At 55.2% G+C, this 58089-nt stretch overlaps 1 protein-coding gene and 2 long non-coding RNA genes across 3 annotated transcripts; 1 reads left to right on the top strand and 2 right to left on the bottom strand.

The window, feature by feature from the left end:
* The first annotated feature begins 1888 nt into the window (after nt 1–1888).
* On the top strand, nt 1889–52443 carry Elfn2 (extracellular leucine-rich repeat and fibronectin type III domain containing 2). Its single transcript, NM_001432228.1, is given in 2 exon segments — nt 1889–2055; nt 45109–52443. A coding segment is annotated over 1 exon segment (2463 nt). The 5' UTR covers nt 1889–2055; nt 45109–45500; the 3' UTR covers nt 47964–52443.
* On the bottom strand, nt 31186–33639 carry LOC148004876 (uncharacterized). Its single transcript, XR_015625754.1, has 3 exons — nt 33473–33639; nt 33051–33392; nt 31186–31972 (listed from the first exon to the last, which is right to left on the bottom strand). It is a non-coding gene; the product is annotated as an uncharacterized LOC148004876 (long non-coding RNA).
* Nucleotides 44535–49089, bottom strand: LOC102549375 (uncharacterized). The gene is made up of 4 exons (XR_015625752.1): nt 49000–49089; nt 48496–48667; nt 45102–45197; nt 44535–45005 (listed from the first exon to the last, which is right to left on the bottom strand). It is a non-coding gene; the product is annotated as an uncharacterized LOC102549375 (long non-coding RNA).
* Nucleotides 52444–58089: the final 5646 nt, after the last annotated feature.

Below are 58089 nucleotides of genomic sequence, written 5' to 3'. Positions count from 1 at the left end.
TAGATAGGAAGGAATGTCCCTGGAACCCAAGAAGGTACAGGTCGGGAGGCTTAGAGGTGAGACACTCCCACAGTCTCTCTGAATTGTGATTTAACAGGTGGCCTGGGTCTCAGCACTTATCTACCCTTTTGGCCCTATCCTGGGCTGCTTTCCTGTCCTCGGATGACAAGAGGGAGATGTTTCTGAACAGCAGTTCTTTCTGCTCTAGTAATATCCAACTCCGCGGGTCCCTCTGTACTTGATACACCAGGATGTTTTCCGCCTCTGTGACTTTTGCACATGTTGTTCCCGCAGCCTGGGATACCCTTCTCCACTTCCTACCCATCAGCTGAGCAACTCCTACCCATCAGCTCCCATTCATCTGTCCAGATTCAGCCTAGGCCTGCAGGAGACATCCTTGTTAGGAGTTCCAGCAGCCGGACTGAGCTGCTGTGCACCACCTGAGGACAGGCACTGGTGAATGCGCCCGGAAAAGTGATTGCGAAGCAGAAAGCTTGGCGGCGGCAGAGATCAACTGTCTGGGTTGGCGGGTCACAGAGGCTGGAGGAGACTCCTGACACCAGCCCAGACTCCCACCAGCTGCTGATGTGCCCAGCTCCTAGTGCAGAGCCTCTCCCTACCGCTGCCGTGCAAGGAGACCCCCTTGCAGGTGGTGGCGGTGGTGGTGGTGGTGGTGGGTGGGTGTGTTTGATGCAGAGCCAGGAAGGCCTTAGGAAGTTTCTCTGTGTGGCCATAGAGCCCAGTATCCTCCCGGGGATGGGGTAAGGCAACGAGAGGTAGCCAAGTGCCTTGGTTTGGAGGCAGGGAGAATTGAGAGACGCCGCGAACTCTGTGTTAACGCTGTGTTAACTTTGAGCAAGCACTCTGCTCACCCACCTCAGCTGCCCCGCCTGCAAAATGGGAACGCAGCAGCCCCACCGCAGTGCTCTCCAGTGGTTAGGCGCGGAACACCGGGTCAGGGAGTAGGCGGAAAGGGGTGCAGGGAGGTGGGGGGATTGGGGATGAGGTTGTCCTCGAGTGGGGCGCTGCACCCGGGGCAACTTAGCCTCCAGCTGTTGAATGAACTGGAGGAGGCAGTAGTGGGGTGAACTGAGACACAGCCTGGAGAGAGGTGGCCGAGGCGGGGCGGGGCCGGGGGGCGCGCTCGGCGGGTGCCCGGGGCTTGGCGGTCCGCGGTGCAGCCACCTCACAGGGCGCTGCAGCTGCAGTAGCGCCAGAGCCCAGCGCGGCCCCCGCCTCGTGGCGTGTGTCTGGGAGCGCGCTTGTGGCTGTGGAAGCAGACGGCGGAGGGGCAGGAGGGTCTGCAGCGGAGAGGCCTGTGAAGGGATCCGGCTACAGAGCCGGACGGACGGACAGACGCAGTGATCACCATCCCCTGAAGTCCTCCGCCCAGCACCCGGGCCCTCTGCGGGCTGCAGCCCTGCGCGGCGGGAGGCGGGGGTGGCAGTGTCTGCGCGCACACGCACGCTCACAGACACACACGCCCGGGCCACGCCACAGACACACGACACGCACAGAGCCACGGCCGGCCGCCGCGCACACTCGCACCCGCGCTCACGCTCGCTCTCCGGCGCAGGCCCCGCAGCAGCCGCTGCCCGGAGGCGGTGGCATCCCTCTCGGATCCCAGTCGGGACTGGAGGTGAGTGGATTCCTCCGGATCCGAGCGCTGCAGGCGGCTGGCGGAGACCCTGGGAATCCGTGCTGAGCTGAGGGCTCCCTGGCCGCCAGCGGGGGTGGGGCTTGGAAAGGGACCCGGGAGCAGAGATGAGCCAGGGAGAGCCACTCCGGGTTCTTCTTGGTCTGGGGATCCCCGTAAGACCCCCAAGGGACCACCCTGCGCAAGGTGGTGGGGGAGAGGCTGGGCGGAGGCGTGGTGGGAGGGCAGGGAGGACGAGCGTCGAGGTGAACATTTTCCCGGTGGTGATGCAGAAGCTTGGTGGAGGACGGTTTTGCTAGCCAGTGCCACACCGCACCTATCTGGCCCCCATTTTGGCGAACCAGAGCTCCAGCCCGCTTTTCACTGAGTCGTGGCGGGTCAAGGAATTCATCTCACTGGTAAGGGGGGTGGGGTGGGGGTTAACGGGGTGGCTAGATGGCTGGCCTAGGAGGAGAGGACCGGGCATGCGGCTAGTCCCCTTATCTCTCAGGGGCACTGTGAATTTAGTAGGGGAACCAGAGTTAGGGTACACTGGAACCCTTGCAAGGGCTTGGATTTTTTTTTTTCTCGGCAGGGCTGGTGTGGGACAAGCACAGAAGCACCAGCATAAATCGACAGACTGCAGCTCTGACTGAGCCCCACCACTGCCTAGTGGGGTGTGTGTGTGTGTGTGTGTGTGTGTGTGTGTGTGTGTGTAGACTGCTACTGGCTAGGAGGGGGCAGAAGGTGGGTGTGTTGGCTGGTGGGGTGGTATATGCATGTGAGAAGGGATGTCTGTTGACTCAGGATAGATCCCCCACTGCCACACAGACATAGACACACACACACACACACACACACACACACACACACACACACACACACAATCTGTGGCCCAGCAGGGCTTCCTTGGAATGTTTGGAGGGGATAGAGCTTGTGTGTGTCTGTGTGTGTCTGTGCGTCTCTCTGTGTGAATCTGCGTACTTGGAAAGATTGTGTGGAGGACAGAGGCTGCGAGGCCTCTGTGTGTCAGGCATGACCAAGGAGAATGAGCCAGGGACACTGCTTGGAATCTCAGTCAGCTTCGAATACATGTGGTACTTAAAGGCACTTCTCAGGGCTCTGCACTCTGCCTACCCTGCAGCCAGTTCCTTGCTGAGAGATACAGGTGTTGGACCAATGTGTGTGTGTGTGTGTGTGTGTGTGTGTGTGTGTGTGTGTCTGTGTCTGTGTGTTGAGCGCGCGTGCATTTGTGTGCGCGTGCTCTTGTGTCCGGCTGCGGATGTCACTGCCAGCAGGCCAGGCTGTGGGAGGAGAAGCTGGGGGAAGGGGCAGCTGCCGGCGGTACCTGGAGAAATGTAGTGGAAGCTGCAGCTCTGGCTGTTGGCTTCGATGACGGAGGAGGGGCATCTCAACACCCGGAGCTGCATCACGAGGGCTAGGCATGTTTGCCTCTGTGTGTGTGTGTGTGTGTGTGTGTGTGTGTGTGTGTGTGTGTGTTTGGCTCAAACTGTTTATGTAGCCTGTGGACACCTGTGGGACATGTCTAGATCCACAGTGGGCTTGTACATGCGTGTAAATGTTGTCTGGTATGTGGGTGAACTCACACTGGTGCTGTCTTAGGTATCTCTGGGCCTTACTGTCACGCATGGGGGACAGGGGAACCTCTGGGCCAATAGTCTTTAGGCAGGAAAAGAAGAGTAGAGAGACGTGGGGAGAAAGAAATGTGTGTGATGTCAGTGAGAACCTTGGGGTGTGACATCAGCTTCAGGCTATTGGTGACGTCACAGGGACAACAGTGTGAGGGCCACCCTTAATGGGCCGGGGCATATGATATCGGTGTGTATGTGTGGGACTGAGTGTGTTTATGTCCCTTGCGGGGTGGAGAAGGAGAGGGTCAGAAAATGGAGCCTCAGAGCAAGCTGTCTCTTGCCAGGGGCCCGTATTTCCTGGTAGTCTGAAGAGGTGTGGTCCTCATTTTTTAAGGAGGTTGCTCCCCAGCCAAGGATGCACCTCATCCTCCCACTCATGACACCCCCTTGAATCTCTCTACTAGCAGCTCACATACCCTGGGCACAAACCTTGTTTGCAAACATTCGTGTGGATGCACGGGCACATGGTGAGGAAGCCTGGAGCCTTGGATTCTAAGCTCAATTTGCCGTTTTCTGAGTTTTACGATTTGGGTACTGTCTTTCTACTTTCCTGCCTGGACCTTCGTCTGTTGCTTGTGGAGGAGGCTAGAGGTAAAGGGTAGGGGGGGTCACAGAAGGTAGCAGGCCCGTTGGTGTCTGGCTCCTGGGGTGGAGCTCAGCCTGTGCCAGATCTGTCTTCCATTTCCTGGAATGCCCCTCCCGTCCAGCACCCCCTGCTGTTCTGGTTAAGTTGAACTTTGCAAAGTTTCGGTTCTCTTCTGGGGTCCTCACAGTAGTCCTCTAGGTGGGTGGGCTGGCTGCTGTCACATCCCTCAGGGAAACTGAGGTCAATACATTTTCTTTTCCCACAGGGTGACTGCAGGGAAAACAAATCAGATCGTCAGGGAAGGGGACCTTTGTGACACACAGGGTGGGTTGAGTTAGGTTAGGTTGAGAGGTTATTGGCTTTGCTCCCACGGATTTGTATAGAGATGGGCGCGTTCATCTGTCAGGCCTTCTCCAGGGGCTCTGACAACCTCATGCTCTCTCCAGTATGTCCCGCTTATCATCCCATGGCTGTTCTGGAAGCAGCAAGAAGTGCTAGGGCCACATCTGCCGTTTCCAGTTGTCTGTGACATAGGCTCTGTACAGAGGAAGGAGTGAATTTGACAAGTAAGATCAGGCCCTGCTAAATCTCCAGAGTCCAGGTCCTCCCTGCCACAAACCTCTCTCTACCTTCTGTGTTGAACTAAGCAAGTCCACCGCCTCCCAGTTTGAGCCTCTGTTCCTGTCAGGCTTCTTGGGTGAGAACAGTGCATAGAAGGTTAACTCACTCATCTGCCTCAAGCTGTCCCAGGCTATCTCTGAGCAAATTAGCCTTCTCCTGGCTCAGTGACTACCCAGGGCAGAGGTTCTGACACCATTACTGGGGATCGTGTCTATGGGGTTGGGATGATAGAGTGGCCTTTCCCTCAGCCCAACCCTGCACACAGCTCCCAGGGGAGCCTTCGGGAGGTCTTGAGGAATGGAGAGACACCTGGACAAGCCAGAGCAAGGGGTTGGCTTCTGAGAACAAAGACCCCACAGTGGCAATGCTGAGAAGAACATTAGGGAGGGGGGTCCCTTCAGGCCCTGCTTAAGACCCAGTTTGGGGTACAATCTATAACTTGTCCTTGGCTCTTGCTTAATCCCACAGAATTCTTGCACAGTGAGAGCGATAGGAATTCTTCATTCCACAGACAAGACCTGGAAAGGTTGTAGACCAGCCCAGGGCTGCACTGACGGGCAATCAGGACCGGAACTTCAAAGGCAGACGCTAAGACAAGCTCCATTCTTTTCTAAACTCCTTGCCAAGTGGGCCTGGGTCTTTTCATCTTTGGGTGCCCTGTCACTAGGGTCCTCACTCAGCTCGTGTCACTCAGTTGTAAGTAAAAACAGGAAGCTGGCCATATGGGAAGCATTAGGTGGGGGGACACCTAGTGTGATGGTTGCAAGCAGAGACAGACAGGAGGAAGGTCTTGTTCTCCCAACCCACTTTCTCTTCTGTGACATTCCTAAAGAAAGTTCTCTGATTCTTGCCTTGCCATGGTGCCTCTGGCATTGTGTTTGTGGGTATTTGGCTGTGTGTGTGTGTGTGTGTGTGTGTGTGTGTGTGTGTGTGTGTTTACAGGCTTGTGAGTGCATACTTCCTGCTCTTTCCAGCCTGAACATCGCATCTTCTGAACTGTGTAGGAAAGTGAGGAGGGTCTGGGAGTTCCATCCTGCCCACCCTAGGCTATGAGGTGAGCAGGGATAGGACAAGCCCCATCCTCCCTGTCATCCCCTCTCTGTAGGGGACTATGGGAAGTGACTCCCGAGAGTTGCTGATCTGTCTGCTCTGAGACAGTTCCAAGACTCAGATGTGACTCAGTTTCTCTCCCAAGTGACATCTTTCCCCCACTGCAGTCCTACTGGGGTCTTGGACGGACAGACAGACAGAGGCTAAGTAGAGCCTGCTTGCTTCTCTTTTCTGCCCTTCTCATGACCTGGGCAGGAGGAGGGGTTTATTTCACAGGTCTGCTTGTTCGCCGAGCTGTTTTTGGTCTGTCTCTGCCGCTGCCTGCCAAACGACATGGCCCTCAGAAAATGCTCATCAAACACATCTCTTTTATCTACCCGAGGTTGGTAGATGCCATTCCCATTCAGATTGTGTTCACATATGTACACCGTTCACCCAGGGAGAACAACAGGCCCCGGGGTTCAGACAAGTGCCTCTGGAGATGAGTCCTAAACCTCTGGCACACAGTAGGGCTTGCTTGACAGCTGGTCTTCATTAGTGAGTGCTCTGACTAGGACGGGCTGGTGCTGGAGGCTGGAGGCAGGTGCTGTGAAGCCCCAGGCCGGCTGGTGGAGGCTGGGCTGCCTTCTGTTCTGGGGAATGTAGAGCTCCCTTGAGCCGGCACCTGCTCTGTGCCAGAGAAACATGCGAAACTCTTCTTTTTTTCCTTGTTTAATTTTGGCTAGAGGATTTTGACTGCCAGCCTCTGGGGGTGGGAGTGGGAGCTCGACCAGGTGGAGAAAGCATGTGTAGGCCAGGACCGTGGAGGTAGGGAAGCATGGAGTGAATTCTGAGAAAGGCAAGTCTAGACTTGTGATTTGGGGGTCCACCATACAGGCCGTGAGTGCTGAGCTGAGAAACCATGCACCGAGCATGCTGTTCTCTACTGTCTGCTAAAATGTAGGGTCTCAGGCCCTGCTGGTTATGACTTCGGTTCCACAGTGTGCTGAGGGGGTCCAGGAACCCCACATTGATGCTTTCCTTAATGATCAACTCATTCATGTTTGCAGTGGGATGGAAGTTGGGGGAAGCTGTTTCATGTTCCTTCGGGTTTCTGGTACTCTTCCCAGACTTTGGGGGAGGCAACAAGGCCATCCTGGTTCTTCCGAGGGGCCTGAACTAAGGACAGAGCCCTGCCTCTGGTGACACAGGTGGATACGGACTGACAATCTTTAGCTTGCCCTGGTTGTTGTTCTGCATGGATTCTGTGAGTCCCTAACACAGTCCCTAGACGCCCTTTGGTAGCACCACTGTTGCACAGATGATCAAGAGGATGCAGTTTGATGTCCCGGATTGGTAAAGCCAAGCCTTGGAGGCAAAGAGCTGGAGAGGGCCTGCCCCAGCACCTTGGACAGAGCATCTGTTCCTTCAAGGAGCTCGGCCTGCGGCTGCGCAACGCAGCGGGTGGGAAGGAGGGGTTCAGAGCTGGGAAGGCATCCCAGAGGAGGTGTGTATCCGGTGGGCCCGAGCTGGTCCCGCGGGTCCCCGCCGCCTCAGTCTCATCCTGCGGCTGCCCGCCCCCGGCTCGGCCGCCGCTTTCCGCCTTACTTCCCTGTGCTTAGAATTTGTAGCCGCAGCCGCTGACGCTCTCACAGCCAATTTCACGGGCTCTGGGCTCGGCTCGGTGCGCAGGATGGAGAGCCGCCGGCGGAGGCGGGTCGGGGTGGGGGTGGGGGTGGGGGTGGGGATAAGGGTGGGGGTAGGAACGCAGTGAGGCCGGCGCGTTGGTGGGGCAGGAGCGTGTTCTGCTCAGAAGGGGATCCAAAGTGCATCCCCTGGGATTTACTGCAGAGGGTGCAGGCATGGTCCAGTGTCCTGGGGTAGCATGGCAGGTGTGCATTGGTCCCCGTGCCTGGGAGGGGTTCCCTGTGTGGGAGGGCTTGGGGACATGTATGTGTTGGCGTGTGAAACTCTGTAGGGTGTCCTGTGCATGGGGGCGTGTTTGTCTGGGTGCCTTTGGCAAGCCTAAATGTGTGAGCAGTCCGCAGTGGGGGGCTAGTGTGTGTCTGTGGGTGTGCTGATGTGTGTCTCTGCAGAGTCTCCAGGCGTGTTGACACAGCTGTGGGGCTGTGTGTTGGGACGTATGTCTATGTAGGGCTCCCCCCTGTCCAGGCTTTGTGGGCGTGTTGGTTCTGTCTGGGTGCACCGCGTGGGTGTGTGTCTAGAGTGTGCCGCATGGGATGGTTGCAGCCCCGCTGGCCAAGGGTCTCAGTGGGCCTCTGCTAGGGCTGGGAGTCATTCTCTAAGCCCCCACCCTTGTTCACCCTCTCTGCCTCTGGGTGGGGGTGAGGGAACCCAGGCAGGCAGGGCTTCAGTGTTTATGTTCTGAGTGCGATGGCTGCCAGTACTGGGTAGGTCTACATATGTTTGTGAATGGCACTGGTGAGGGGGTGAGGTGTGAGCCCCTGCCTGCGTGGGAGGTCTGGGAGTGCCATCTGGGCTGATGGAGGATGTGGGAGCAGACAGGCGAGGGGGGCCCGTGAGTGTGCACAACACGTGTGTATACATTCAGAGGCAGAGCTTGGGCTCCACTGTCCCTGCTCCAATTGTGCCAGTGCAGGTGGAGAGCAGACAGGTGTATGTAAGCCCATGGTGGGAGACTGGCAGAGCAGGGCAGGGCATGACTGGGCAAGGGGTGTCAGTCAAGTGGAATTCTGAATGAGAGGGGGCACGCAGGGTCAGGGTTCTTCCTTCCTGGTGGCAGACAGGGTGTGGCTCCAGTTGATGAGAGGGGCTGCGTGTTGCTGGTGATTTGGATGACCGGCAGGAGGGTGGCACAGGTGGGCACTGAGGTGAGGTGAACACTGTCTGTGTGGGTACCGGACATTACTGTGGGTATGTAACTGTGTGGCAGTGACAGTGAGTGACGGGACTTGAGAGAGTCAGGGACCCTGTGGCAAAGCTGGAGTCCCTCTTTTCCCAGAAGATCTACCCATCTATTGATCAATATTGATTATCTATTGATTACTTCTACCCTTTGACTTCAAAGTTGTCTGGTGGACCCTGGCCTCTTGCTTTGCCCCTAAGCTCCATGGTGTACCTTGGAGAGTTCCCAGTCTGCTTTCTGTGTCTGGAAGCCCTAACCCTCCGCTGTGCCTCCCCCACCGGCACTCTCTCCCCATTTTGCCATATAGCTCCATCCTTCACCCCTACCTCGTCCCTTTCCGTCCCTTTCCCCGTCTTCCTCTCTCCCTCTCTGTCTCTCTCCCTCTCTGTGTCTCTTCATCTCTCTCTCCACCTCTGTCTCCATCTCCTCCCACATGTCTCTGTCTCTCCGGCTATCTCTCTCCATCTCTCCATCATCTTTCTGTCTCTCTCTACATCTCTTTATCTCTGTCTCTCCCCCATCTCCCAGCTGCCACAGCCCTCCGGCTCCGTCTCCAGCGCTGCCTCCATCTCTCTCCTTTCCCTCCACCCCTCCCTTCCCTCAGCCTCTTCGCTCTCACACTGATATCATTTGTGGTATATGCTGTTGCCATGGGAAACCTAAGAAAGAAGTGAGTGTACCCTTCAAGACTTCAGCGTTTTCCCTCCTCCCTCCTCCTGCTGCCCCCTCCCTCTCTTCCTCTCCTCCCTCCCTCTCTCCCCCTTGCCTCCTGGCAGAGCGGAGGACTGAGGAGCTGCTGCTGTGCTGGGCCAGGACCCAAGACCTTATTACCACTGCTGCTGCTGGGGCTGCCTAGAGGACCTCCCTCTTTGAGACCTGGGTCAGGGACAGAGCCTCACTGGCTGCAGATATCTGGTAAGGACAGGGTCCTTATGACTGTGAGTGTGTGGCTATATGTGAGCACAGCTCACATGACCTGGCCTTGCAAACCCGTGATCTAACCCAGCTTCAGCCTGCTGTGGGTCCCCTTCCTGCCTATTCCAGACCCTGCCTCCAGCTATGGGCACCCTAACCTAGCCTCTTCCTGGCTCCCTTTCCCCAAGGCCTCAGAGGCTCCTGTCAAAGTGGCAGGCTATTGGGGGCTGGGACAATCTTCACGGAGGGGGAGCAGAAACCCCTCATTTCCAGTCCCTTTAACTTAGAGGCCGACTCTTGCTGGCCTATGCAGAAGAAACCTGTATCTGCCGGGAGCTGGGTCAACCTCTGGGAATGACTCTTTACTCGTCAGTGGGGGCTTTTCACTAGAGAGCAGGCTGATGAAGGGTCTAGCTGAGAGCTGAGGTGCTGGCTGTGCATGTGTGTGGGGTCTGATCCCGTCGTTGAATTTTAGAGGTGGCAGGGAGAGCAGTGTGGCACCAGGAGGCCGCAGGCAGGCAGGCAGGCAGCCAGCACCAGTCCAGCCTAACTATGGTTGGTAGCTGCCATGGAGAGGAGAGGGCTGTCAATGTCAGCAAGGCTGTGTTGGTGGTGGCCACGTGGAGGGAGCTGTTGTCCAGGCAAGCGGGGCGGGCGCTGAGTGATGGCAGTTGCTGTGGCATTGTGGTCTCCATGGAGAGAGGAGGAGACAGGGAAGCGGCTGGCTGGCCGGGCTCAGTGTTGGTGGTTGCTAAGCAGAGAAGGATGCTGTCTCTAAGGTGTGGTGGTCTCCACGTGGAGGGCTGAGGCCACTGAGATGTGCAAGTCCCAGAAGGGGCTTCTGTGGGGAGGTGTGGTGGACGAGTAACAAAGAGGGGGGCTTCAGGGGACTCCACTATAGGCTGAAGTGGGTGTTTGAGGGGGGAGTGCTCTTCCATGGGTGGGCCTTTTCAAAGCTTTAGTTTGTTCTCTGAGGGGATGGTGGCCTTCCTGGACCTCTCTTAGCCCCTCTTTCCTCAGAGCCTTTGATCATCCAAGTCTCCGTCTGGACACACGGTTCTTTCTTACTCCTGTACTTGTTGGAGACCCGCTGTCCCAGGTGCCGTGCTGTGGGAATCTGACATTGATTTTTGCCTTTGAGGTCCCAGTTTTAGAAGTTCATTGTGCCGACGTCACCCAAGAGGCTCAGGACCCTGGTTGCCAAACACCCAACTTTCAGGCCCCTCTCCTTCCCCAGGGGACCTGTCTCTGTCTTTCCCACTCCCCAGGAAATCCCTGGAGGCAACATTTCCTTGAAATAATAGCATGGTAGTGGAGAGAATGCTGGACTATTGGGTTTGAGTCGTGTGACCCTGTGCTTTGGCTCCCTCCTCTGTGCAGGGGTGGGGGCGACATCTGTGAAAGAGACATCTGCCTCACAGGATGGCTGTCTATGGGACATGGCATGGATACCTAGAGTACCTAGCATGTTTCTGGGTCATAGCTGACTCACAGCAGGTGACGCCGTTGCTATCTTCCTAAAGGTGACTTCAATGTGATTTTCTGCTATTCACAGAAGGCCAGTGGTCTTGTCCCCAGAGATCTGCCTTCGCATGTCCCTGTCCCCAATTCTCTAGGAATGGGAGCAGGGTCCACTGCTGGCCAAGCAGCATGGAACCCCAAGTACTTATAGACTCCCTGGTGGGTCCTCTCCTGCCTGCTTTGTGTGCAGTTCTATTGAGGGGTCCTGCTCACAGGACTGCCTGAGTCCCTGTTTTCTGCCTTCCTCGTTGAGGTTCTCAACTAGCCCTGGCCTGGGGCCTGCCCACCCAACTGACCTAGGAAATATTCTGTCTACTTAGCGACACAATGACATTAAGACAAAAGACAGAGAAGGTGCCTACAGGGGATGCTGAAGTCATGAGTAGCAGTCAAGATGACTATCTTTCAAGTGACAAGGATCTTGGTTCAGATCCTGATCTGAGATGCCTGACTTCACCACACCAGTGGCAAGCCCCTCGCCCCTCACCCCTCACCCCTCTACCCCTTGCCTGCCTTCTTTGCATTTCAGGTTAGCCTGGCGGGGGCGGGGTGCTATTCTGGGAGCCCCCAGATGGTGTTAAGAGGGACCAGGCACCCCTGGACATTAGTTGGGTACTATACCAGACTTACACGGGGTTAAGCTGATATGAGACGGGCAGACAATGGACAGGAGCTCAGGCTTAGGTGGTCTCCCAAGGTACCATTTATGGCCCGTGGGATCTTGGGAGCTGTACTTTCCTTACCTGTAATGGTGAGACGTGCAATGAAGATGACTTGAGATACACTGGGGTATGAGGAAGACATCTGGAATTCATGTCACAACTGCCCAGGTGCTGCTGGCCCCTGAGTACCTACCGTTCCCAGCTGTGTCTCTGGGTTTGAGGTCTCATCTTACCCCCCACCCCCACCCCCACTCTGCAGTGGCTGCCTTGTCTGTCATTGCTGCTTCCTGGTTGACCATTCCAGATGTCACATTTTTTGGGAAAGCCCTCTTCATGGACCAGTGAGTCTCTTTGGGCTTCCTCGCTTTCCCTCCTCATTGCCTTGAACACCACCAATAGTGCTCTTAGTTTATTTTTCAAAGTTGTTATTTTACATGTTTGGGTGTTTTGCCTGGACCTATGTATGTGTACCTGATGCCTGAGGGGCCAGAGGAGGGTGTTGGATCATCTGGAATTGGATGGTTATGAGCCACCATGTGGGTGCTGAGAACTGAACCCTGAACAACTAGTGCTCGTAACTGCTGAGCCATCCCTTTAGAACCTATTAATTTTTTTAGTTTGCATATGCCTATATGTGTATTTGTGTGTGTGTGTGTGTGTGTGTGTGTGTATGTGTGTGCACATGTGTGTTCCGGTGTTTGCATGTCTGTAGAGAGCAGAGGATATCTTTGTCATTTCTCAGACACTGTTCAATTTCATTTCTTTCCTTCCTTCTTCCTTCTGCTCCTCCCTCCCTCCCTCCCTCCCTCCCTCCCTCCCTCCCTCTCTCCCTGCCTCCCTTCTTCCCTCCTTTAAGATAGGGTCTCACTGGCCTAGCACTCACCATGTAGGCTAAACTGCCTGGCCGTGGTCTCAGGTCTTCCTGTTTGAAGGCCAATGCTTCCCTGAGAGTTATCTCTCCAGCCCAAGGCACCACTTGTTTGAGACAGGGTCTCATGTAGCCCAGGCTCGCCATGTAGATGAGGATGACCTTGAACTCTAGGTCCCCTGATATCATCTCCTGGGTCCTGGCATCACAGGTTTGGCTTTGATGCCTTTTTAGTGATCTGTTGGTTTTCCCTCTGTCCCCCTAACTCTGCGGTGTGTGGGCTCCCCAGGGCAAGTTTTCTGTGTTACCCCTGCTCTGATCTCACAGTCTGTGTGGGGTCTCCATACAGCATTTCACTATGTGATGAGTGTGTGGGAGGGTGACCCTGCCTGTCAACTTGGCAGGCCAGTCTCTTCAGCCCCATTTTACATGGGGGTGGGGTGGGGAGGGAGTGAGGCTAGCTGGGCCTGACAATTGCTGGGAACACATGGCAGGAAGTAAGTGACAGGTCCTGAGTGTGAGCCTTGGACTGAGGGACTCCTGATCGGGACTTCAGTCTGCTGCATGCCTAGTCTTGTTGGGAGCCCCATGTCCTAGGCTGGAGGGTTAGCTCTTGACCCAGGCCTCAAAGGTCACAGAAGGCTTTTGGATAAGGAAGGCTAATGCAAGACTCCGTGGTAATGGAGCTGTCAAAAGGAATCATTCTGTGTCCTTAGTTTATGTGACTGTAAAATGGGGATCCTTAATCAGAGCCCTCAGGACACAACAACTTTTGGCTTTGATGTACAGGTTTGGCTCTGAGCCACTGAGTCTAGCAGTCACAGTTGCTCTACACGGAACTGAAGTTTTGATTTCTTGTGTGTGTGTGTGTGTGTGTGTGTGTGTGTGTGTGTGTGTGTGTGTGTGTGTTAGATGGCAGAAGCCAAGATCATGTGTCAGTCCTCAGGTGGCATCTATTTTGATTTCTAGGTGGCTTCTCTCACTTCTATCTGGCATTCACTGATTTGGTGGATCAAAAAGGAACCCCAGAGGTCTGCCCCTCTCCTCCTTCCCCACCCTGGAACCTCCGAGCTGGGCTTTTCATAAGGGTTCTGGGCATTGAGCTGGGGTCCTCATGCAGCAGGCATGTTACCAGCTGAGCTACCCCCAAGCCCGAGGTGTTGATTTCTGAAAAAGGACATCGTCAGTGTACAGGAGAGGTCACACTGTTCCCTGCCAGTTTGGGTTCTGTTGTGCCTTGTTATGTCAGGATGGGGGTGGGGGGCCTGAGAGAACCAGAGAATATCAAAGAAGAGTGCAAACTGTTGTTGTCATTATTATTATTATTATTATTATTATTATTATTATTATTATTATTATTTTGAGACAGGGTTTCTCTGTATAGTCCTGGCTGTCCTGGAACTCACTCTGTAGACTAAGCTGGCCTCAAACTCACAGAGATCCGCCTGCCTCTGCCTCCTGGGTGCTGGGATTAAAGGCCTGCCTCTACAGTCCAGTAAGAAGCTGGAGCCCCTCCTGTATGCCAGGGACTTTCCACTGGCATAGCACCTTATCCCATACTGAGCATACTGAGGTCCGTCCGGGAAGTTCTTTACCAGGACATGGGGGTCGGGGATGAGCAAAGCTCAGAACCTCCTATTAGAAGAGGGAACAACCCAGGCTTGGGAGAGATCCTGATCACCTGGGCAGTGGGCTATGGTGTTAGTACTGCAAGGATGGGCTGTAGAGTGCCCAGCCCCATTTCACAGCCTGGACAAGGGTGCTAAAACAGACAGATGGCCCCCCGGCTTGGCTGCCAACCCCACTGGCAGCCACGCCAGGCAGGGAATAGATCTGGCCTTGTATGCAGCGTCCCAGTGTCTTGCTCAAGACCCCATTTGTTTGGGGAGGAAAAAGGGGGGGTCTGTGGTATCCAACAGAGGTGGGATTCATAGACAGGGTCTGGCAAGGAGGGTGGCCTGCCTGGTACTGGCCCAGTCTGGAGGGATGCCAGGAGGGAGGTAGAAAGAGGAGGGAATTGGGTGTGGCACTCAAGAGGAGGCCATGTGCACGAGGGCCCAGGCAAGAGGTGGGCGTCCCACTCTGCCTTTCTCATCTGAGGAAAGGGAGTTCCCAGTGTGGGGGGTAGGGCTTCCTCTTCTAGGATCCCTAGTCTGAGGGTGGAGGTGCGGGGGGGCGGTGTGCATTCAGCTAAGCTTGCTCTTTGAGTGTGGGAGAGGCTGGTCCCCTTGTCTGTAGGCTTGCTGAATTCTGGGGAGACTCCTTGCAAGAGGTGGCCCCTGGGGACTGCAAGGGGGTGGTTTTGAAGAGGGACTGCAGCTAGGTTTTCTGCCATTAGAAGTCAGACTATACATTAGATCCACTTTAGAGACGTGGGCTGCATGCGTCTTGGTCTGCTCTGGAGGGGATGAAAGGAAGTAAAGTTGGAGGCAGAGGGGGATACACGCACAGAGGGAGGGAGGAGAGGGAGAGGGAGAGGGACAGGGACAGGGAAAGGGGTAGGGAGAGAGAGAGAAGAGAGAGAAGGTCCACAGGGATACTGTGCCTACACTTGATGACTTCTAGACACTGCTGTAGACCTCCCTCCCACCCACCTGGTGTCCACACTGAGTCACAGCACAATTAGCCCTGCTGTAATGGTCATCAACATAGAGGGAGTGGGGGCGGGGCTGTAAGCCTCCTTCCTGCCTTCCACCTTGCAGAGTGACCCTGGTCAGTTCCACACTGTCTCTGGACCTCAGAGGTCAGCTCCTGCCCTTAAGAACAGTGACCGAAGTCAGTGGATAGACATGGACCTTCCCCTCTTCCCCAAGGTCTGGGCCTTGAGGATCCGGTGGGGAGGCAGAGCTCTCCAGGAACAGACCTGTCCTGGTCCTCGGAGGAGATGGGTGTAAAAGGATGTTCGCAGAGGAGAGATAGTGGCTCATGAGCCCCGGATCTAGGCAGAACCTCCACGGGTGAGCCTTTTCTGTACTGCTAGACACTCCGGAGGGCTGGCAGGGGTGACAGATTAGAGCTGAGAAACTCCTGGGCGATGACGCGTGGAGACGCAGGAGGAGTCAAGCACGTGGGCCCACACGTCAATTTCCGACTCTACCCATAGCAGGCTGCCTGGCTCCATTCCTCAATAGCCTGAGGTGGTGCTCTTCAGTGTCCAGCCCCACCCCGACCCAATAAGGGATCCTGAATGCCAGCCTGTGCCCAGCTCCCTGTTGTAGGGGAAGGTTCCAGCCATTATGCTTTGAGGCAGTTAGAGATGGGCGTGGCCAGGGCCGGAACCGTGGGGTTGTATGCCTCTGTAGCCCCTCCCACTCGTGGAACTCACTGCCTGCGAAGACCCTGCCTTTGGAATGGAAGTAAGGACTACTCCTCTACCCTAGCTCTTTGCCCCTCTGTGGCTTTGTGGCTCTGGGAAGATCAGACTCCCAGTGACTTCATTTGTAAAGGGGATCCGTGCTGTTTGGTGGATTGAGCAGATAGAAGAGGAAGATGGGGTTTGTCTGCTCCTTGCCAGGCACATGCTGGACACCCACCTGCTGCTGTCTGCTTCTTGTCTTTCTGATTTGGTGACGGCAGGGCAGCTTCTGAGCGGGGTCTGAGCAAAGCCTTCCTACTGCTGCCTCTGGGGCTGTCCTTCCTGCCCTGTCTAGTCCCCAGCTCTCTGCCTGGAGCCATCTGGGTCCCACAGCCTTCTCTGGCTCTAGGCCTGAAGGGAGTTGGATTGATTTGTGATGCATGGTGGCCTGGGCAGTTTTGCTGTGTGTTGGCCTTGGGCTGGAGGGTATCCCAGTCAAAAAATGTATGGGTAAGCAAGCCCTTTTAAGCCAGGGGGCTGACACATGCTTGTGGAGTATGAATAGAAAGGACTAGGCTGCTGTCTGCAAGACCCCACCAATCTGCCAGCTCTGCCCTGCTCCCTGCCCCCTCCCCCTTCCCTTCCCCCTCCCCTTCAACTTTGGGGTGCTGTTTCTCTTCTTCCCTGATACAGCTGGCCAGGCACTGCACTCCCAGTGCAGGCTTCTTGGATACACTCTGGGACCAAGGTAGTAGTAGTTCTTGGAGATCTGCTTCCAGGACTGTTGGGCATCTGGGCTCCCCTGGTACCTTTTGGCTGAGCACATGCAGGACCCTGTTCTGATTGGGGTTCTTACCTGGCTGCTTTTTGAAGAAGGGTGATGTGGACTCAGAGTTTCCACGTGCTGGATGTCTCTTGCAGTCCCCGTGTGCTCTGATTTAGGCTTATGGGTGCCCAGAGGAGCTTTTTCAGGACCCAGTGTCCTGTGTGGTAATGGAAGGGTGTGTCTATAGACACGCTGGGGTTTTCCACAGTTGAGGTAGGGTAGGAAAGACGATAGTCACCAAGAAGGGAGAAGAGGAGGATGGAGAGGGTGTAGGGATTAGCCCCCGCTCTGTCCCCTGCATTGTCTCCCACAGTTGTCCTCAGTGTCTCCTTCCTCCTTGGTGTCTGAGCTGGGTGAGTCTTGTGAGTTTTTGTCCTCTAGGTTAATCTGGGGATTTGCTGTGGGCAGGGAAGCCAGAGCCATGGTTTGAGCATTGCCTTTTACTTCCTGTGGGACCCAATTCTTGGGACACCCAAGATTCAGAGGGAATTTTTTATTATTATTATTATTATTATTATTATTATTATTATTATTATTATTAAAATGATTTGATAACCTCTATGCTGGGCACTATTGTAAGAAGGTTATAGGTGTTCATTATGCTCTCAGCATTCCAAGAAAATAGATACTATTATATTCCCACTTTACAGAAGGGAAAACCAAGGCACAGAGAGGTTAGGAATCCTGCCTACCATCAGTAGTGGAATCGGATTTGAACATCCTAAATCCTTAGCTGCTGCCTGTTGCTTTGTGTGCTAAGTATCCTTGGTGATCTTGAGAACTGAGAGGCAGGCCTGGGTTAGTCCTGGTCCAGTCTGGCCTATGACCCAAGCTGTAAGTGTCTGGGAAGAATACCCTGGATGGGTGGGTGTGGCAGCTTGTAACCAGATTATGATTGGGTCCTTAGCCTGCCATTTACCAGCTTAGTGGAGTCTCAGCTTCCCCACGTGTAAAATGGGGTAGCAATGGTCCTTTAGTGGGGCTGTTATGTGAATCTGGCATCAAGAGGCCTGTGGGGTTCTAGGCACACAGTAGGTGTTCAACACATAGTAGACATTGTGATGGTTCTATGACAGAGTGAGAGAGCACAAGAGAGTTGAACTTACCCTGCAGTGTTTGACGCTGGGCTGTAACTAGGAGTGGAGGGAGCCTAGTGGGTTCACTGACAACTCCTCCTCAGGGTATCCAACTGCTCACTCTTGTCTCTGCCCTGAGGCTGGGGCTAGGCTTGTTTGTGATTATGCATTCAGCAGTAGTTGTAGACCTAGAAGTGACTGACTGGGCTGGGGTGTCGCTCAGTTTGTCAAGTGCTTGCCTAGAACGCAGAAAGCCCTGAGCTCTGTCCCAGCACTGACAGGCCACATGTGGTGAGGGAGGCCCCCAGCTCCATAACTCAGGAGGTAAGGCAGGAAGCTCAAAGTTCAAGGTCATTCTCAGGAACATAGAAAGTTCAGGGCCAGCCTGGGCTGCCCAGAAATAAACAAGCAGTCAGTGATCTGACTCTTCAGGTCATTTGTCAAGTGATTTTACTCTCAACTGCCTCCTGGCAGAGGCCTAGTTCAGAAGAGCCAGCAGGAGTTGGCCTGGGACCTGTCCCTGCCTCATCTTTGTTCACTACAAGCACGAGTTTGCACACACTTGAGAATGCTCACACCCTAGGCTGATTGGAAAGCTTCACCCTGTTTTCTAGCCTAAAAGTATTCATCTCTCTGCCAAGTCCCTGGGCTGCGTACCTTCTCCCAGCCTGCGGCTGTCTTAGGATGGTCTCAGGATGGGCAGAAATCCTGCGAGGGTTCTGAGAAAGTGGGACAGTGGATGCCTCACCTTCTCCCTCACTCGAAGATGTTGGGTACCTGGCAGCTTCTGTTTCACATTACCTAGAAATCACACTCTCCAGACTTGATGCTTGTTCCTCCTCTCTGCCACTTCTGGCCCTCACAAGCTACTTTTTTTTGGGGGGAGGTGCCATTACCTAGGACCAGTACCCCTCACTATCCCCGAGGACAGCATCCCTGATGCCAGGGATGATAGTAATAGGCACAGAAGGCTTTTGTGAGCACTTACTGTGTGCCAGGCACTCACCATATGCTGAGGACCTACTATGTGCCCACCCATGCCTTTCCTCCCCAGACTTCCCCGTGGGTAGCACCCAGCCATACTCACCCCTCCTAGCCATTGTCTCCCTAGCCCAGTTGACCAACCCAACAGCCCTTCCCTCTGTATGTGCCTAGTTAGGGAAATGGGGGAAGAGCAATCTGCACTTTCTCTGATGGGGATCCTGAGTCGGGTGCTTCTGAGGCCTGGCTGATTGTGAAGTCATCTGCTCCCTGTTCCTGTCTATGGCCCATGACTGATGATAACTGCTCTCATTGATCGAGTTCTTATTATGTGCTACAAGCAAGACACCTTCTGGGCACCACCCAGTCTTCAGGATGATGGTGTGGGACTCAGAGAAGGAAGATGACTTGTTCAAGTCACACAGCTAAGAGGCAGGACAGAGCCCAGATCACTGCTGCCTCAAGCTCTATACTGTGAGCTGCCCTGGGGAGAAACGAAGTGGACAATAACAGTGAGTGCTTACTGTATGCAGGCAGGGAGACTAGTGAGTGAGCGCTTACTGTATGCAGGCAGGGACAGGCTTCCCCCCCTTCCCTCCCTCTCCCTTTCTCTCTCCCTTCTCCCTCCCTCCCTTCTCTCTCCCTCCCTTCCCTCCCCTCCCTTCTCTCTCCCTCCTTCCCTTCTCTCTCTCCTTCCCTTTTCTCTCCCTCTTTCCCTTCTCCCTCCCTCCCTCTTTCTTTCTCCCTTCCTTCCCTTTTCTTCTCTCTCCTTCCTCCCTCCTCTCCCTCTTCTCTTTCTCCCTCCCTTCTCCTTCCCTCCTCTCTCCTTCCCTTTCTTCTTCCCTCCTCCCTCCCTCCTCTCTCTCTCCCTCCCTTTTCTCTCCCTCCTCCCTCCCTCCTTCTCTTTCCTTGTAAGGTTTTTTTCTTTTGATACCATAGACCTGGAACTCGATATGTAACCCTGGCTGGCCTTGATTTTACAGCCTTCCTCTTGCCTCCTCCTCCTGAGTGCTGAGATTTCCAGCACGAGCCACCATGTCTGCCTTCAGTCTTTCTTATTTCATGCTCATGGTGACCCCTGTGACCATGTGCTCTAGGTCTTTGCTTTCTCCATCTGGTGTTTAAGGAGTAACAATTCAGGGAGGGGAGGGGGTAACTGACTAGTTCTGACCTTTCTTTCCTGAGTTCCCTGTGGTCAGGTTTATAACATGGCTGAGGGGCCTGGCACATAGTAGGTGTTCACCACAGCTCAGTTTCTTGCCTCTTCCCTGAACATGTAGCACCTGGAGCTGCCTGGGAAGCTGTGGGACAGAGCTTGGGTGACATCCCAGCACACACACACACACACACACACACACACACACACACACACACACCCGTTGCCTTTACCTGCCAGTGACACAGCAGAAGGGAGAAGGCAGAGTCAGGTTGCACTGCAAGGGTCGGGGATTGGGGGCTGGGACTTAAACTCCAGAGGTCTGGCTCTTAGAAATGTTATATAACCAGCACCAGGGCACCAGAGTGAGCTGTCACTATACCTGTCCCTAACAGTCCCCAGCCTCGTCCTCACACTCAGCCATTGCCTAGGTAGTGCTCCAGGCTCCATGCCCCTAGAGTTTCTTACAGCAGAGTGCTGCGGACACTCACAGCTCCGTTCTCCCTGCCCTCCTCCACTGGAATCGGCCTCTGCCTCTCAGGCATCAGTTGTGGCCACTTGCAGATGGAACATGTCCTCTGAGTCCTGAAGCTTAACTTATAACATGCTATCCTCTCCTTCTACACCCTGCCCTTTGCCCCTTCCTGAGGCTCCCTCCTCCAGGGTAGAGGCTGCACTCTGGTGAGCCTTCTTGAACCTTACTCTGGGTTCCCGGCCTGGAGACCAGCAGTCTGTCCTCACATCTCCCTGTGTTTGTCCCATCTGCCGCCCTTGCTGCTGTCCCTTCCCCATCCTTGCCTGCATCCTCACAGCACCCTTCCTCTGTGCCAGTTCCCGTGCATCCCCCGGCTTCTCACTGTTTCTGGGCCAAGACCCAGATGCCTTGCTCCAGCTTCTGAGACCTGACAGGACTTGGCCCAGGCTTGTGACTTCCTCAGGGTCCCTTCTCCCGCTCACATGCACCATCTAGTCCTGGCCTAAGCTTAGCTCTTCAAAACTGCCACCTTCTGGATACTACTATACCCATGGTTCCCGGGCCAGATTCCACCCGGGTGACATTCTCCCTGGCTCTAGGATGGACAATACCCACAAGTGACCCTGAGGAGGCTTCCCTTGGCAGGCAGTGTCTGCCCACTCTGCAGATGGAAAAACTGAGGCCCAGGTATCTCAACTGGCACTGGGACCTCAAGCCTTTGCTTTTCTGCCCTGTGCTGTCTTCAGTGTGTGCTTGTGTGTCTGCACGTGTGCGCTCACATGGACGTATTCTGGCTGCTGACGACATAAGGCGGTGCTTGGGCTGGACTGTTGAATATTCTCCAGGAAAGGAAGGTTGGGGTTGTCTCTGGGGACCAAGCCCTCCTTTTCTATGGGTGCTGGGGGTGCTGTGTGTGAGCCTGGGGGAGTGTCACAGCCCCCCATCAACCCTTGGGACCACAGCCTCTCAGTTTCTCTTGATTCTCTCCCCTTCTCTTCAAAACAAACACCCGCGAGCCCAAACCACCCATCCAGCCAGGGCACAGATGGAACCCAAGTTGGAATTAATTAGTCCTGTTGCCAAGGCAACCGGGATCTGGACTGGGATCCAGTCTTCTCTCTGGGCCCACCCCTTCCTCCTCAGGCCCTTCTCATGTTTCCTCTGCTTGTGTCCCTGGCTCTGGTGTTTGCCCCTGCAGCAGCTGGGGTTGCCTAGGGCCTTCTTCCAAAGTCATGGAGGCAGTGGTGAGAGTGTCTGTGAGCAGGCTTGGAGTCCCCGCTTGACCACTCTTGGCTTGGCGGGACCTTGGGCAAGTCCATGGACAGCTGTGTTTGGTTTGTTAGGACGTGTGATGGAGAGGTGGGCCTGACTGAGTGGCAAGTGTCATGGTACTGGGGGATGGAGGGAGTCTTGGAAGGGGTGTAAGCTTGAGAGATCATGGGAGACCGTGGGTTCCACGGTGACACCCAGTCGGTGGCCCATGATGGATGATGCTTCTATGAACCTGGCATCTTTGTGATCTGTGACAATTCTGGGGTGCCCTTATCCCCATGTGTGATCAGTGACAATTCTGGGGTGCCCTCATCCCCATGTGTGATCTGTGACAATCCTGGGGTGCCCTCATTCCCCTACATGGGCTCTCACGCTGCCCCTCCATCCTGACCTTGTTCTTTCTCCTCTGAGGAGCCTGCCTCCTTTCCTCTCTCTTTGCCTCTTTCCCTCGGAGCCTCACTGGACCCCAGTCATCAGGCTGTGTCCCCTATCTCTGCTCATGGGGGTGCCCAGCATTGATTCTCCCCACCTGGGAAGAAGTTTGACTTCCTGACACACAGCATACTACTGGTCACCTTGCAGGGCCACAGTGACCTGCCCAGTCCTAGTGGCCACCGGCTATTTCCTGTGCCTTTGATGGGTATAAGCCAAGGGGTAGGTGCGAGCCATGAGAGAGGCCCTGGAAAAGCTGAGACACATTGTAGTTAGCCAATCCTTCCTCCACTGTTCCCCTTGCCTGTGAGGAGAGCTGTGAGGCAGGTGATTGTCCTAAAAGGGACTGGCTGCTGTTTCCTGCCTCTTGCTAGAAGGTGCACGTTGGGAGTGCATAGCCATGAATTTGAGGGCTGGATTTGGGGGCCAGGCTTTCAGATCCTCTCAGTGACTCTGAAATCTGCTGCTTGGACCGGTTGCTTTTCCTGAGGGCTGGGAGATGGGAGAGGATGTCGCTGGAGTATCCGAAACAGACCAGACTGTGAGGGTTAGTTTTGGTTCATAAAATTGGGCCCTGTGTATGGTTGCTGCCTTGAGCCATTAGCGGAGGTAGACTCAGCACGGAGGATATGGGGACTCCAAGGAGAAGGGGCCATCTTCACCCCCTACCCTTATCCAGCAAGCCCCCCGTAATAGTCTGCGAACACACAAGTGTTATTTTCCAAGCCCCTAGGTTGGCTGGCAGTGCAGCTTCTGCTTAGCCGCCCTCTGGGTACACCTTTCCACCTGGCCTGGTGGGACAGGGAGAAAAGCGGCGAAGTCTGGTGCCCATCCTCTCCCTTGGGACCTGTGGATTGGTTACTCTTCTCTCTGCTTTCCTCATTCTTCAGCTGTGTGTGTGTGTGTGTGTGTGTGTGTGTGTGTGTGTGTGTGTGTGTGTGTGAGAGAGAGAGAGAGAGAGAGAGAGAGAGAGAGAGAGAGAGAGAGAGAGAGAGTCTGTTTGACTGAAAACTCATTTTGTAGCCTTGAACTTTTGGCAATCCTTCTGCCTCAGCTTCCTGAATACTAGGAGCTCAGAAGTGGGCTACCACATTAGCTTACCTTCTGAGGCCATGAAATTATGAAGATGAACACACACACACACACACACACACACACACACACACACACACACACATCCTGTCTTTCTTTTTTCCTTCTCTCTTTCTCCCACAGTCTTACACAGGCTAGCCTCAGACATTTATAATCGCCTCAGCACTTTGAGTGCTGACATTTAGTACAGGCGTGGGCCACCATGGTGGTCTTTTAAAAACCCTTTTCCTGAAGAAGCAGGAGTGTCATGTAGCCCAGGCTAACATTGAATTTCTGATCTTCCTGTTTCTATGCCCATGTTCTGGGACTGCATGCACGGGCCACTGTGCCTGGCTCTGAAGCAACTTTTGAGATACATCAATCCTGAGCGACGAACCCTGCTGTGTTCATGTGGAGCTGCCTGTGGGGTGGGTCTGAGTCAGGCAGTAGGGTGTGGTGGGGCTTGCAGCCAGCTCCAGTGGTCAGCCAGCTCTGCCTGATGGCACGGAAGCTGGAGTTTAAATCCACGGAGCTAGCCAACACAACCAAACTGCGGGCTGGGCTGTGTTTGGAGCTGCCAGCCTGCCCCAGAAGGCAAACTCTACAAATGGATTAGCTGGGGGAGGTATTTAACTCTCCTTCTCCCCTTTACATAATAACAAGGGCTAACATTTATTGAGGGCTCACTCGGTGCCAAGAGACTACTAAGCACTTTACTGGGATTATCTGCCTTGATCCTCACACCCACCCTGAGGCAGACAGGGTGCAATCACAATTCCTACTTTGTTTGGAGGCAATTAGACCACAGAGAGGTTAAGTCTGGAGCCTGAGGTCACACAGCAGCAGGAAGATAGCCCCCGAATGTGTGTGTGTGTGTGTGTGTGTGTGTGTGTGTGTGTGTGTGTGTGTGTGTATGTGTTCCCTTCCAGGGCAAGCAGGGAGGGAGGTAAAGGCAGACCCACTTGGCAGGGAAACACGGGAATCTGCAGCTTCTCATGTCTCTCACCATCTCGGATGCTGGGGAAGGGAGGGGAAAACAAAATTAAGCAAACGCAGGGTGTTGGGGGGCTGAGGAAATACCTCATTTTCTTATGAGCCTGTTAATGTTTGGGAAGTATGCAGAAATCTGTACCCCTCGTTTGTAAGTGAGGGCTGAGGCGGGCTCTGTCCAGTGACACGGTAACACTGACCTCCAGGTAAGGCTGGCCTCTGCTCCTGCCCAGTGTTAGCTGGCTTTGGCTGATTCCAGGTGAGTTCATGACACAGCTGTGTCCATGGCTCCCAGGTGACCCTTACTGTGGCTAGGCTTTCTCTTGCCCTGCTGCTTCTGGGAGCCTTTGGCTTCAGTGCCATCAGCAGTGACGTGGCCCTTAGATCAGAGACTGTTCTAGTGACTGCCATCAGCTGCTTCAGAGGCCCTGGGACTTATAGGAAAGGCCACAAGCTTTGCTGTCCCAGAGCAATGGGGTTTGAGGCCTGTTGCTTCAGATCTCTGGGCCTCAGTTTCCTCGAGGACAATGACAGTAATGGAGAACAGAGATGACAGTGGCTTGTCAGGCAGCCATGCCCCTTTTCCTGTGATTCATGTTTCTTGAAATCATTGTCTTTTGTGAGCTGAGAGGGGTTTGATCCTTGCTCTAGAGCCTCACTCTGGCCTGGCCTAGGACGTTGTCCTGAAGTCCCATAGCCACCCCACCATGACCCACTAACAACGCCTGGTCTCCAGTGGATCTCCTCAGGAGTGGTGAGTTTCCTAAGTGCAGTACCACGCTGTCTGCTTTCCACGGGTCCCTCACGCCTGCCTGAAGGCAAGGCACGGAGTGGGGCCTGGAGGGGCAGAATAAAAACCATGCGTGACTTACAATGGCAGCTGTCACTATTGAAACCAGAAGTCCCTCGCAAATGTGGTGATTTATGAGTGATTCGGGCTGAGCCCTCACTGGATCTCCCCAGATAGGAAGAAGCAGGGCAGGAGCGGTGAGCCACAGTGACAGGTGACAGGCCTAGAGATGGGCAGGGTGTCGGGAGCCTGTGGTTTTGCAGACACAGCCCTCACTGTCACCTGTTCTAGTTGGGTAGGTGTGAGGCTCATGGGGGAGGGCGGGGGGAGAATGGGTGTTCTTTCTTTTAGGGGTGGTCCCAGAGGAGCAGGATGCTGGACCACTCTGGGAGATGTGACAGGACCGTAAGCCTCAGTTTCCTGTGTGTGGATTGTGACCATTCAAAAGTCAGAACCTCTTATGGTGACTCTGGGATGTGGGTAGCTCAGACTTGGTCTCTAGGCACCTGTTCAGAGGCTCCGGCCTGTCCAGGCAGCTAAGTCCCAGGAGTCCAGGGGACTGGGGAGGGAGAAGGCAGATGCCTTTGCTCTTGTTCCCAAGTGCAGGTGGGCCTTCCTCTGGGTTTCCACATGGGGGCCCCTCTGCAGACAGGTCAGGGCTGCTGACCAGAGAGGCTAATGATCCACCCTCTCTCCCCATCTCTCCTCCCTGCCCCCATTCTTCCATGTGCTCTGCCAGGACCTGCTGGGTGCTGCTTTCCTCCCCTGGGTGTAGACAGGGAGGGAGAACTGATCAGAAGCTGGTCAGGGTGCAGGCATGACAGGAGCTTAGGAGTGTGACCCTGGAGGCTCATGGGAATGGGAGAAGTGGTGAGTAAGAGGATCACAGTAGACGGAGTAGCCCCTGAGAGCTAGGGCAGCATGGGAGAGGCAGTTCTGCAGGGCCTGTATGGAGAAGCGTTATGCAAGGACTGGGGTGTGTGTGTGTGTCTAGAGGCCACTAGACACAGCTTCTGCTTAATTCTCAAGGCCAAGTAGAGGGCAGGCTCAGAGACCAAGCCTATTGTGCTGGAGGACTTCCTGTAAGAGGCAACTTGGAGTCCCTGGTAGCAATTGCCAGTACAGTGGGGCTGTGGAATCTTTGTGTAGGCCAAGAGGTGTGAACAGATGCTAGGGTTAGAGACAGTGAGATGCTTACCAGGCAGCACCGGGGAGGCCTGGAGGGGAACATGAGGAAGGCCTGGAGGAGAACCACTGATTCAGTGTCTTCTAGCAGTAGGGAACATGTCAGGCATGCAAGAGCTGTGATGTGGGAATGGTGTTTCAAGACCAAACACACGAGGGGAGAGCAAAGGGATAGAGGGGAACAATGAAAAGGGGGCTTGCAGCCCACTGGAGAGGGCAGGAATGGGGAGGAACAGGGTCAAAGGAGGGGCCAAAACAAGGGACATAACCAGAGAGCCCAGCCCCAGTGAAGGGGGGGGAGATGAGATATATATCATACATGTGTGAGCACATATCTATATAAGCACACATGTATGTGGTATGCATGTACATATGTATGACACACTGGATTGCATGCATATGTATGCGTGGTATATGTACATGCATACATGGCACATAAGCATAGGTATGCAGATGTGCATGTATGGCATGTGTTCCCATGCTGTGCACATGCATGTACCTAGAGAGAGAGAGAGAGAGAGAGAGAGAGAGAGAGAGAGAGAGTGTGTTTGTGTGGGGAGAAGTAGTTTGTGCTTAGAGTGGAACTTCTTCCAAGTTCCTGCCACAGGAGACTGTCAGATTCCCAGGGAGCCGAGGAGGTACCGGGTGACTCTGAAGTCTAGGATGGTACCCAGGTAGCTGCACAGATGGTAGCCTGAGGCTGCAGCCAGGAGGGGGCTTCCCTGGGGGCAGCTGCTGCAGCTGTCTGTGGACCGGTTAGCTGTCGGTACACAGGGAGGGAAGGGTGCCTGGATTGGGTCCAAGAAGGACGGAGGAGGGCTTGCTCTTCGGTGGAAGGGAGGCTTCAGTAAGTGGCCGGAGCTGCTGCTGGCTGCACTGGCTCACAGGCAGAAACAGCTGGGCTAGAAGCCCAGCATCCCAGCTGCTTTTGAAGGGTGAGAGGGAAGGGCAGAGCCAGAGGGAACCTGTAGAGTGGGGGCATTGTGCAAGGTTTGAGGTCACCATGCATGGCATTGCATGGCTAACAGGTCTGGTGCCCCAGTTATGGCGGCAGGGCTCTGAGCAGGCTTTTGTGAAGAGGACCCTGAAAGGGCCTGATTCACAAGGTGCTCTGCATCGAGCGTGCACTGCTCTGATTTCATCTAACATCGCATCTCTAGAGACCCATGAGGAAGTTGGCTCAGACAAGCTGTGCAGGCTGCCGGAGGTCACACAGCTGGAGGCTTTAGAGCAAGAATGGGGGTCTGGGTTGCAGGTGCTTCTTGTTGCTCTTTCCTTGGGGCCCAAGGCTCCCAGGGTGCAATTGGCTGCTGTCTGTGAAGGTTCGTTCTCTCTTGTGCTCCTTTCGCCTCTCACAGGCAGATGCACGCAAGGGTCAGCTCCAGGCCAGCTGCTGGCCTTCAGAGACTGCCCATGTGTAGTGGGGCCCACGTATCTTGATAAGAGGCCAGCTGTGCCAGCTGCACATGCGGACTGGGCTCATCTCAGAAGCTCCATCCACATCCGTCCCTGTCCCTGTCCCTTTGCACTTGTCTGGCCTGACGGTCCTGGGCAGGTTTAAGATGGGATGCCAGGTTGTCCGCATGTTGGTCAAGCCCCTACAGTTGTGATAATAATGACCTGGATCCTGTTGTGGGTACTAGTGAGAACAGCCCCGGGAAAGCTGCGGGAAGGTCACACGGTCCCTTTGCCTCCAGTGTTGTTCCTTCTCTGTGTTGCCTTTATGCTGGGACCCATGCTGCCCTGGTCCTCTCAAGGGAAAACTGTGGACCATTGGTGAACTGCCAAATACAGGACAATTCAGTAGAGAAACCTGGGATTAGGAAGGACTTCCTGGAGGCAGTGACGGGGCTAACACTGGGGAAGTTCACAGCACTGGTGGGAGGAAGATACAGGTTCTTATACAGATGCTTGCTATGACTTTAAGAGCTGGGGTCCCCTCTCCAGGACTGCAGAAATATCAAAAGATTTTGAGCAGCACGGGGCAGCCTCAGAGCAGAGAGCTTTCTGGGAAGCTCTGTGTGGAGGCAGTGTAGAGAGAGGTTAAAGGAGGAGAGGGAAGGGGGAGATGTGAGGTGTGAGGTGTGAGGTGGGTCTTCTCAAAGGTGGGAGAGGCAGAGCTGAACCACAGGCAGCCTTGTGATGGCAGCCGTGACACATGGGGGCGCTTGAGGAGCAGAGGTAGGATAGACCTGCTGAGCCTCAAGCATGCCGGGATCTAGCAAGTGGATGTAGCAGTAGCAGGGTGGTTGTCAGTCTGTGGGTCAAGACCCTCCAGAGGTCAAATAGGGGTCAGCATTTTGGATACCCTGCATATCCAATATTTATATTACAATTCCTAATAGTAGCAAGATTACAGTTAAGAAGTAGCAATAAAAATGATTGCACGGTTGGGGTCACCATAGCTTGAGGAACTGTGTTAAAGGGTCACAGCATTGAGAAGGTTGAGAGCCACCAACCTAGGGGACTAGCAAGTGTCAGACGGCAGAGAGGAGGGGCTGAGGAAAGGGGCAGGGAACTTGCAGCAGCTCGACAATATTAATGGATAGAAGAGGTGCTCTAGAGGGACTTTGGGGTGCTCTGAGGCTGGTCCAAGCCACCGCCTCCTCTGGCTTCAGTTCCCTTCCTCGGGGCTGTGGTCACTGCTGGCTCTGACCTTCGTTGAGGTGGAAGACCACAGATGGTACTTGTGCCTGATCACAGACTTGGGGACACAGGTTCTGACAGTTAGCATTGGCTGCATTTACTGATCACCTACTGTATACTTACCTTGTGTAGGGGGGGCCAGGGAACTGCGATCATGCTCCCCCCACCTCTGCAGGGCTCCTGCGGACCATACAACACAGATGTGTCCAGAAAGCTAGGCAGGCCGCCCTGCTTTTGCAAGCCCAGTGGCTTTTTTTTTTTTTTTTTTGGTTCTTTTTTTCGGAGCTGGGGACCGAACCCAGGGCCTTGTGCTTCCTAGGCAAGCGCTCTACCACTGAGCTAAATCCCCAACCCCCAGCCCAGTGGCTTTTTATAAGAGAAATTAGGAGCTGACTGTTGTACAAAATAACTTTCAGGAAGGTATCTTTAGACTCTAAAGCTTGAGTGCATTTGTGGTTTGTGATTTGCCTGGGGTCCCCGTGTGTCCCATCCCACGCTCCTGACCCCTTATCCCTGCTTCCCTTTTGAGTCCCAGTCCAGGCAGCTACAAGACCTTGGCAGGTGCAGTTGGTGGACAGGGTACTTGGCAGGACATAGACTTCTGGGTGCATAGCTTCCCAGACTCCCCAGCTTCTGTCTGTCCTCTAGCTTCCTGGTGGCCCTGGGGTTCAGGGCTTGGCTGTTGCCTGTCCCATGTCACTCTTTGTCACTCATTCCCTGGATCTCCCATCCCTTTGGTGACAGTCAGTACCCACCCCCTCCATTCCTCCATTCCACATGTCTTTATAGCTCAGGGTCTGGGGATGGTCGATGGAGAAAGTTTTTTTGATGAGGCGCTGGATAGTCTGGTCCCGCACTTACAGAGGAGGTGGAGGTTGTGAGGGACTGGTGTCTGCTGCTGTGCTCAGGCCTCTGCTGTTGGTGGTGTTCGTGTCTTCTCCCCCACTCCCGAGCAATCTAAGCAGAGCAGCTTGAGAGGTACAGCTGGGGCAATCTCATGCTTTTGGGTTCTTAGCTTCTTAGGCAAGTGGCTCCACTGCTGTGGGCCCATTTCCTCATCTCTCCGATGGGTAGGACAACTAGGCCCATCCCTCAGGGTGTGAGTGACTAAATAATCCGACCTGTGGTCAGGGCCTGATATCCATTTTGCCATAGCCAGATTCTTATAGGGTAGTGCTTACATCCCAGCCACACTGTCCTGGCCAGACTGCTCTGTCTTTCTGGGTCTTGATTTCATCTGAGAAGTGGTCTGGTTAAGCTGTTGGTGGTGGGTGGCCCAGTGCTGGCCACAGGGACTCCATAGGAAGCTTCTTTATGGGGTATCAAGTGCACAGTTGTCTGTTACCAGGGCTGTGGGTTGGGGCTGCTTGCTGTGTGATGCCACAAGTCTGGGAGGAACCCATAATCAGACAAGGTGGGTAGAGTCTGAGGGACAGCCAGGTCCTTGGGGGATGGTGACCTTCAAGAAGACTTCCAGCTTCAACCTGGGCCCAAGGCAGCTCCTGACTAGCTCTGAGGAGGAGGCCCCAATGGGTGGCCCTTGGGATGGGAGGATGCAGGGATGCTGGAAGTCCTGCTTTCTATCTGCCTAAGAGCTGTACTGGCTTGGGCAGAGGGGCAGCAAGTGTGAGACCTGGGCAGGTGTCAACATAGATTGTAGATGAGGGATGAGAGGGAGGGGGGAGAGGCCAAAGTTCGGCATGAGGAGTAATGGAGCAGAGGCACCCAGGGGCTTGGTAGGGGGCCCACAGTGATAGAACCAGAGGATGAGAACAAAGCTTCAGGCCTGTATCTCAGTTGGGTGGGGAGGCAGCTAGACCTGCTGACGTTGGTGACCCTCAGCCTGGAGCCACCTGAGGAGCGTGGTGGAGGTGGAAGGCAGGGTTCTTCCACCAGCAGGGTGGGGGCCAAGGGGGATACAAACCAAGGCATCCTCACGCTTCGTTTGGGCCTCTAGGCGCCAGGCATAATGGAGACCGATGTGATGTCTGCTGAGGAAGCCAGCTATGTGCGTCTCCATCCGGCAAGCATGCGCGTGGAAGGATCCGTGAGGGCAGGAGGCATTGGATGGAGCCGGCCTGAACCAGATGGTTTGTGGAGCTCACAGCCAGCCCTAGCCATTCTGGGGAGAGAAGCTTGACTTTGCTGGCCTCAGTCACCCCATGTCTGCCTCTCTATACTGAACACGGTGTATGCTATGAGGAACAGTGCTGGGCTTAGCTCAAGACCTGGGGCAGGGATGGGCTCGGGAGGTGCTGGGGGCTGCTATAATCCCTGCCACTATTAGTGACAGAGCCCACCCTGGGTGGTCTTTAGGGTCACTTCACTTCTGGAGAGCAAGGAATGAGTGAGTCCAAGAAACTGATAGAGCAGGGACAAAGGGTGGGATAAGACTACCTTGACAAAGCTGGCCAGTGGCGACTGACCTGTCTGATTTTACCAGTTCAATATGTGCGAAGCCCAGAGAGGGTAAGGGTTTTGCTCAAGGTCACACAGCCGCTGATACTGGGATCAGACCTGTTGGCTCGCGGGTCTGGGTGCTGTGCCCCTCCCTTGTGAAGAAGAGATGTGATCATTTATCAGGGGAGTTTAATAATGAATGAAGTCCAAGTGTCTCTAATGCAGGCAGCAGGCCTGAGGTAATAAAGGACTCTGTATTAATTCAGAAGTTAATGAATATGCAGGTGTGTCTGAATGATTAATGGGGCTCCCGAAGGCCTTGGAGGGGAGGTGTTGAGCCGTTGCGGTGAAAACATGAATATTGTACACATCTGGGAAGCTGTATAAACTGGGAGCAGGTGGGCATGGATGAACTGGGGACCACAGCGGCCGGAGTGCTGGAGACACCCAAGCAGGTCCTCCGACTCAACGGAGTCACGGCCGAAACGTCTGTTTCTCGTGCGGCTGTCTTGAGAAAGCCAAGTTAACCACCGTGAGCCTCTATGTCCTTGATGTAGGATGGATGGAACCAACAGACTAATGGCTGGCTCCCAGGATGCAGAGAGTCCAGTGAGGCAAGCCCTGTGCGCTAAGGCAGGCCTGGGGCGCACTTATCCACACTGGTGCAGGATTTGAGAAGAGTGGACAGAAAGGCTGTGAGGGGCGCTAGGCGGGTACCTGTGAGGTCCTCTGTCCTAACCTGGGGGGCGGAGGAAAGAGAGTTGAGATGTAGATGAGAAAGGATTATAGAAGCTGGTGAAGGATAATGCTCTACAGTTTGTAAAGGGGGCAGGGACCGTCGGTCTACCCTTCACTTCTTGTAGCAGCTGCATGGGGTCTGGAAGGTGGCTTTGAGGATGCCCAGTGATGTCCAGGCTGCTGACTGTGAGGGGCGGGCTTGAGCTGTCATCCTGTGACTCAGAGGGCATGAACACAGCTCAGGAGTGTTCCGGGTCTTGTCCTAAGGGGTGCAGAGGGGGGGATGGCCTTAAGGTTCTCCCGTTTCTCTACCTGCTGTGTGAGTCCTGTGAGTTGAGATTCCCATGAGACCTTGCTCCTTCCCCATGTGTGGCCTTGGGGCACCTAGATGCTGCAGCCATTGCTGCTGGGGACGGCATGTTTATGAGTCAGTAGGCACTTGTGTCAGATCCCAGATGTGCTTACCGCTGGGCTACACAGTCCCCTCTCAGCCTTGCCTTGTCTTCTCCTTCAAGTGCTCCTGTTGCTGTGGCTGATATCCTAAGCGTGCAGGGCCTGGTGCTCTCGAGGCACCAGGAGGTGCGCCTCTGCCTCTGACCCACATCTGGCTGTGGGCATGGAATCAGCCTGTGGCATCTGCCTTTTCCTTCCTCCAGCTCCAGAGTAGGCATGGAGGCCACGCTGGGCTCTGCTGCACCCTGGCTTTTGCAGAGTGGCTCGGGCTGTCTCCTGGCTTCACCCCCAATGAAGCCCTGCTGCTTCCTCTTGCAAGCTGGGATAGCCCCAGAGGGCAAAGGATACCCCAGAGCGTGGCCCATGGAGGCAGCTCTTGTGACTCCTGGCTCCTGGCTGTAGGATGTTGAAGTCGCAGCCCCACCTCTACTCTAGGTCTCTTTCACTATGGCTCCACACTCCTAGGCAGTGAGCAGGCCCCAGCCTCCATACCTTTGGCTGTGAGAGAACAAGGAGGTTGGGGAGCCTCCTTTGTCTCTTCTACCTTCTGGGGCTCTGACCTGGGCCCTAAGGGCCTCTCTCTCCTAGCCAGCCCTACTGGGGTAGAACTCTGTTGACTTTGACAGGCTCTGTTCTGGTGCAGCTTGCTGTGACAGACATGGAAACCAAGGCCCAGAAGGAAGGCGGCTTTGGGACAGGGCTGGGGTTGGGGCCCTGCGGGGCCAACTTAGCTGTATATTTATAGACCCCACTGATCTATATTAACTCTGGGTCTGCTAAGGCTATGGCAACCTGGGATCTGAGGACTGCTTTGAACCCTCTGGGGGGCTGCTGTATCTGAGCTCGTCCTGTGGGGAGAGGCAAACGGGGGTGAGCCCCCTTCTCACCTTGCCCTTCTGTGCTCGGGAACTCTTGCTGGGTTCTTGGCTTGCACAGTCTTCAGCTGCTTGGGCTGAACTGGGGCCACCCTCAGTGGGGTGGGGGTGGGGTCTGTGTCTTTGTCTGAGGATGTCGTTGTCATGCCTTGCTTCTTCCAACTCTGCAGGGAGACTGCCTATACAGCACGGGATCCAGGGCAGCCCTGCTCCTGCTCCAAGCCTCAGTCCTCTCAGCTGTAGAATGGGCATGATTCCCAGGCAGTTCATAGTCATTAGGTACCAAGTACTCGCAGCTCCTAAGCTGGAGGCCACTATGTGCATGCCTCCTGCATCTCTTCTGGTCCTTGTCATCTGCTGGAAGGGACCAAAGTGTTACCTCTAGATGGGGCCTATGAGGCCCTAGGGGCAGCATGACTTGAATTCAGACTCACCAAAGTCTGAATGTTCCCTCTCAGCAGGCCCCTCTCCAGGGCCCTTGGGGTCCTTGGTAGCGGGTGACTGAACTCCTCCCTCAACAGTGTGGTCCAGCCCCTGGTTGCCATGGAAACAGCTCCACTAACTCTATGCTTCTCTTCCAGAGCAGAGACGACTGGCCGCCCTGAGTGCAATTCAATTCAACAGACATTTACTGAGTGCCTACTATGCGCCAGGCCTTAGGCTAGGCACTGGGGAACACAGAGAGGAAAGTGGGGGTTCCCATTCTCAGATAGTTCTGGTACCAAGAGAGAAGCCTTGTGGAGGGTTGGAGGAGCAGAGCCTAGGCTTGAAGTGCATCATGGGAAGGCTACTGTTTGTCTATACCTCAGTTTCCCCTCCCAGTATGGGAGGGCAAGGTGGGGCCAGGCTTGTTCAGGATTCCATGGGCCACTTATTGGGGGTGGAGTAGAGCAGGGAGGCCATCCCCCTCCTGCAGAGAAGGGGCTGAGCTTTGGGCCCCAAGGCGGTGAGGGACAGGTGGGAACAACCCTCACTCCTCAGGCTCAGGAACAAAAACCTGGAGGGCATGGGGTCAGGCATCCCAGAGGCTCTGTGGGGCTAGAGGAGGAGATGTTAGGGTGTGAGCTCAGAGAAAGTGAGAGAGTTTGAGGATGTGAGTTCTGTTTGGGGCAGTGGTGGCCATAATGGGCTGTTGAGGAGCGAGTTAGGGACACATGGCTGCTTTGTCTCAAACTCCTCCTCTTCCTGTCCCTGGAACTCCCATAGGACCAGCAGCCATGTAGTTAGTGTGGCATCTGTGTTGTGCTGGGCATGTCATGGTTGGTCCTTACCACTGCCCATGGAGGTGGGTATTTGTGGGCCCAGTTCACAGTGTAGTAAACCAGACCCAACCCAACATTGCCCAGGGTAATGATCTGACCCCAACCCACCAATGCTCCTACCATTACCTCTCGCTGAGAGGGTCCGTACTCTGTGTGACTCTCCCACCCTGTCTACCCCAATGCTTTGAGGTGTTCCTGAGAGCCATGGCAGGGCTCTCCCAGATGCCACCCTTATAGACCAGTATAGAGGTGGCTCCTTTCTGTAGGCTGAGGCTTGGGGTTCAGGGTTAGCTATAGAGAGTGACAGTCTGGCCTGGGATCCTGTCTCCCCAGCTAAGGCTTCCAGGTGTTGAACCCCCACCCCACTGTGGGGAACGTCTTCCCCTACAGCCTCAGAAGAGAACACAAAGAACTCAGACCTAAGAGCAGGGCTCCAGTCTGGGTGTTGCCTTGCATGACTGTGTGAGAGACCATTAGCCACTCTGAGCCTCGGTTTCTTAATTTGTTCATGGGAGGGCTGATTCTCCTCTCTACTTAGCAGCTGTAGCTATTCACTGAGCACCTACTGAGGGCTGGTGTTTACTGGGCTGGTGGGGAGACTCAGAAGCGGGCCTTCCCTGGAGAACTGAGTCTTAGGGGAGAAGCAAGTGACAGGATTCTGCTAGGGATGGAGAAGGACAAAGCCCAAGGGCCATAGGGACCCATAAGGGACACCCCAACCAGATGAGGAGAGCAGGTTCCAGCCACAGGGGCTGGGCTGTGGGTGTGCTGGAATTTCCCTGTCAGCCAGGAATCAGGGAAGCTCTGCGTTCTAGCTCTTCTCCCTCTGCCGGGAGGAGGATAGATGTGATAGTTGGTAAAGCCAGGAGGTCGACCAGTCAGGATGCTGCCAGAGTGGAGTCCAGCAGGAGTGGGGCTGGTGGGCATGAAGATCCCTAGGGTGGGGAGCTGGAGAGAAGCCAGACAGGATGTGTGGGGGCGGGAAGAGTGTCTGTCCTTCCAGGTGCTAGGGAGGAGACAGGCAACGGGAGCAGGGCTGTTGGGGGGTAGGTAGGTGATGGTGGGTATCACAAAGCATCTATTAGGAACCACAGAGAGGACCAAGATGTACTCTGGGGCAGGAGGCAGGCTGGAGAGGAGCAGCAAGCTGGGGTTGGTACCCCAGGTAAGCTTCTGAGGGACAGGGACTTTGGGAGAAAGGCAGCTATGCAGTTCCTCAGACTGGGATGACTGTTATTTCCCTCTGCCCACCATGTTTTCAGAGAGGGAGGCATAATGGATGTCAAGACATGGGTGGCAAGAGACCCCTGGAGGTCAGGGAAGGCAGACCCCAAGCTCAGTCCCAGGAAGGGGAGGCTGCAGTGGGAGGAAGGTGTTTGGAATGGAGTAGAGCATTTGCATTCGTAACAGGGCTGGGGCTAGGGAGAGAGGAAGTGGTAGAGAGATGAAAGGAAATTACCATACATCAGGATCTTGTTATTCAACCTAATTTTCAAAGGGGCACAGCTGTCGCGCTGAGATAATCCGTTAATTATAACAGCCATTGTGCTTTGGCAATGGGAGAGAAACCGAGGCTGCTGCAGGCTTCAAGGCTGGGGTGGGAAATGGGCTTTGAGGGTCCAGGACCTCAGAGAGGGGTCAGGAGAGAGACAGAGTTGGGTGCTGTGCTCTCAGGACCAGAGGAAAGAGCAGGGCAGGGACCAAGCCACAGGCTCTGCACGGCCACTGTCAGCATGGAGCTGATGAGGCTAGAGGCTTGCCAGTTGGCACCATTGCTCCCGGAGCCAGCCTCCAGAACCTTCTGGAGCAGTCAACTTTATTGAGCAGTTACTATGTGCCACACCCTGCTCCCTCTAAGCTGTTCCCTATAGTGAGACCCCTTCCTGTCCCCTTTTCTCAGAAGAGGAAACACCCAGGAAGATAGCTTGCCAGGTCCCCTGTGTGTGATGAGAGAGTATGGCCCTGACCGTGCAGGATAGCCTGAGAGACCCCCTGAGTGGGTAGACACAGGAGCTTCCATGATTTAAGGCATGTCATCACTGTGGTCACAGGTGGCCCTCCCCCAGTGGCGTTTCCGGGGCCCTGGGTGCGGACAGAGCCTCCTTGTTCTCTGGGCTGCAGCTGCAGGCCCCCTGCAGCCTCCAAGACAGCCTTCAGGCTGGCCCCCAACTCCCAGAGCAACTACCCTCAGGGCCAGGAGAGGGTGTTCCACACCGTCTCAGGTGGCACCCATGCTGGCCTTTGCCACCACCTGCCTGGAGGTAGGAAGGAGATAGCTGACTCAGACCTGGGAGGAGTTCTTAGCCACAGCCTTGGGTGGGGCTGAGAGTCCAGAGACACCTGGATGCTGGGGTCTGGGAGAGGCAGTGAGTCATGGGAGGAAACCCTGGTTGTCCGGGACCCCCAGCCCTTTGGTCCAAACTTGGCTCATGAGTTAGATTAGGCCCGATGTCCTTGCAGCTTTGAGCAGGAACTCAGCAGAGGCCAGGTGGCAGGGTAGGGGCTTGTTCTGAAAATTCAGCTGGAATCCCCATGTGACCCAGAAACCCAGGTAGCACTGTGGAGGGCAGGTGAGAATCAGAAGTCCTCAGAGGAGGGCATCAGGTGTGGGATGCTCTTTGAAGACCTCCCTGCTAAAAGCCAAGGGGAAGCCAGGAACACACGGGACAGTTTAAAGTCCTGGAGAATGGAGGACTCCTAGTCCTGGCCCAGATTCAATAGACTGGTAGGACCAAAGAGCCACAGATACATTCTAGAACCCTAGACTCACCATTGGAGGCTCCCCAAATGATACCCCATGCTGTTGATGGTCTTAAGAGTTCTGAGACCCAGAACCACTGTGGGGCATAGTAGTATCTGGTGGGGATGGAGGTAAAAGGTCCGATGTGTGGGCTAGGAGCAGCCTGCTGGTGGGTCCCCATGCAAGCTGGTGTTTCTACCCCGACTCCAAGAGTCCCCATCTTGTTGGCCTCATAACCAACAGTTCCCAGGGATCAGGGCGACAGTCAGGGAGGGCCGTGCCTCCTGCTCTGTCCTAGAGCAGGCAGAACCATGGTGTACCCGGTTGTCTAAGGATGCTAGCGGGTTCCAGAAACAGGGATGCTTTAAAGACGAGAGTTCCCAAGCTTCCCAATTGCCAGCTAGCTAAAAACAAAATGTAATTACTGTCCAGATGAAGCAGGGTCCCTTGGCATTGCATGAGTCAGAGCCTGGGGCCAAGGAGGAGACTGGCACTGCATAGCAGCTGGAGACCTAGTCCCCTCCTCTGCATAGCGGTGTTCAAAAGAGCACAGGCTCACAGGCCCATTTCCCCTCCCCACATGAGTGATCTCCCCAGTTGATGCCTTTTCTGCCCATGTATTCTCCTGACAGGCCAGGCTAGCCCCAGTGGGCTGCATGCTCCAACCTGGAGCCTCCGCTTCTCCCCAGAGGTCCCCTGACAAACTGCCCTGCCTTGGAACGACCCTAAGGATATTGGAAGGCAGGAAAATGCCCACCCTTGGGACCTTGGAGGAGGAGCAGACTGCAGGTAGAACCAAGAGGGTGGGCCTAGCCGGTGCCTGGTACATAGTAGGTGTTCCATAAATGTTTATTGAATGAATGAATGGAGGCCATGCAGGCAGAGGCAGCGTGCGCGCACAGGCACTGTGCAAGAGCGGGTCCAGTGGAGACCGGTGAGTAGTGCCCAGGGGCTGCTGCTGAGCCGAGTGGGGGAGGAGAGGTCAGGCAGAAGAGGGCAGGGGCAATGTGGGTGGAGAGGCCAGGCTGGGAGTGGGCAGGCATTATAGGGGAAAAGAGATTAGGTGGGGAGACAGGAGAGGCTGGGGGGGGGAGAGGCCAGAGAGAGAAAGGGCAGGGTCAGGTGTGGGGAGGAGAGGCTAGGAGGGGAGTTGGGTTCCAGGGGAGGAGAGATCCTGTGATGGTGGAGGAGAAGGAAGACTGCACCCTGAGCGAGGGTGGGACGGGGTCTGCAAGAGTCAGGAAGTGACTGGGGTGCTGTTAGAATGGACTTCCCTACAGAGCCACCTAAGGGCCTCTGTGCCTGGAGCCTTGGGTTGGCTGGGGCTGGGGTGGGCAGGAGCTGGGTCAGGCTAAGTATCGATCGCAGAACTGCTCACAAACCAGGGCTGGGCCTCCATGGCAGACTCTGGACACTGGCCAAGCCCAAGGCTTTGTAGCAATCCTTGACTTCCTGTCTGCAGCAGCTTGGAGGTTTGTCTGTGGTTAGTGCTGGGAGTAGGGATGTAGAGGAACCTGTGAGCTGGGAGAGGGACACGGTGGACAGAACCCAAGACCCATGCACACCGCTGTTCTCTCAACTGATGGAATTGAGGCCCACAGACAATAAATCCTAAATTTCAGGCCTTGCACAAGGAACCCACTCCCCAGACCTCATTGCCCCAAAGCCATGCTCTTCCTGTGTCAGGGCCCCACCTAAGGCAGGCCCTTCTTGGCTATGTCTCCAGCCAAGAGTTCCAAGCCCCATACATGTGGAAAAGGGTGGAGAGGGGAGTCCTTTTTGGTTTTGGAAGCCCACTAAAGCTCAGAGACAGCAAGCTGTGGCTATTGTGCAGAGAGAGCAGGTACAAGAGCAGCCTCTATGGGGTGTTGGAGGTGTGGTGCCTGACTGTGTGTGCCTGGAGGGATGGCGTGTTCCTCTGGCCTGCTAGCTCCTCCCTGTGACATGGTACAGCTATGGCTGCTCCCAGCAAGGGGCAATACAGTGTGGGTGCTGAGACAGAGGGCAGAGGCCAGCTCCCTGGGGATGCAGAGCAGCTGGCTTGTGGGCTGAGACTAATGGGACGTGACTGAATGGGGTGGATGAAACCCAGCACCTCGGGTGAGACAGAGACAGAGAGGCCCCCGGCTGTCCTGGACGTTCTGAGGGTGTCGGGCAGTGTGTGCACGGGCCCCGGGGCCTGGGTGACATCTAGGACAAGGTGAGAGCAACACTGACGCATGCCCCTGCTGCTCTGACAGAGGTAGGAAGCCAGGCCTGGTGGAAGTGATGGCTCAGACATCAGCCTTGATTCTGCGTTCCAGGTAGCACAGTTGTAGGACCTGGGAAGGCTGAAGTTAGGGTAGGATGGAGCTGACATCATGGTTGGGAGGTGGGGGAGGGAGAGGATGCAGCAAGCATCAGGCACCTACAGAGAGTGTTATAGATGCAAACAGTCCCTGCAGAGACCCTAGCAAGACTCAGGCTGGCTCAGGTTCCCAGCAGTGTGACCTTGAGCATAGTTAAACCTCTCTGAGCCTCTGTCTCTGTCTGAAATGAACAGTGTAAGGGGCTAACAAGGCCAGGAGGCTCAGGGCATTCCCCGACACATCGAGAGCCCCCATGGATGGTGAGTTCTGACCTGACACCCTGGCCCTGAGGAGTCATGGGTTTCATTCAGCCTCTCTTCCTGCACACAGTGGCCCAGCCCTGGTGTGCCGGGGCCTGCTATGGAAAGCATGGGCGGGGGGGGGGGGTTGCACCAGTAAACGAGAGGCACTGCGTGTGCTGTTCTGGCTGGTGGTATAGGGGAGTGGGTGGCAGCTGAGGACCTAGTGTCACAGTTGAGTGCAGTGAGGGGACCACAGCTAGCTTGAGCGACAAGGGGGTTCTCTCAGGCTTAGTGACAAAGCAGGGGTGAGGTGTGGAGCAGCTTAGCAGAGACTTGACTGAGGTCAGGCAGTGGGTGTGCTGAGAAAGTATATGCTAAGCAGAATCATGTGCAAAGGTCCTACGGTTGAGGTCTCAGCTAAGAATTTGACAGAGAAGTTAGCCTCCCAGGGGCTGGGACAGGCTTCTGTCAGGTAGGGGTACACTGAGGAGGAAACTCATGAGGGTCAGTGTGTACCCTACTGCCTTGAGTCTAGTACGCCAGTCTTTTCGTCTGTTAACTGAAGCATTAGCCACACAGGGCTGACATTCAAGGATATGTTAGGTATGCCTGAGCCACTGAAAAGGCACCTCTGGGCAAGGAGACTGGAGCCCAGAGAGGGTGATGAACCTGCCTGGGTCACACAGCTCTGTATTTGACCCCAGAGCCTCTTACTTCCGGTGCCTGCATTTTCCTCTCCCAGGGCTTGTCATACTTGAGATCCCACTAATTTATCAACCTGCCAGGTAGTTCAGTGGTGGTGGCACAATTTCCCAGCTTCATAGAGGAGCAGAGATCCAGGACTGTTTGCCTTAGAAGCCTCTAGAAGGGGAAGGCAGCAGTAAACCCTACTGTCCTGCCCTGAGGCCCAAGCCTTGGCCCCAGAAGGTGGAAGGATGGGGAGTGGCCCCGATGGCCCAGTGCTAGCCTCTAGAAAGGGGTGGTGACATTGCTGTAAGATTTGTGAGCTCTGTCTGGGACTGAGGCTTCCGTTCTGTTTAATCTGGGGTAAAGTCACGGATGTGAGTTGTGGCATGGAGGGAGCTTGGCCAGCCTGACCCTGTGAGGTGTCTGTGCTGGGGCTGAGCTGCCACCTGCAATGTTTCCCTGCCAATTCCTTCATCTTTAAGGGGTGACCAGGGCACCAGCCATGTTTCCATGTCCTGTCCCTGTCACTTGAGCTGAGCAGTGTTCCCATAGGAGTGGGAGGCCTGGGGTCAGCACAGATGAGACTGACGTTACAAGACAGGTGTGCTCTGCTGTGTCCCAGAGGCTCCTGGAAGTCCCGGGTACTGGGCACCTTACCACAGAAGAGGGGAAACTGAGGCTCAGAATGCCCAAGGCTCACCAAGAGTCTCAGAGTGGGCCATTCTTATTCAAAGCACCACAGGCTGTGGTGTCATGGTAGAAGCCATACCAAGTGCACTGCTAGGCCTGGGCTTCTGTCCTGTGGGAACCCACTGTTAGCCAGCCATGCCTGTGGGGTACGTCCACTGAGCTTCTGTGTGTGGGAGCCAGGGTTCAGGCCAGCGCTGCACTGCAGGGAGTGAACGCTTGCTGAGAGCAGAGCATCCCACTGAGAGGCTGGGGCTTGACACCCTGGGTCCTGAGTCTGATCTGCTCTAGTTCTACGCAGGACCTGGACCACATTCCCTCTCTTGTCCTGGCCCCAGCTTCCCTATGAGAAGATTGGAATCCAACTGAGCCGGGCTCACCCCACTTTGCGGACGCCAGGATTCCGAGTCCATGAAGGGAAACCATGGCCAAGGCACAACCCCAGCTGGGTCAACCTGGCCACTGAAGCCAAGCCTGAGACAGAAGAACACCGCCAGGTGGCTCAGGCAGTCTCTCTCCAGCTCTGACCTACACCCCCACCCCAGTGCCCACTGGGGTTGCTGGCTCTTCCTCCTTTCCAAGGATTCATGGGAAGAGACATCGCACAGCCTGTAGCTGGCCAGACTGCTCTTTGCCGATGCTGCACAGATCTGAGATGTGTTCCCTGCCTGTGCTGGCGTGTCTGTTGCTGCATGGCTCCTAAGCTGCCCCTGGGGCTCAGCACGGTCATGATCGGGCTCTCGGCAGCCGCTTTCACGCTTCCCTCCTCCTTCTGACATGCTCTTACGTGTGTTCTCACGCTTCCCTCCTCCTTCTGACATGCTCTTAGATGTGTTCTCACGCTTCCCTCCTCCTTCTGACATGCTCTTAGATGTGTTCTCACGCTTTCCTCCTCCTGACATGCTCTTATGTGTGTTCTCACGCTTCCCTCCTCCTTCTGACATGCTCTTACGTGTGTTCTCACGCTTCCCTCCTCCTTCTGACATGCTCTTAGATGTGTTCTCACGCTTTCCTCCTCCTGACATGCTCTTATGTGTGTTCTCACGCTTCCCTCCTCCTTCTGACATGCTCTTACGTGTGTTCTCACGCTTCCCTCCTCCTTCTGACATGCTCTTAGATGTGTTCTCACGCTTTCCTCCTCCTGACATGCTCTTACGTGTGTTCTCACGCTTCCTTCCTCCTTCTGACATGCTCTTAGATCTGTTTGGGGGCTTAGCTTGGTCCAGTCTCTGTCTCCTTGGGTCTTGGGAGGTAGGCAGCAGGTACCCGTGTCACACTGTCATACCCAAGCCTGTCACCTCCCTCCCTGTGGTCAGTCCTGTTGGACGTGCTTGTCTCCATAGCTTCCTTTCTCCTTCCTCCCAGGGATGTTTGTGTTCCAGGAGCACCCTCCTAGGAGCACGGGAGGCTGACCTTGTACATTTGACCCTGAGACCCTCACACCCATCCCCTGCACACCTGCACCTTGATCTGGCGAGCAGCTGGGCAGGGGGCCAAGTGCTGCAGTCAGCGCCTTTGTGGCCTTGTCCTTCCCGTGGCTGCACCAGGCCTCAACGGGTGGTGGGCAGACAGCCCAGGATGAGGACAGGGCAACTGACGCATACGGGACACTGTGCTGGGAGCCTCCTCCCCACCGTGCATGCGCATGCGTCACAGGGAGAGTAGGCGCTGGGCCCCAGCCCAAACCAGCCTGGGGAGCAGAGGAGCAGGAGAGGGCCACTTCAGGGTCACCTTGAGGGCTGGGGGGGGGGACACTATGGGGCATTCCGCCTACCCTTGCCTGATTGGAAGGGCAGAGCCGGGGAACCAGCGCACCTCTCCAAACCAGGGCCGTTTTCTGCCCCCTCTCTTGGCTCCTTCCTATCCTCTGCCTCACCTGGGCTTTCCTCAGCTGTGGGCTAAAGTGATGTGTTAGCTTAGATCTGAGCAGGGGGAGGGGCTCTGTGTATGGCTGGTGGTGTAAGCATGTGCGCACACACACATGTATGAGCAACATACATGTGCTTAGGTAGCATTGAGTGGGGAGTAATTGGCTGCGTTTCCAAGGCCACAGACAAGAATGCCTGCCACCGTTGCACACACCAGCATGTGGCCCCATGGTTGACCATTGCTGTCCTGTGTGCACACACATACTCCTGCGTCTGTGCCAACCTGCATGCCATCTCGGTGTATACATCAGTGCCCTTGTGTCTGCTCCGAGCCAGCTGCACACCTGTGTGTGCACCTGCATATCAATGTGGTCCCCAGACTGAGGGTGAACCACTATACAGGCCGAGGGCTCTCAGACAGGCTGGTTCCTGCTTCTCAAGACAGCAACTGAGAGAGGACTTACCCCCCTCCACGACGATCTGGCTGCTGGTGGGAAATGGAGGCTATGTGTCAGAGGAGCCAAAGTCTTCGGCTATGAGAGCATTGTGTGGTGTGGGTGAGGGTGGAGGACTGTCAGCTGCCTGGGCAGCCTTGTGACTCCCACATTTGGCCCCACAGTGGGGAGAAAGGTATGTCAGGCTGGCCTCTAAGGTTCCCGTCCTGCTACAGAGCCAGCCTTTGATCCAGGTTAGACCTTATCACCTAGCTCTGCGGCATGCACGGCCCCTGGAGCCTCCTCTGGGTGCATTCACATGCCTCCCTCCCTTTTCTCCTCTGCTGCTCACAGCTTTAAATTGGCTTCACTTTAACACAAAGTCTAGACATTTTTTTTTTTTCAAAGCGCTCTTTCCTAGAGTCTCCCTGGAGGAGGAGCAGGGGGTGGAGGTGGCTCTTGTGGACACTGTTGTGGCTTTCCGGAACAAATGTGGATCTCTCTGACCACCTTTTGTCCTTGCTGGAATGCAACTGTCTAGGGCCATCATAGTTTCTGGAGTCTGGAGTGCAGGGTGTGAGCTGGCGCCAGGTCTGGCTGTGTGCAGCTTGCACGGTACCCAGCCAAATCTCCCCAGCGCTTTGGAACTTGGTTTCCTCATGGGCAAGTAAAGGATGAATCAGATGGGCTACGGGCTGTGACCCCCCGCTGCTGCTCAGTCTTCTGTGTCCCAGGATGAGCAGCCAAATTGCACCTTGACACTTCCCATCAAACGGCCCAGGAAAGGGCTGCTGGCTTCCCCCACACTGCAGGAGTGAGGTAGCTAAGAGACAGTGCTGTTTACCCAGCTCATCAGGCGGACAGAGCCCCTTGGCTCCATGGTGACTGTCAGTGTCTTAGGAACCTTGATCCTGACCCAGCTTTGCTGTGTTACTTGGTACAAAGCCTCATCCTTCTCTGACTCCAGAAGGACGTGAGGTGGTCCCAAGTCCTGAACCCCCTTTGGAATTCATGCACCTTCCCCAGCAGTCTTCTGCTAGGGAGTGGGCTAGAGTTCTTCACTCTTGCCCCTCCTCCTTTGGCTTAGTCCTGCCCACAGAACCAGCCCTCCTTCTGCAGAGACCCTGGCCCTTACACCCCCACCACAAGGGAGGCCCACTTCCAGCCCGTTCTGCTCCCCTCCCCCATGGAAGCTGAGACAAGGGAATTATTTTTGGAACAAGAGCAGTTACACAACAAATGAATTATTTATCTTTGGGCATGGAGAACGAGGCATTTCACTGGGCTTCTTAATTCTTATCCGGATTTGGGGGTGCCCACTTGGATGTGTGGACATGTCTGTCATGTACACAGATGGTAGGGAGGTGTGTGTGTATGTATGTGTGTGTGTGTGTGTGTGTGTGTGTGTGTGTGTGTGTGTGCCTCCCATGTGTAGCCCATGCAGCTTTGGATTCATGGGCTTTGTGCAGGCCAGCAGTTGCATGTGGACACTGCGTGCCAAGTATGCACTGGAGGGTGGGTGGCCATGCGCTTGTGCCCACCCGATCCTCTCCAATCTTCCTCCTCTGTCTTGGTGCTCAGTCCGCCCCTACACACGGTAACTCTCCCGAGTCTCTCCTTCCCGCCTTGTCACCCTAGCCTTCCTTTGCTTTATGGAAGCAGGGGTCCTGGGTCCTTGCTGGCACAAGAGTCCTTGGTTCTAAAAGGGTATAAAAAAGGGATGGGGGAGTATGCTGGACCCTGAAGGGGTGGGTCCAGCCCCTCATGCTAATCTGTCACCATCTTTTGATGCTACCTTGCAGGGACAGATGGACTTCTTCCTGTCTCCATTGCTCAGCATCCCTCAGTGTTACACTCCTGCTTCCTGTGGGAACTGCCTGAAGGTCTGAGCCTGGAACCCAAGGGGAAGGGGAAGGAAGAGGAGGAAGAAGAAGACGTCAAAGCCTGAAACCCTGCATACCTTTCCAGCAGGAACCTGGAGTCACAACACCCACTGCCTGCTGCTCGTAGCCCTTCAGAGCAGCAGGCGCCAGCTGTTCCCGTCCTGCCCAAGGCCCCCATGCTGGGGGTCACCCCCAAGATGGTGGCAGCTCCGGGGAGGACTGTGCTACCAGCTCCAGCCTCTGGCTGCTAGGCCTCTCTGTGCTCTGGCCCTTCACCCCAGCGGGGCCTCTAAGGGGCCAAAGCCTGGGCCATGCTGCGCCTGGGGCTGTGTGCAGCAGCGCTGCTGTGTGTGTGTCAGCCAGGTGCTGTGCACGCGGACTGCTGGCTCATCGAGGGGGACAAGGGCTACGTGTGGCTGGCCATCTGCAGCCAGAACCAGCCGCCATATGAGACCATCCCCCAGCACATCAACAGCACTGTGCATGACCTGCGGCTCAACGAGAATAAGCTCAAGGCCGTGCTCTATTCCTCACTCAATCGCTTCGGGAACCTCACGGACCTCAACCTCACCAAGAATGAGATTTCCTATATTGAGGATGGTGCCTTCCTGGGCCAGACGAGCCTGCAGGTCCTGCAGCTGGGCTACAACCGGCTCAGCAACCTGACTGAGGGGATGCTGCGAGGCATGAGCCGCCTGCAGTTCCTCTTCGTCCAGCACAACCTCATTGAGGTGGTGACGCCCACCGCCTTCTCCGAGTGCCCCAGCCTCATCAGCATTGACCTGTCCTCCAACCGCCTCAGCCGTCTGGATGGCGCCACCTTTGCCAGCCTGGCCAGTCTGATGGTGTGTGAGCTGGCCGGCAACCCCTTTAACTGTGAGTGTGACCTCTTCGGCTTCCTAGCCTGGCTTGTGGTCTTCAACAATGTCACCAAGAACTACAACCGCCTGCAGTGTGAGTCACCGAGGGAGTTTGCTGGCTACCCACTGCTGGTGCCTCGACCTTACCACAGCCTCAATGCCATTACCGTCCTGCAGGCCAAGTGCCGCAATGGCTCAATGCCTGCCCGGCCTGTGAGTCACCCCACACCCTATTCCACGGATGCTCAGAGGGAGCCTGATGAGAACTCAGGCTTCAATCCTGACGAAATCCTCTCAGTGGAGCCGCCGGCCTCGTCCACCACGGATGCATCTGCTGGGCCAGCCATCAAGCTGCACCAAGTCACCTTCACCTCGGCCACCTTGGTTGTCATCATCCCACACCCTTACAGCAAGATGTATGTGCTGGTCCAGTACAACAACAGCTACTTCTCTGATGTCATGACCCTCAAGAACAAGAAGGAGATCGTGACGCTGGACAAGCTTCGGGCGCACACCGAGTACACCTTCTGTGTCACCTCGCTGCGTAACAGCCGCCGCTTCAACCACACCTGTCTGACCTTCACCACTCGGGACCTTGTGCCTGGGGATCAGGTCCCCAGCACCTCCACCACCACGCACTATATCATGACCATCCTGGGCTGCCTGTTTGGCATGGTCATCGTGCTGGGGGCTGTCTACTACTGCCTGCGCAAGCGGCGCATGCAAGAGGAGCAGCAGAAGTCCGTCAACGTCAAGAAGACTATCTTAGAGATGCGCTATGGTGCCGATGTGGATGCTGGCTCCATAGTGCATGCTGCACAAAAGCTGGTTGAGCCACCGGTACTGCCCGTGGCCAGAATGTCCTCTATTCCCTCCATGATTGGGGAGAAACTGCCCGCCTCCAAGGGTCTAGAGGCCGGGCTGGACACACCCAAGGTGGCTACCAAAGGCAACTATATTGAGGTGCGCACAGGTGCTGCAGGGGACAGCCTGGCCCGGCCTGAGGATGATCTCCCAGAAATCGAGAACGGCCAGGGCTCGGCAGCTGAGATCTCCACCATCGCCAAGGAAGTGGACAAGGTCAACCAGATCATTAACAACTGCATAGACGCCCTCAAGCTGGATTCCGCCTCTTTCCTTGGGGGCGGCAGTGGCGGTGGGGACTCTGATCTGGCCTTCGAGTGCCAGTCCCTCCCTGCAGCTACTGCTGCCTCCTCGACTGCCACTCCTGGGGCGCTGGAGCGGCCCAGCTTCCTGTCACCCCCCTACAAGGAGAGCTCCCACCACCCGCTGCAGCGCCAGCTGAGTGCTGATGCCGCAGTGACCCGCAAGACCTGCAGCGTGTCCTCCAGTGGCTCCATCAAGAGCGCCAAGGTCTTCAGTCTGGATGTGCCAGACCACCCAACCCCCACGGGACTGGCCAAGAGCGACTCCAAGTACATCGAGAAAGGCAGCCCCCTCAACAGCCCGCTGGACCGGCTTCCACTGGTGCCCACGGGCAGCAGTGGGAGCAGTGGGGGTGGGGGTGGCATTCACCACCTGGAGGTGAAGCCAGCCTACCACTGCAGCGAGCACCGGCATAGCTTCCCGGCTCTCTACTATGAGGAGGGTGCCGACAGCCTGAGCCAGCGCGTGTCCTTCCTCAAGCCACTGACCCGCTCTAAGCGAGACTCCACCTATTCGCAGCTCTCCCCCAGACATTATTACTCAGGGTATTCCTCCAGCCCCGAGTACTCGTCTGAGAGCACACACAAGATCTGGGAGCGCTTCCGGCCCTACAAGAAGCACCATCGTGAGGAAGCATACATGGCTGCTGGCCATGCCCTGCGTAAGAAGGTCCAGTTCGCCAAGGATGAGGACCTGCATGACATCCTTGATTACTGGAAGGGGGTCTCAGCCCAGCAGAAGCTGTGACCCTCTCCTCCCCCACCGGTGAGGTGATGGGGAGGGCAGGGGTATATGGGGGAAGGGCCCCCCCAACAGGGTGGCCGGGAGGCGGGGGACAGGCCAAGGAGCCTGGGGCCAAGAGGCCCGGGGCCTAGGAGTGGACGCACACGCACACGCGCACACACGCACCCACACACACACACTTGACCACCACCTGACTGTGAAGTAACCAACACCCAATAATAACGGACAGGAAAACAAAAATTTTCCTTAAAGTTTACAACCTGCTACTGAAACCAGTTGTCTCTACTGTGCTGCCCAAGGGACTTGCTGGGCTGGGGAAAAAGGCCAGAAAGAATGTGGGACCTGAGACTCAGGCGGGTTTGGTGGCAAGAGAGATTTGGGTAGAAGCAAACCATAGGCCTCTCTTTCAGGGAGGCTATCCTCCAAGCTGGGGAACCTTTCCCTTGGAGATCTGATAATGTGGACATTGGGCATCCTCCCCTCCCACTATGGATGGCCCAGACAGAGAGGAAAAGAAGCCCCAGGGGTCTCTCACCCAACAGGTTACAGCTCTGTCTCCCAGCTTCCTGGCCCCGTGCTGGCCTCGCCTCCAGCTGCTCCTCTGGGCTCTCCCCTTCATCTGCTACTCCTTCCAAAGTTGTGGTCTCAGGGGTCTAGGGACTGAGGCAGGCGGGTGCTTTTCTTCTTTAGAAGAAGTCCATGGTCATCTACAAGGGGGAAGGCTGTGGTCCCGAGCCCTGGGTGGCCAAGGGCAAGCAATGTTCTGCTGACCAGACAGAAGCAGAGGCAAAGGGTGACACCAGCCCCCTTCAAGTGTCTTCCAAGTAGCCCTGGGGATCTGCCTGGGTGTGGGGTGGTGGGTAGACCTGCTCCCCACTGGTATCTCAGGTGTAGGCCCCCATGCCACAGCCCCTAGTTTCTCTGGGTCTCTGGGATCCTACCCACCACCGAGAGGCAACAGTGAATGACAAGGCCTGGGGCCAGTGCTGAGATGATGTAGATTGTGGGGATCCCTCTCTGCACCCTGCACCCCACTTGCCTGGCTCCTGCTGGGTGCAGCATCTTGGCCTGCCCAGGAGGGCATCTGCCCCCATCCCATCCTGTCTTATCCCCTGGCTAGAGGGACTCCCATGTTTTCATGGAAATGACCACAGTCCTCCTTCCGACACTCCCAACACCAATCAAAGCACAAACAGTGAGGTGCCTCCTACTGCCCTGGTCAGGGAGCAGGCCAGGTTCCTGGCCCCTCCCCTTCCCTAGCTGGTCCGTTGCCACGGCAACCCAGAGCCTGGCAGTTGGTGCCCAGAGCGACCAACTGACCAACCGTTGGGCTCTGGAGTCCTCTCAGTGTGGGTGGCGGCAGAGGGGGGTACAGGAGGCCTGGCCAGGTGACAGCTTTCTCAGGAGCCCAGGAGCTTCTTGGGGACAAGCTCTGGAGGCTGTTGTGGAGTCCCGAGACTAGGCCTAAGGCATTGTCCTGTGCCTTTGAGTGGGCAGTGGGCCTGTTGGGCATTGGGACAGCTGTACCAGACAGTGCTGTCCCCTGTCCGTGTACCCTTTAGCTTCCCATTGAGATAGGGAGGAGCCTTCTCAGCTTGACCCCAACTTCCAGAGACCCCTCATTCCTGTTGCTCTTTTGGGCTTCATGAGATGGGAGGGCGTGACTGGAGTGAGGCAGATGATGGGAGCAGCTTCTCACCTGACCTGTGAGGACTCTGATCATGAAAGCTAGGGCTTGGGGGTGGGGTATAGGGAAGGACCAGGGTGGGGAGACTTGACTGAACACCTCTATCACATCGACTTCGGGGTGGGCTGAGCCCAGGGCTCACTCAGGGGTGACATTTGCAAAAAACAAAAAACAAAACAAAAAAACAAAAACAAAAACAAAAAAGAAAAAAAAAAAAGACTGTTCTGGGAAGAGGAGGGGACTGGCCAGCCTGGATGTGAAGAACAAAGCTCCCCGAGCCACAAACCTGCCCCTCACCCTATCCTATACCCACCACCCTGAGTCAGCAGGCAGGCCGAGAGGCTGCGGGGCGTGAGCAAGCAGACCCCTGTTATCTTTGCATGACGATTTTACTGTATTTTTCTGAGCAAACATCTGTCGTGTATGTGCCAGTTTGTCCAGACTTCCCCCACCCCCACCTCCATTCCCTTCGTGTGATCCGAGCAGCTCTTGAAACCCAGGGAGGGCCAGCTCTGCAGAAGACCCAAAACAGGTGCCACCAACCTAGCCCTGCCCCAGACCCTCCTCCCACCTTTCTGGGCACTGGGCCCACAAGTGCTGCCTGCCTTCCTCCCTCTAGAGCCATTCCTTCCCACTTCCCATCTCTGCTTGCCCTCTTCCCTCCTCTCCACCAGGAAAGCAGTCTTAGAAGAGTAGCCCTTGTGGGAGGGGCTGTGGAAGGATCCCCACGGCCTGTTTCCATCTGGAAAGGAAGCTGGGGCCCTCTAAAGAGAGACCTGACCAGCCACATGTGATGGAGAGCGCTGTCATACTGAGTACAGGAGGCTAAGCTCTTGGAGCTTTGTGGGGTGGCTTGGGGCTCTGCAGTAGGGGAGTGGACTTTGTCACACCCAGGGAGACTCCCCACAGTGGAGTGGGCTCTGTCCCTACTTTTTGGCCACCATTCTTGGTTGGTGACTTATAAAACCTCAGATGCCACTTCAGGGGGACTTTAAAGAGAGGTCCATTTCAACAATGGGGAGCAGGTCACAGGGACCTTTGAGACAGAACAAGGAACCAAGACATTGGGCCAGTCCCCAAGTTGACCTGGCCAGTCCTCTAGGGGTAGCCCCTTGGAGTTTCCCTCTGGCATGTCCTATATACATCCCATCTAAAGTGGCTGTCCCTGGGCAGAAGTGCAACTGTCACAAAATGACAAATGGATTCTTATACCCTGGAGCCAAGGGAAGCCACTGGCTTTATGAGTTCTAGGCTGAGACTTGGGGCAGGCCATGATTAGGGGCACAGAGAGAGGAGGAACCTAGGGGCTTGATGGAGTCATCTGAGGGACTTGTGGGTAGGAGGTCACAACTGGGCTTCCCTGTTATAGTAGAAAACAGCCTGAGAGGCCTCCTTTGTGGGACTGTGTGGCTTTTCCAGAATAGGCGTAGGCCTGAAGGAAAAACGCACAGTCTTAGCAGGTTTGAGGAGCCTGGACCAGGTTCTTGAGTCTCTGGAAAGTTCCCGACTCCAGTGTCCCTTCAATTCTGAGACTCCTGAGTACAGAGCCTATGCAGGGCTGGAGGGCCTGTCTAGGGAGGTGGCCAGGGAAAGCCCACTTAGGAGGACCCAGACGGACAGTGCCCGGAGGGGGGGCAGTTATTGGTGGTACTGATGTCTGGGGCTGGCCCATGGCCCTCCTCCATGTTCCCGATTAGAAATCGCACTAGCTCACAATCCAGTACATGTAAGGAGTTGAAGTTGGGCAGAAGTATAGGGAAAGGGAAATCTCTAGACAGGCCACGGGGGTGGGGTGGGGGTGGGGAGACAGACAGGGACAGCCCCCCCATCCTTCCAGTTCATGAGTGGCAGAACTGCAGGGAAGCAGATGGGGGCTTCCTCGCCATGATGGGCATAGGGGACCTGGTGTCCTTTGGTCTCTCCAAGAAGACAGGCAACGGAGCTCTGCATGGTAAGACAACCATTGCTTTAGAAATGAGCTCCGAGGGGGAGGTGTGGGTCCTGTCAGCTGTCCCCCCAGTCTCTTCCCTAGGCACCCACCACTCTGCCCCAGCAGGTCCTATCATGGCTGTGGGCCTCTTTTCCAGGGCGTGGATGGGTGGGAAAAGGCACGGGGGGAGGAGTGTCTAGTTACCAGTAGGGTGACCCTCACCCCCTTAATGTTTGTCCCTCTTGACAAGGCTTGCTGTCTGGGATGGGATCCTCCTTCTCCCAGGCCCCGTGCTCATATCACATGACCTACATCCACCTCTAAGAAACAGTCTCCTCCCCTACCCCCCAGCCACTAGCCTCAGTGTCCCCCTCTCAGCTGCCAGCTGCCCCTGCTTGAAGAGCAGGGAGAACAGAGGTGTCCACATAGGGTGGCCTGCTTTTCCTCCCCTCCTCTTTTGCCAGTAAAGCATAGGGCTGGGGTGGAAGTCCAGGCGATGATGGCCACCTCTCCTCCCTGCTTCCCACATCCCCTTCCCTGCACCCTCCTCAGGAGCTGCCTGCCCCCAGGGGCATGGCGGCCTGGCACCTGGTTTGAGCCCTGCGGAGCTGGGCTCAGGGCCCTGAATTCTGAACCTGTGATCCCTCGCTGTGTACGGACCTTGCCCCCTCCTGGGGGGCCCTAGGCCCTCTCCTTTTCTTCTTTTAGGGGGTAACTTCATTTATTTCTCCTCCCTCCATTCGCCTCCCCCCTCCCCTGATTCTCCTGTTTTAAACCGAATGGCACGAAACCGTTTTCCTCACCTTGGAGACTCCTGTATGGAGAGAATTTCTATATTTGCAATAAATTTCTTATTTAAAACAACAGGGCCGAGGCTTGTGTTGAATGCGTCCCAGCATCTCCAGCTCCTGCTGTCCCGTTCTCATGTCCTCTTTTCCTGGCTAACAGAATGGAGTGGCAGTGTCATCCCAGAGTGCCTGCCCTCAGGGAATGTCAGGGTGCACTCCCAACACCCTGTCACCAGAACCTGGAAGTCACTCAGCCGTGTGACCTGATGTGTTGACCTGGTGTCTACCTGTAGTCCTCCTTCCTCTCAAGATGGACATCTGTGGGGAGGCGCCTGGGCAGCTTCTGGGGAGGAAAGTTGCCCTTGACAGTGGTCATGGAGTCTGACTTGTTCCAGGCCACTCTCCCTGCTGCTGCCAGGATGGGACCCCTAGGCTGCCTTTGGACCTGGCTTGGCACCCATCCCTGGATCTTGATCACCCCTCTTCTGTGTCCTTTACCATCTGCCAACCTCCCCACCCCCCAGCTGAGGATCGAACCCAGGGCCTTGCGCTTGCTAGGCAAGCACTCTACCACTGAGCTAAATCCCCAGCCCCTCTGCCAACCTTTTTTAATAACTCTGAACCGTCTCCACCTTGGAAAACCAAGGCTTTCTCTGGGTTCCTGTGGCCAGGCAGAATGTGGGTTGGTTACATGCTAAGTCGGGGCCTCAGGCTTAACCGTCAAAACTTGGCTAGAGGTTTGGGGCCAGAATCACCACCGCATGCCCCTCCCCACTTGGCTTGGATCTTTGAAGAGCTTCTTTAAGTGGGCTAAGCTTAAATTAAGCCCAGGACCGAGCTAGTCCCTGTGAGGGGTGAGCATGACACTATTGTTAGTGGAAGTGGGAAGGCAATGCAGAACTTCTGCCTGGAGTCAGCCGTTCCTCTGAGAGACTTCCGCTTGGGTGCAGCCTGGATTCTGAACTTCGCTGTAGAAACAAAAAAAGACACAAAAACCTTGTGTGTGTGTGTGTGTGTGTGTGTGTGTGTGTGTGTGTGTGTGTGTGTCTCAGTCCAAGGCAGAGTTGGAGTTTAGTAAGAGTTTTCAAGGGCTGGGGGTGTGGCTCAGTTGGTAGAGTGCCTGCCTAGCACGTATAAAGTCCTGGGTTCGAGCCCAGCCTCAGGTACAATAACGCATGCCTGTAATCCCAGCACTCTGGAAATGGAAGTATATGGCTATATATAGGAAGTTCGAGGCCAGCCTGGGAGAATTGAGATCTTGTCTCCAAAAAAAAAAAAAAAAAAAAATTTAAGTATGGACATTGAGGGAGAGAGAGTCCAGAAAATGACAGCCCCCATATCCTGGGCTTCTGGCGAAAGTGTCCCACTTAGTCGTAATAACAAGCACAATTACAGTCTTGGTGAGTTCTGGAGCTACATTGTTCAAGGGGTTTCTAAGGACCTTTCTTCCCTTAGTAAACAAGGTCCTTTGGTTTCTTAGGTACACTGTACAAGATAGTGGGATACGGTGAAGCCCTAGGTCACGAGGGTCAAGGAAAGGTCACGAGGATCAAGGGAACCCTTACTTAACTACTCTAGATCACCAGAAAGCTGAGACACATTTCCCAATGTCCCTTGTGTGAGCCTCAAGCTATGGAGGCTCATCGCCAAGGTCACAGAGCTCCAGGCTTTATGCGTGGTTCGTTGCTGCTTTGTGTACGGGTGTTTGCCTGCATATATGTCTGTGCACCACGTGCGTGCCTGTTCCAGTCTCTTTTCTTGAAGCATATGTGAGAGGAACATTGTCTCTACATGGGCCATCTTCACAGTAAATTTCATTGTGTCAAAAGTCCTCTGGTGAGAGACTTCGCCCAGTGGGTAAGGACTCCCTCCTCGAGTATTGCCATAATCCATTCCAACTTGCCCTCCTGCCTGCTGGTCCCTCTAAGCAACCTCACACGGCCTCGGGAAGCCATCTTTAGGCGGTCATGGTAGACCTTGGTCTGACCATCTCTGCTTCCTGACCCTTAGGTGATTGGAGTCCTCCCAAAGTCCATGGTCCTGGGGACTCCTCCTGGGCCTTTCTCCAGCTGCAAGCTACCGTGCCATACTGGATGCGTTCTGCTTCCCAGGCCCATCCATGAGTCCCATCCAGGGGCCCAAAGGCTCTCTCTCCTTCAGGAAAGGGCCTAACATTTTGCTCCCTGATAAGGGCTTTTTTATGGGTGACCTGCCAGTTCACATTTTCTTCAAATTCTTCCTCACTGTGAGGTGTGGTTCACTCTGGCTCCTCCTCTATCATGTTAGCGGGAAATTCCAGACCCCTCTCCTTTCTCCCTTCCTTGTCTGCAGCTCCCAGAGGCCTACCCTGGTTGATCCTACCTAGTCTTTCATAGGCCCTTTAACTACAGGAAGGTGGGCCTGGGCCAGGCCTTTGTTAATGAGGAAATATCTGTATTTCCACTCTTGTCCTTGCAGGTGGGGTTCCCTCTACTCCCTGTCCTGTGGCCCACTCTCACTCATGTGTCCTTGGGCCTTGCTTTCAGAAGAGAACCCTCCTTTTTACCTGCCTTGCTAACACCTTTCAGTGACTAAGGGACTCAGGACTGTTCCTATGGTCTAACCAACCAGTTGAGGCCTGGGCCTGGGCCTGGGCCTGGGCCTCCTTATCCTTCTTCCTGAGGCCCAAGCAATAGCCTGTATAGGAGGACCAGTGGTGCTGGACTTGGTGGTCTCCTCAGCACCAAGTTGGCTAATCTACATTCTGCTCGGCTGCAGCCACACGCCCTGTCTTAGACTCCTAGAGAACAGACTCTGGTGGCCTGTCTCTGATCCCAGGGCCCCTGCCAAGCTCACATGAGGAGTTCCACAGTGATAGCAAACACAGAGACACAGGATGCTTTGACTTGTCAGCGTCCTCAACGCCCTTGCACTCAATGTCCTGACCTCCTCCAGCCGTCTCCCCTCCCCACAGGTCCTTCTGCTGCGAAGGCATCCACCCCTCCCCCTCCTCTCACTTACATTTGCATGGAGGGTTTTAGGCTCACCCTCTGACCTAGCTGGACACCAAGCAGTGGGGGCTCCCCTGTTCTGCTGCAGATGGCAAGCTTCTCTAGCTGATATTGGCAAGAGACGACTCAGACGAGACCAGGTGGTGGACAGTGTGGCTGGGAGGCAAACGCTCAGCCACAGATTGCATTTGTATGTGGCTGGGCTGCAGTAGATACTGTTGGCCCCCTGGTCTGTACTGAGGCTCCCCAGATCCCCTGACTGCTGGCGCCAGGATCAAGGCTGCCATGGGGAAGCTGGCGGTGGAGTCTAGGAATCCCGTGCTGGGGTGTGGCCGCACAGTGCTGTTTTTTTTTTTCTTTACTCTTTTCTCCTCAATCCCCTCCTCCTAGTCATCCTCCTAACACCTCCCCGCCAGATCCACCACTCCTATTTCCTTTCAGAAAAGAGTGGGCCTCCCAGGGATATCAACTGAACATGGCATACACAAGATGCAATAAGGCAAAGCACAGATCCTCAAATCAAGACTGGACGAGATACTCTAGTAGGAGGGAAAAGGTAGCATGAGCAAGCAAAAGACATCCCTACTCCCACTGTTAGGGGTCACACAAAAACCCCAAGCCAAACAACCACAGCATGAATGCAGAGGGCCCAGCAGATGCATGCAGGCTCTGTGATTGCCTCTTCAGTCTCTGTGAGCCCCTCTGAGCCCTGCTTAGTTGATTCCATTGGGCTGTACTCTCTGGTGCCACCTTCAAGATGTGCTGGGGCAATGGTGGCCTCAGAGCTTGTGGGAGTGGCAATCAATGACTGGTCTAACTTGAGGCCCAAGCTCAAGAGGAAGCCCATGCCTGGCACTGCTTGGATGGCCAGAATCCAGAAACTGAATGGCTTAGAGACCTAGGGTAGAACCAAACAGTGCAGGTCTTTCAAAAGTTGCCTGATCTGCAGACAAGAAGCCCCAACCCTGGACCCTGTGAGGAGTATAGTTGCAGGTTCTGTCTAGCCTTGGGACCTCTCTGGTCCCAGGGGCCCTTTCAGGATACAGCCAGTACCTCCTACCCTTCAGTTCTACTGCGCCTTGAGAGGGAGACAGCACAAGGTCAGCGGTTGCTTCCATGAGCTAGCCCACCTCATCTGACCCCCAAGGCTTTTCTTGTTCTTCTATATAATTTCTTTCTGACATCCCTTCAGTGGGGATGGCCTGACAGAGTGTACCAGTTTGGAGGTCGGCAGCAAGTGGAAGAATGCTAGCCTGTGATAGCCCCAGGCCTTGGATTCTGCGCCTTGACTCAAGCTGTTTAAACTTCTTGTTCTTTCTAAGATAAATTCTTAGGATAAATTCTTCATCCAGAGATAAGAAGAATGAGACAAAAAAATTGGTTTGGGGAGGGCCACCTTGGGTTCTAGAAAGAACCAGAGGGAGCTGGGTGGTTCCTTCACTCTGTTTTCAATGCATCCCAGACATGATACCATGATCCCGAGAGACGGGAAAAGAGGTTAGCATCAGGTTTCCTGGGTCAAGCATGGCCTTCACCCAGGCTGTGTACACAAGAAGGGATTGCATGGGCCCAATCCCACCCCAGCTCCCCACCCCAGCACCAGCATGCACATTCCCAGAACCTCCACACTTGACCCTTCTTGAAAGACCCGGGACCCCAGGATGGTCTCTCAGTTGACCTCAGGCCTGCATCCAGGGTCTGTGCTCCCGAGGATGGCCTGTGCTCACCTGTGTGGGTGTCCTCTTCTGGGTGCAAGTGGCTGCAGACAGATCTTAGCAGGGCTGCGTGTGTGTGCAAACACTTGTCCCCTAAGTTATAGGATTGCTGGGGGCTGGGGCAAAAAAGAGAAATGCTATGGGCTAAGGGTTTACCTTTCCCCAGCCACTGCGTCAAGGAGTCTGCCAACTTGAACTTGACGCCTGTCAGGCCCCGCTGAGGCATATTTACCAAAAAAAAGGGGGGCGGGGAGTAGCTATAACAGGTTGTTGGCTTGATTTCTGACTTCTCAATATTTGCTACCATGATATGCAGCTACCTTGGGGCTAGACCTGGGGGGAGGGGGCTTCAGTAAGATGATGTGGGTGACCCCCATTGGAAGAAGATATGGCCATAGGTTGGGACCCCCCTTTTGCATTTTGGTGTCTGGTCAGGAGCAGGTGGCTTTGAAGGCCATCACCTGGATAGAGGTATAGGAAAATGTGCTCCCAGGAGAGAGTAGAGTACTAGGACCCAGGACCTGGATGGGACCGGCCTGTGGGTCTGAGGATAGAGGGAGGGTGACACCGTGGCAAGATAGTTAGGAAGTCCCTTGGCCTGTGGGGTAGCCTCCCTCTGCCTTTGCAAACGAATTAAGGGTGCAAGCCCCTGCTTCTTTAGGAACCTACACAGATCAGGGGCTCAGTCGCTTTCTGAGACAAGACTATACCTTGTTCTGTATGCTTCCCAGTACCCATCCCAGCTGACCTCTGAAATGGAGAAGCCTAGAGGAAATAGGCAGGACCTTTGCCTCCAGGGATAGCATTTCTGTGGCCACCTCTGAGCTCTTTGCCACGCGCTTCCACACCCTTCAAGACTGGTGCCTGGAGCCTGGAGCCCCAGCAAGCAGCAGGGCCTCTTACAGCTTCCACTGTGGAGAATGCCATCGGGGAAACACAGTCTAGTCTCCTGGAATGGAGGGACAGGTCCTCTGCTGTAGGACATCTGGGGTATAGTGGGATTCGGGGCACCTTTGGGC

The sequence above is a fragment of the Rattus norvegicus genome, chromosome 7 (genome assembly GCF_021556685.1).
Source record: "Rattus norvegicus strain SHRSP/BbbUtx chromosome 7, alternate assembly SHRSP_T2T, whole genome shotgun sequence".
Classification (NCBI taxonomy): domain Eukaryota; kingdom Metazoa; phylum Chordata; class Mammalia; order Rodentia; family Muridae; genus Rattus; species Rattus norvegicus.
This window is presented reverse-complemented; position numbering and strand designations above follow the sequence as displayed.